General features: G+C 49.5%; 1 protein-coding gene across 1 annotated transcript; it reads left to right on the top strand.

Annotated features, from left to right (window-relative positions):
• Positions 1 to 2,306: 2,306 nt before the first annotated feature.
• Positions 2,307 to 59,025, top strand: PLXDC1 (plexin domain containing 1; the record flags this gene model as incomplete). Its single annotated transcript, XM_080922432.1, has 14 exons — positions 2,307 to 2,385; positions 7,993 to 8,171; positions 27,114 to 27,257; positions 27,530 to 27,599; positions 28,140 to 28,262; positions 29,103 to 29,221; positions 30,249 to 30,348; positions 44,109 to 44,204; positions 46,283 to 46,364; positions 50,652 to 50,712; positions 52,517 to 52,640; positions 55,277 to 55,312; positions 58,352 to 58,512; positions 58,906 to 59,025. The coding sequence occupies 14 exons, from the start codon at positions 2,307 to 2,309 to the stop codon at positions 59,023 to 59,025; spliced, it is 1,494 nt and encodes a 497-aa protein (XP_080778558.1).
• Between the last annotated feature and the right edge of the window lie 2,878 nt (positions 59,026 to 61,903).

Below are 61,903 nucleotides of genomic sequence, written 5' to 3'. Positions count from 1 at the left end.
GAGCTGAGTGTCTAGGGTTGGGGACGGGTGGGAGGCAGAAGGTCTCAAGAAGTCGCGTGGGTGTGTAGGAGGGCGAGAGAACGCGGAGAAGCCATGGCGGAGCTGCACAGACCCCGCCCAGAGGGGCGCCGGACAGAGGCGTCGCCTCAATCTTTTGGAGGACGTATTCTTGCACTTTCGGAAGGAATCTCAGATTATCAGGACACAGCTTTTGTTTTGAAGCTGGTAATCTGGCTCGTCAGTGTTTCTTAATAGCTTCGAACCAGATTCTTCCCTTACTTTTAGAGACGGGTCAGTGCGCCTGCGCTAGAATATCAGTAAGAGGTAAATAACACAGACTTGCCGGCAGAGGGGGTATAGCTCAGTGGTAGAGCATTTGACTGCAGATCAAGAGGTCCCCGGTTCAAATCCGGGTGCCCCCTGTGAGAGTTTTACACTTTTCCTTGAGTGGCTTTCTTACATCCCGCACATTTTTATGGTAATATTTCCCTTGCTGACTCCCAAACAGTCGGGGAGCGGGCACGGTGGTAAGGAACCACGAATTTCTAGGGCACTTCCTCTTCAAATGTGACTATCCCCAACCCTTGAACCCGTGCTAGACATGAAGATACCTGGCTTCCGACCCAGTGAACCAACTGTTCTGGGGTGGGGCTAGAAAATGTGCGTTCTGAGAAGTGCTTCCCGTGCATTCTGGAAGGTGACGTTTAGAAACGTAGCCATGTCCATTTGCTTCTAACATTTCCAAGTCGTTGCTTTTGCCTCAACCGTAGTAAAAGACTTTATAAAGTGGAGCACGGGCGCCAAGACGGACCACGCACGACGACACCAGAACCGAGGCTGGAGGTCCATCTTGGAGGCTCTCCGCGGCGCCTGCGCGGTCTCTCGGCGAAACGCCCGCCCCGTGGCTTATCACGTGTCCACTGGGTGGCGGTAGGAGGCCACAGCTGGAAGGGACAGTTTCTCGCTCCCCGAGAGCCCGTCCTGGGAGAGTTCAGACTAACCCTTAGAAATTCAATGGCCGGCTGGGTTTGGTGGCCTCACACCTGTAATCTCTGCAATAGGCTGGAACAGGAAGAGTGACCACGAGTTCGAGACCAACCTGGTCGACGGCGTTACTCCTTGTCTGGAAAAATAATAATAAACAAACCAAACCTTTCAGTTGTGGGGTTTTGCCTTGGCTCCTTGGCTCGTGGTGTTACATAATATTACACTGAGGTCTTGGGGGAGGCCAGCGCTAGGTTTTTAGACCCAGAGGAGTGAAACTGGGATTCTGAAAGATGAGAGAATTGAGTCATTTCTTTCCTCAGTCCATCTTTTGATCTCAGTGCCAGGCCACCCACCTACTCAAACCCACACCCTACTTCAGTCCCCGGCTGCACCCTTCTTCCCGGGGTATGCCCCACGAAGCAGCCTATGCGCCCTTTCTTTCCGTACTCTCTAGGCTCCAGCGCGGAGGAAGCCAAGGGCCCCTCAGCTCTCTCCACTCTCTAGGCCCCAGTTCTTCGCCTTCCGACGAAGTAGGTCACAGGCACCTTCGTGCCTTGACCTGATTCCATGCCGTCTATTAAATCTCCTAAATTGCGGGTATTTTTATTCCATCCTTGAAGGGAAAAAAGAAAAGGGTGCCCTATTCCCAGAGTCCGGTAGAGTGTGGTGGCAGTGGGCGCCACCTCTGGCTCTGGGTCTAGCCTGGGCTGATCTGGCCTTCCTGGGGCACCCGATCTGCTTCAGAGTGGGAATGTGCCAAACTCCAGCACCTACACGTCTGCTGGACGGGGGTCGGAGGAGAGTCGGTGTGGAGATGGGGAGATGTGGGGAGATGCAATTCGTGCCTCTCCTGGGGCAGAAGCTGAGGGGCTGGGCTGCGTGAGATTCCTGGTGTGTGTCTGTATGTGCGCTTATGTAGAGCACCAGGAAGCCACAGAAGTGCAAGGACCAGCTCAGGATGTCGCATGCTCTGGGGATGGGTGGTGGGAGCCAAGGGTCCAAGTAGGGGTGCTTCCCGGGATCCTTCTCCTCGACCTTTTCCTTAGGTTTCTGGGACAGCCAGGTTCTCTCGGTGACCAGAGATGTCCCGGCGCGGTCCTGGGTCCTGTGGGGTGCGGCGCGGAGCTCCGGGAGGCGGGGACCCCGGCGTCGCGCCCCGCCCTCTGGGTCCTCCCTCCCGCGCTCCCCCAGGCCGCAACGCCGCGCTTCGCTCGCCTTGCCCGCTGCGCTCCTGCTCCCCACTCGCCCGGCCCGGGGCCGCTCCCTCTGCAGCCGCCGCCGCCGCCGCCGCGCGGACCCGGGGGTGGTCCGCGCCCACCATGCGGGCTCAGCTCTGGTTGCTGCAGCTGCTGCTACTCCGCGGGGCCGCGCGCGCGCTCAGTCCCGTAACACCCGCAGGTAGGATGCCCGGCCAGGGCAGGTGCAGACCCGCCAGTGGGACCCGGGTGCTGTCCGCAGGACGCCCGGGATAGGGAACAGGGACTCTATTTTCCCTGTGTGCGCACAGAAGGTGCGCACCTCCTACTTCTGTTCGAAGGACTTGAAGGGACCAGCCTGGGCTCCCCAAAACAGTCACAGGGACCCCGCGATCGTTCCGGAGAGGCGTTTGCTTTTCCGTGCTCTTCCCAGCTGCCTCCCTCAGTTGCTCTAGGTGAGGTCCCAGCTGGGCTTGGAGACTGCGTGGGAGCCACTGGAGGATGGGAGACATCCTGGCACCAGCGTGGCCGTCTAACTTGCTTCCCCTATCCATTGCGCATACTGGTGGAGAAGCAGGGAACCCAGGAAGAAGCAGCTTGCTGCTCCAGGATCTCCCAGAGTCTAGGGTCCCCTTCTCCCTCCTGCTTGGTTCTGCTTGGCTCTCAGTTGCACTGGCTGTGCAGGGAGACGAGGGGGTGAGGGTGGAGGAGGGGCTTCCGTTCTGCACACCCTTAGACCAGTTTCTCAAGCCAATTCTTCCTCTTGGAGGTCCTTTCAGAGACCTTTCATGTAGGTTCTGCACCCAGGCTTTCTCGGGGAGGAGGAGCTAGGGATCAGGGTGATTTTTCAGGCTCCTTAAAAGAGAACTAGGGATAGTTCATGGGGCACTGCTGTTGGCTGCTGTGTCAGCAATGTGCCTAACTATGTTCTTGACTTTGATGGCCACGGGATGTAATCTGGGTTGGGATGAGATGTTCGGGTGGAGGATGCTGGTGGTATCCACGGGGTCGCGTGTTGAGGGAGACCCCCACTGAAGGTGGACACTCAGCTTCTAGTTCTGTTTCACTTGCTGTGTGACCTTGGGCAAGTTACTTACTTTCTCTGGGCTTGGTTCTTGATTTATAAATAGAGGCTACTGACAAAATCTTTGGCTCTTGAAAGTGGAATTATGAAAGATTTTCTCCCTTTAAAACATGTACAAGCAACTGGCAATTCATTTTAAAATTGTAACTAGGAAAGGACTGAGTGGGTTAATTCCTGAGCTCTTTTCATCCTTAACCTGGTATGTTTCCTGAACTCAGATATGGCTGGGTCAGTGAGGGGTTTGGGCCAAGGAGAAGGTTGAGAAAGGGAGTTGGCTTTCTCATCAGGGGGCCCAGGGGCATGTGTCCCTTTTGTAAGTACAGACTACTGGGTCATCTCTGCTTTTAGATTCCTCTAGAAGAGGTGGAGCATCTGCAGCAAGCGAGATTGGTATTAGACCCTGGGAAGCTGTAGGAAGCCATCAGGGAAGCTGCTTGGGTTTGGTGGTGAGGTTTTGTAGAGGCCATCTGAGGATGAGTGTGAGTAGGTAGGCTGGGAGGTGCTCTTTCATGGAGACTGGCTGATTGCTCTGTGTGACAGAGCCCCTGTGGCCAGTGAGAGCCACATGGGCTCAAGGAGGCCTCGCCCCACCTGGGACACAGGACTGGAGGGCCTAGCAAGCAAGCAGCAAGGTCCCTCCACTCCTACAGCCTTGTTCACATTCGTCCTTACAACAATGGAACAGGAGGCAGCGATGGCTTGAAGAGGGAGTCTATTGAGGAGAGCAGAGAGGAAGATGGCCTCTGAGGGTCTGGTCCCAGGGAGACCAGAGGTACCCAGGACACACAGAAGAGAGAATCTTGAAGCCCACAAAGAGACAGCCTCCTTTTTTCTGAGCCAAGGTTGCCTTAGAGTAGGGGCTGAACAAATGTCTTTTTTTTTTTTTTTTTTTTTTTTTTTTAAGGTGTAAGTATACTTCAGACACACCAGAAGAGGGCATCAGATCTCATTACAGATGGTTGTGAGCCACCATGTGGTTGCTGGGATTTGAACTCAGGACCTCTGGAAGAGCAGTCAGTACCCTTAACCACTGAGCCATCTCTCCAAAAGATGTCTTATAACCCAACCATCCTCAATGTGCTTTCAGTTTCCTCCTTGCCCACCAGAAGCCTCCCAATAAACTAATATATTGTGACTAAACTTCAAATTTCCTCACAATGGCTTCTAGGATAGCTACTGCTTTGTCAGCTGCAGTGTCCCTCCTCCAGGAGGGCCTGGCAGCAGCCACTCGGTCCTGACTCACCGTACTTCACTGTACCGTGACTATGGAAAGACGTCTAAAATGTTTGGGCTCAGGATTTTGCCCACCCATCACTGAGAACTCTTCCACACCCCACAGCCACCCGCCCACACCTTGTGTGGAAATCTGCTTAATAAATGTGTATGGAAAAACCTGGGCCTGGTGAGCCACACTGAGGCAAGGCCACTTGGAGGAAAAAGAAAGGATCAGAAGTTCAAGGTCATCCTCGGCTACATAGTGAGTTCCAGGCCAGCCTGCTACATGAGATCCTGTTTAAACAAACAAAACTGTTCAACACTGAGTACACAGGTGCTTCTGACTGAACCCTTGGGGTAACCTTCAGAAAGCAGAGTCCCATCCCCCATCCCTCCCCACCCCTCCTGCTACCTGGTGTCCCTCTTTCATATCCACAATTCTAATCTCCAAGGTGAGGGACAGGGTCTCAGCAGGAGGGGCTATATACGTAGGAGGTGGCATTTGTTAAGTCTGAGACAACCTTGTATGAAGCAAAGAAAAGGACTTAGAGACACAGTGTCATATGGCCCAGCCTGGCTTTGAACTCACCGTGTAACTTGATTTTCTGGTCTTCCTGCCTCTGCCTAATGACACCGAGTAATGGGATTACAGGCATAAGGCCATCATGTCATGTGGATAGAGCACTGGAGAATTGAACCCAGAGCCTCTGGCATGCTAGGTGGGTGACGTGCTAGTGAGCACTCTACCAACTGCGCTACATCCCCTGCCTGGGCAGTTGGTTTTGCTGGCTGCTTTGCGTAGATGGTTTGTCAAAGAGTCAACCTAGCAAGTGGTAGAACTGTTCTTATTGCATCTTCTCTGTCAGAGATGGAGGCTTCCGGAGAGTCTTACATGAGGCATTGGGGTTCAGGGTTGTGCCTCCAGCTTGGTGGCAAACCTGTGTTTTCTCGGTGCAGCGACAGGACAATGAGGGTCTCCCACAGGGCTGTGCCAAGGAGGGTCTCTGCCCTACGAGGCTTGGTGCTGAGTTTCTCCCTCCTCCCACCAGCTCCCCAACCCTCCAGTCACTGGTGCCTCCTGAACATTGGTCCTTGCGGTACCCAGAATTCCAGATGCAGAGGTTACCAAGGGCATAATGGTCCAGGACACCAGCTTGGGTGGTGCTTGTGGCATCCGGGTGAGTGGGACAGAAGCGTCAGGGAGACTCTGGGAAGCACTGACGTCTCCTCAAACTTGAAGGAAGAGTAAAAGCTCACCAGGTGAGCTGAAAAAAACTTTGTGAATCTGTGCTGGCTGGGGAGCAGGGATGGGTCCTAGAGGGCCCAGGAGGGATGTGAGAGAAAGAGAAAACAGGAGCCTGGCCACAAGAGCCCTCGGGTCAGCTGCAGGGGTGCGGTGAGAGGGATGCAGGGGTGATGGGTCACGTGGGTCATTTACGTGGCTTGCTCACCCTAGAATGTGCGGGCAACTGGCTCTAGTGCATACAGGGTGGGAGGTAAAATGAATACCCAGAGAGAACATCAGTGGCCAGAACAATATGGCGGCGGTATGGCTAGAAGGGCTAGCTTGAGTTGGGTCAGGCCCTGGGTGGTGTAACCCAGCTCCTCCTCAGCCCTAGAACTCTGCAGCAGGGCTGTGCCAGGTCAGGGGATCCTTGCTCTCCCCATACATTATACAGTTCTGGCTGACCCAAAACTTGCTCTGTAGACAGCTGGCCTTGCACTCGCAGAGATCTGCCTGCCTCTGCCTCCTGAGTGCTGAGTTTAAGGACATGTGGCGCCACCCCTGGTCTTCCGGCTCTGTGCTCTATGACTTTGACCAGACCGGAGCCAGCCAGCCTTACTTCCAGTCCTGCCATGGAGTGAGTGGGCAACCTAGAGGCGGGTTGTTAGCCTTGTTTTTTCCATCTGTAAAATGGGGATGAAAGACTTGTTGTGTCCATTGAGAGTGGCTGGCAGGCTCTCAGAGCCATTGCTGTCACAGCATGCCATTACATGGTATAGCCGCTAGGGCCCTGAGTGGTGGAGTGCAGTCTCTGCTCTGGAGGCCAGGGATGGAATGGGAGCAGAGAGGCAGAATCAGAGCCAAGGGTGAACAGGGGTGTCTGGGCACGCCATCCATGTAAACCTGTTAGGCTGTGGCTTTCATTGGGGCTTCAAGGCCGTGTGCCCAGACAGCTATATGGTCCTGCACCTGCCTATGTGACCAACCAGTGGCAGTGGTTCCTGGCTTGGACTAAGAGGTGGCATCCTGCCCATCCAACCGGAAGGGCAGACAAGCTGAAGCTGGAGAGACACGTTTGGAGATGCTTAGCTTTAGCCTCCTCTGCCCTTACTCCATGATCCTGCATCGAACCCAGACCCCCACTCCTGGATGGTTGGAATGCCTGCATAGTTTTTACCCCGCACTTGGATCAGCCCTGTTATTGGTGTGACTGTGACACAGAGAAGGTGCAGATAAAGAGGAAACCTGACAGGTCCTAGCTTAGGGGTGGTGGGTGGGAACAGGAAGCCTCCTACATCCCCCTCTAACATCCCTCTTCAAGGTCAGTCCAGACTTGGTACTTCCTGCCTGTCCACCCATCAGTCCCTCCACTTGGCCTGCATGTGTTGCTTTCCAGCCCTAGCTCCTGCCCTGCCCTTGGGAATACTTGCAGGAAGACTTGGGGAGAAGGCCACCCAACTTAGAACAAACAGACCCACCACTAACAGTTGAGGCCTTGCTGATGAGGCCTGGCAGCTTGCGTGGGGCAGAGTGGTAGGTGGCTGCCACCTAGTGCTGGGCTGTCAGCCATTCGGTAGATAGCCTGGGATGAGGTCAGAACTGCCCCTCTGCCCATATCCTCCAGGAGCATCTGGTTATGATTAGGGTCAGAGGCGTGAGAGGGGCCCGGCAAGAGTCCAGCAGGCACCAGCAGCCAAGGATGACTTAATTGGATAAAATGTCTAATGACAAATCAGAGCCCTGTACCAGCATACTGGCCAGGCCTCAGGCCTGGTCCAGCCAAGCCCTGCTTCAATCTCTGTCCTTGCTGCTACCAGAGAGCAATCCCCAGTGTAGTGTCCTTAATTAAGCAGTGATTGAGCACTTATTGTTTCCAGGTACTCTGAGGCCAGTGGAGAGAGTCCTGAGGAGCACAGGCCTCCCTGGGAGAGGGAACAAAGTGGCCTCGGGGAGGGGTCTTGGACAGTGAGAACCACTTGAAGAGCTTTGGAGAGCAAGGTAGATGGAGTCAGAAGTGGAAAGGAGAGAGGTATCTGACCTAGGGCCCAAAATTGATCAGTGGTCGGTGCCTCTCCTGTATCCAGGGCAGGAGTGGCAATTAGAATGTTACTCCTTTGGGAACAGGAATCTGGGCACAGCTTTGGGAACCTACCTTTCTGAGGTGGACAAGGATGCTTTTCAGGATCGTTTAGAATTAGTTTATCAGCCTCAAGAGAGCTGGATGCTTGGAAGACCTGCCTCTGTGCAGCCGCTTGCCCACTCAAGTGTTCTGTCCCTTCTCCCAGGTCACGATGAAGGTCAAGGCTCCACATGGACTGCCAAGAGAACCAGGCAAGGCTGGAGTCGGAGGGCCCGGGAGAGTCCTGGGCAGGTGTTGAAGCCAGGCAAGACCCAGCTGAGCCAGGACCTGGGTGGGGACACCCTGGCCATCGACACACTTCCGGACAACGGGACTAGGGTGGTGGTGAGTGTGGAACTGTGGTGGAGGGAGAGGGGAGCTGGAGTCTGCCCTGGTGTCATGGAGACGGGAATGGATAGGATCCCAGGGAAGAGAAGGCAAGGCAGCGCCAGGCTGGATCATAGGATCAAAGCGTCTCAGTGTTTCGTTGGCTGCTGGCCTCTGCCAGGACCTGGAGAGATGGCGTAATCTGCTCCAGGAGAAACAGTGCAGGCTCCGAACTCTGCCATGACTTAGAGACAGCGGAAGGTTGGTGTGGTCACACCGAAGCTGCCAGTTTAAGCTCCACTCTACCACATTTCTGCCTCTTAGGCTGTGAGGCCCTAAAGGTTAAGGACAGGGCCACAATAAGAGGCATCCCTGAGGTGGCTGGAGTGGAGGAGAAACCAATCCAGGTGTCACTGGGGTAGAATTTCCTGGGCCTGGGGGCGGGAAGCTGTCTGTGGAAGGAGGTGACTCTGAAGGCTGCAGGACCTCTGCAGCCATAAGCCAGTGAGTTGGAGGTGTTGTGTACCCGTGACTGAGAATTTTGCATATATGTCTAGGGGCCGCTTCTGGTGGCAAGTGTCTGGGATGAGTGTGAGCAAGTGCTGGCTGAGTGTGTGGTGGGAAGGGTGGAGGCTCAGGATGCACCAAAGCTACAGAATGGCAAGCAGCAACGAGAGGGTGAATCTTGCAGCTTCCATTTCTTTATTCCCATGGGACTTCCAGAAACGTCCAGCTATCTGGCAGTATCATTGCAGCGGTGGTGGGATGCCACTGTGTGTGCCCGAGGTCCCAGCCGAGCGTAAAGCTGAGGCAAGAGGATGATCAGAGCCCTGGAGTCGGGCTCAGCATGGGCTGTAGGGGCCCGTGTTCTAGTTCTAGAGTAGCGTAGGTCTATGGTTCCGGAAACAGAATAAACACACAAGTCCCAGGCTGCTTTCCCACCCCTCCTCAACCTTGCCCCCAGCAGGATAACTCTGCTTTGTTGTTTTCCAATTACTCTGTTTCTTTAGCTCCTTTAAGTGAGCTTTGTTGGTTCCATTGGTTTTGAGACAAGGTTATCACTATATTTTTGGATGACCTCGAACTCGCTATGTAGACCAGGCTGACCTTGAACTCAAAGAGATCCGTTTGATCGTCAGCCTCCTACGTGCTGGGCCTGAAGGTGTGGGCCACCACTAAGTGGGCTTTGGACATTATCTGATTCTTGTCTGTTGTGATAGGGGACTAGGTTCGGCCGGTCTCAGAACTTTCTTCTCCATCTTTCTTTCTCAACTCATGTTCCTTATAGCACCACAACATGATCCAAGCAGGGTAATGTCTTGTGTTTTATATTATTATTTTTTAATTTATTTACTTCTGTGTTGGTGTCATGGGGGTGCATGTACTATAGTGTGTGCACGTATGTGTATGTATGTATGTGTGTATATATGTGTGCATGTGTGTGTGCTTGTGTATGTGTGTGCATGTGTGTGTATATGTGTGTGAGTGAGTCAATTCCCTCCTTTTACCATATGGGTCCCAGGGATCAAACTCGGACCATTAGGCCTTTGGGAAATGCCTGTCTGTCCATCCCTGTTTCTTATATTTTACTTTTTTTTTTTTTCCCCCCTGGGATCCTTGCTGTCTCCCTGGCCCTGCCTGCTCAGTTCTCTGTGCTAATCCCAGGAATGCTTGACATCCTTTAGCTTCAAGTGTAATTTTTTGTGTGATCAAACTTGTTATCAAGGGAGTTGGAGCTGGAGCTCAGTCGGTAGAATACTTACTCAGCACTCATCAAGCCTGGGTTTGACACCCAGAACTGTATAGACTGGGTGTGGTGGCCCATACTTGTAATCCCAGCACTTTAGAGAGACAAGTAGGAGGATCAGAAAGAAGTCAAGGTCAAGGGCATCCTTGACCACCAGGTAAGTCGAAGGCCAGCCTGGGCTACATAAGATCCTGTCTTCAATGTCCAATAACAAATAGAAATAAAAATGTGCCCCAATTTGGTGGACTGTTTCCCTCCTCCACAGCTGGCTGCTTGCACTTCCTCCTCCTTTTCCTCTGAGTGTTGGAGCCCTGGTCCCTTTCCCTGTATCTTCCCTTTCCTGCTTGATCCTGTGGCAGTTTCCTGACAGAGGTCGCCTCTTGGGAAAGACTCTCCTGAGGATGTGCATGTCTGAAAATTCATTTAATTTGCTCTTCCTTTTGATTGATGGCTTCACCGAATGTCCACTTATAAGTTAAAAATAAATTTCTTTTCAAAGCTTGAAGGCATCTCCCCATTTTCTTCCTATGTCACCGTGGAGGGCTCTGCTGTGACCACAGAGCAAGGTGCCTCACGTCTATAATCCCAGCACTCAGGAGATTGAGCAGGAACATGGCCAAAAATTCAAGGCCAGCCTGGGCTACCTAATGAGCCCCACACCTCAGCACATACATACACCCTTGCTTCCTTTCCCCAAAGAAATTTGATGCAACGTAGGGTATAGTGGCTCATTCTTGTACTTCTAGTACTTAGGAGGCTGAGGCAGGAGTGCTTGGCCTACATAGCAACTTCTGTCTCAAGTTCCTTTTAAAGAGTGCTCACTACCACCCCAGCATTCTGAAATTATAGTTGGGTGTCCAGGCTACCCTGGAATTTACTATGTATGCCTGGTTTGCTTCCAACTGGAACAACCATACTGTTGTGGGGTATTCACAAGAGAAGACTGATCAGATACAGAAAGTCTTTATTGGGTAGCTGGCATCTACACTGGGTGTTTGGGATCCCAGGGTAGCTATGAGTCTTTCTCAGGAAGAGCTTTTAAGAACAAAAACCATATCTTGGGTTGACATACTTTGGTTAACAAAAACAGTTAGCCAGAAGCAGAGCTATAGACACCAAATAGCAAAGCTGGTGGTACATTTAGAGACTTTTCCCAAACTGTGGACTTGAATGGATTAGGTCTATGTTTACATTTGGCAGGTGGTGCTGTCTACAAGCTGAGTTTTACAGCCTGAATGGTACATTCATCATGGAATCAGTTGTGCTAAGGTCTGGGGCCTGTTACACACACCTGGCCAGGTTTTAAATTCCTAAGACCTTTTTATTATGGGCTCTTTTGAAAATCCCCCTTGCTTCTGTGTCATGGATGAAAGGTCTTTTCTCGCTAAGGGAATTAAAGGTGTGCACTATTACTCTCTGACTTACCCATGTTGGCTTTTAAAATTCCACATTAAGATGTTCCCAACGCCTGAACTCTTTGGTTCCCTTACCACTGTACCTGATGTTAATGGCTTCCTCAGCAGGCCCTCATTCCAGCCCTGAGGTGAACTTTCAAGGAGCAGGGTAGGCATGGAAGAATGGTAGCGTGGACAGCCAGCCCATGAGACGTTCCTAAGGAAGAGACTCCTGTCGCCTCACCCCATTCCTCATTGATTTCTTGGACTCTGGATTAAATAAATGATACCTGCTCATGATGGTTGGAAAGGCCAAGTCCCAGTCTGCATGAAGAGGACATCACAGGAAATAACCACAGAGACACAAACTTCTGGAAGCAATTGTCTGTGGGTGTCTAGAAGCAAATTGTCTGCATTTGGTGAGCCCTGGTGGACCCAATAACACTGAAGCTTAAAAACAAATACACATACTTGGACTTCACTCTGGACAGATTAGTTCAGAAGCATTGAAACCTCAAGGGTTTGTTTCTTTACAGTACCCTACGTGGTGCTGGAGAGATGGTTCAGTGGTTAAGAGCACTGGCTGCTCTTCCAGAGGACTTGGGTCCTATTCTAAGTACCCACATGGCAGTTCACGACCATGTGTAACTCCAGTTCAAAGGATCTGATGTACTCTTCTGGCCTCCTTGGGCACCAGGCAGACATGTGGTGCACAGACATATGTGCGAGCAACACCTGTATACATAAATAAAATAATTTCAGAATTAAAAATCTGCACATGGGGCAGGTAAACAGCTCAATGGAAGAAAATTTGCTCCCTCTCTCTCTCTTTCTCTGTGTGTGTGTCCCTGGGTTTTGTCCTCACTCCTGTTAAAAGAGGAAATAGATAACAAAACTCCCTACATAGTGTCTGGGTGTAAACGATTCTTAGATCTAAGATGTCTGGGTGATTTTAAAAGACTTATTTACTTATTTATTTTATATTTATGAGTACACTGTAGCTGTCTTCAGACACACCAGAAGAGGGCATTGAATCCCCATTACAGATGGTTGTGAGCCACCATGTGGTTGCTGGGATTTGAACTCAGGACCTCTGGAAGAGCAGCCATTGCTCTTTACCACTGAGCAATCTCTCATGCCCTGTCCAGGTGATTTTTGAGGTCTTCAAAAGAGCTTTGTTTTACTTTATTGTGTATTTATGTGTATGAAAGTGTGTCTCTGTAAGTATATGCCACACATGTACAAGGGCCCTTAGAGGCCAGAAGGGGTGTCAGATACCCTGGGACTGGAGTTACAGGTAAGAGCCAATGGGTGGACATATAGGAACCCCACCAGGTTCTCTGGAAGAACACTATGTGCTCTTAACCTCTGAGCCATCCCCCCAGTCTCTCCAAGCGGTTTTATAATGGTGGCCAGGGCTGGCCCAGTTCCTCAGAAGACTGAGGTGGGAAACTCAAAGCCTAAGTGGGCTACAGAGTGATTTCTCAGCTGCCTGGGCAACCTAATGAAAGCTCGTCTCAACACTTAGGAGGAAGTGGCAGGAGGATTGCTACCAGTTCAAAGCCAGTTTCAGCTATCCAGTAAGTTGTAGATCTTGTCCTCAGTTTCCCGAAATAAAAGTGATAACAGCCAGAATGCCAGGCTTTTGAGGTACCGTTGTGGCACTACATGGCAGAAGACTTCGACCATCGGGAAGCCTCTTGACCCCCATGACAGCCCTGCACCAAGTGACTACACTGCAGCTGGGTGCAGTGGCCACACTTTTACTCCAGGATTTGGGAGGCAGAAGCAGGTAGATTTCTGAGTTTGAGGCCAGCCTGGTTTATGGAGCAAGTTCCAGGATAGCCAGAGCTACACAGAGAAACCCTGTCTTAAATAAACAAAAAGTAGACAATTAGTTAATTTTAAAAAGAGGCCACACTATGGAACAAGGCCAGCTGGGAGAAGAGTCCTCTGTGTTGTCCCCAGATTCAGAGGTGACATTGGAGGATGCAGGCTTAAGAAGAAGTCTATCTGGAAGGGACTTCAGATACCACATCAGGAAAGTCTCCCATCCTTAGTGGGCTGGAGTGACACCTGTCTGGACACAAACAAGTCCAGGGTCTTAAGGCTACAGTGGGTCCCTGACTCAACCGCAGTGCCTGAAGGAAAGGCTCCTCCCAGCTGTGGGCTGGGGTGAGTCAGGAACAGGGAGCCTCTGCCAAGGATGGAGGCGGGAAAGCAGCTGCTAATGGAAACCCATGACAGCTTGGGAGCAGAGCCAGGGCTCTGGGAATCTTGCTGGCTGTCTTGTGGCTTTCAGTCCCTTTCAGGTGGCTCTCTGGAACTGGGGGTGGGGGTGTTAGGAGACTGTAGATGGGACAGTGAAGAAGCTTGAATCCTAACTCCTAGCAACATGGAGGGAGACTTGGGGTACTTCCTGTACAGAGAAAGCTCTAGATGTGGCTGTTTCCTGACAGCTACAGCACTGTGAAAAGCCTAAGGAGCGCTCTCAGTTTTTGCCCCATGTCTCTCGGCGCCCACACTGCGGCATGTGTATACACTCCTATTGCTTGTCTCCCTCTGGCACTTCAGAGACAGGCTGTCTGTCACTTGTGATCCCTGCCTGTCCCTGTTAGATACTCCTCTGAGAGAGCAAAGGAAGGAGGGGCTCCCCACCCCCAGGTCTCCAGTGGTGTTAGAGAGAAGACCCAATCCCAGGGTGGGCTCAGGGGCCTCTAAGGGCCTCTGTCCAGTGTCCTGGTGCTTACTCACCAGCGCCTTGTGTGAGGGGCTGCCTGTGTCTCCAGAGACTGTCCATTTCACACCAGTTCTGCCCTGAGCAACATTTAGCCGATTACCCACCTTTGAGGCAAGGCCCCTCACTAAGCTGGTCGTTGGGCTAGGCTAGCAAGATCCAGCTATCTCTGTTTCTCAGCACGGGTAGCCAGCATGCGTGGCCATGTCCTGCTTTTGCGTGATTGGTTGGAAACTTGAACTTAGATCATCTTGCTTTTGTAGCAAGCACTCTTATCCACAGCCCCTCTCCCCCAACGCCTTGCTTGCTTGCTTGCTGAGTCAGAGACTCATTCTGTAGCCAAGGCTGGACCTATGTAGCCCATAGTCATACACAGCCCAGAGTATGGAGAATGCTGCAGTGAGGTCACCACACTGGTGTTTAGGAGAGTGCAAAACACGGAACCAACAAATGGACAGTAAAAAGAAAATAGTAGGGTGCGGTGGTTCACACTTGGAATCCCAATCCTTGGGAGTCTGAGCCAGGAGGATTGCTGGGAGCTGTAGGTCAGCCTAGGCATATACAGAGACCCTGTCTCAAAAACAAAAGGAGGTTTTTTTTTTTTCCTGTATGGACCACCATGAAGCTTTTATAAGTGGTTGGCTTGGAATACTGCGTTCACTATTAAAACCTGTTATATTTAATTTGTCATTTCTTCGGAGCTGTCACCTGGGCTCGTTTGTTATTTGGTTTTTGAGACAGGCTTTCATTGAATTAAGCTAGGCGGTCTGGCCGTGGAGCCCCAGGGATCCTCTCCTGTCCTCTCTCCCAGTGCTGGGATTCTGAGCATGTGCTGTGTATGCTGGTACTAGAGCTGAGACCTCAAATTTAAAACAAACAAACAAACATCAAAGGTTTACTTAGCTGACAGGCCTGGAAGGCCAAGATTTGAGGCCCATCTGCAAAGGTCTCACTTAGCATCATGATGCGTCAGGGAAAGAGAAGCTGAGATGGCTCAGCAGGTGAAGAACTGTGCTCCGTGGCTTTTGTCAATGTGATGCAGACCTGGGTGTATCTAGAACGAGCTGTCTTAACTGAGAAAATGCCTGGATAAGACTGGCCACTAGGTACGTCTGTGGGGTATTATCTTGATTAATAGTTGATGTGGGAGGGCTGTGCCAACCTTGGGCAGCTGGTGCCCAGTTCTATAAGAGAGCAAGCTGAGCACGCTATGGGGAGCGAGCCTGTAAGAAGCTCCCATCCATGGCCTCTGCCGCAATTCCTGCCTCCAGGTTCCTGCCCTGTTTGAGTTTCTGCCCTGACTTCCCTATTGCTGGGTTGTTACTTGCAAGTATAAGATGAAGTCAACCCTGCCTGCCCTCCCTCAGGTTTTTGGCTGTGGTGCTTCACACAGCAACAGAAAGCCTAAGACTCTCTGGCTAGCCTGATGACCTGAGTTCAGTCCCCAGGGCCCACATAGTGAAATGATCCGATTCCTGAAATTGTCCCCTGACCTCGTAGCACCTGCCACGGCACTAAAGAGATAAATGGGGTTTTGTTTATTTGTTTTGTTTTGAGAGGGTTTCTCTGTGTAGTCCTGGCTGTTCTGGAACTTGCTCTGTAGACCAGGCTGTCCCTACCTCTATAGCCTTAGGGTTAAAGGTGTGTGCCACCACCTTCCAGCCATCATATATATATATATATATATGTATGTATGTATAAATAAATAAAAAGATTTTTTTTAACTCAGAATGAGTTGTTTGCAGAAGAGAGAAAACAGGGTGCACCATTCTGAAAGGTCCCATCAGTGGTACATTTTGGCCCAGAGTTTCTTACTTTGTGCACAGCTGAGGTGAGAGGGAAATGCCATCACAAATCTACGAGGGTCACAAATGTGCTTTCAGGAATTGGATTTCTCCTTTACTATGTGGGTTCTGGGGATAGATCGCCCATCCCAGGCTCAGTACCCTTACCCACTGAGCCGTCTTACGCATCTGCAGACTCTGATTCTGTAGGTCTGGGGTTAACCCAGGACGCTGCATTCTCTGCTTGTCCCACTTTTCTTCTAGCTAATTTAAGAGTTTCCCTCTTTAGCTCTGGCTGTCCTGGAGCTCACTCTGTAGCTAAGGCTGGCCTTGAACTGGTAGCAACCCTCCTGTCTCAGCTTCCCAAGTACTAAGATCACAAAGAGCCCTCTGTACGTGGCTTTTTTTTTTTTTTTTTTTTTTTGAGACACGGTCTCACTGTGTAGTCTTGGCAGGAATGAAACGTAATATGTAGCCTAGACTTCCTTGAACTCACAGAGATCTATCTATCTTGGCCTCCTGAAGCTCTGGCTATCACGGAACTTACTTTGTAGTCCAGGCTAACCTTGAACTCAGAGCTCTGACTGCTTCTGCCTCCCAAGCAATGGGACTAAGGGTGTGTACCAACATGCTCAGTAGAACTCTGCACTTCTAACAGGCTCCTAAGTGACTTTGCTGCTGCTGTTCCAGGAAGGTTTTGAATAGCCAGGATCTAAAACACATTCTGGTATTTTTTTAAACCCTCATTGACTAGGGTGGTTGGGAGACCCTCTCAGCGGCACTTTCCCCGGTGGCCCCAGCTGCCTAAATGCTATCCTGACAAGCTTGGCCAGCCAAGCTCTCCTGTCAACTCTGCAGGTGCCTCTGGTTGCTCGCCCGGCACGCCTGCCTGCCAGCTGGATGGCAGGTGATGGACTGATTGTGAGAGCTCAGCCAAGGTAAATACAGTCCTGCTGTCTGAGCGAAGTCCCTGGTGCAGGAGGGGGCACGAGAGACACTGGAGAGAGAAGAGCCCTTGCCGTGCAGATAATAGGATAGAGGGGGAAGGTTTGAGGAGATAGCCTCTGCTGTCAAAACATTTCGTGGAAAGGTACAACAAAATCATAAAAACTCACACTTCCCAGACACCTGCTGTGGGCACCGGCTGTGAGCTTGCGTTGTCCTGCTCGGGTGAAGCCTTGGAAGCCTTTCAAGACTGCGGCATCTGAGGCTGCTGAAGAAGGCACTGTAACCAGAGGGGAGGTGATGCTTGGCGCCAAACATCATCATGTTTGGGTTTTGAACCTGGATCGGGCTGACACCTAAGACCACACACTTCATCCTGGAACAGTCGTTTTCAAATGATGCCCCCACAGAACCCTAAGAATTCCTGGAGGTGTCCTGCAGGCTGCTCTGGGATAGGGTGCTGGAGAAGGTACCAGAAGCAGAAGGCACAGAGCAGCTTCATTGTAATGCATTGTAGGTGCGGAGCTGCCAAGGAAGGAAAAAAAGCCTGAACTCCTGTTGCTGCCTGTGAATCCGGAAGATCATGGATCAGGGTTAGGTGTGCATGTCACCCTTACAGCCTCCTTCATTACACTGACCAATCCTCTTTGTAAAGTCAAACCAATACTGCCTCCAGTCCCAGCACCAAGGGACCACCCTCCAGGGAACTAAGAGCAGACTGTATGTAGTGATGGCCTGTGGGTGGTGTGAGCTCCTTGCCCTGTGCATCCAGAGGAACGCACGCAATACGGAGTACTGTGTTAACTGGTCAGGGAGACCAACTAGGGCTTGCTTCCCTGCCCCACAACATCCCCATTTCTCTCTCCCCTTCCTTTCTCCTCTCTCTCTCTCTCTCTCTCTCCCTCCCTCCCTCCATCTTTCTGTCTTTCTTTCTTTCTTTCTTTGAGATAGTATCTCATACAACCCAAGCTGGCCTCAAATTTGCAATGTAGCCCAGGCTAGCCTTCAGTTCCTGATTCTTCTGCCTTTACTTCCCGTGCACTGGGATCACACATCACCATGCCCTGCGTTTCGTATGAACTGGAACACACATTCAGTTCTCATAGCAAATGCCTCAGTAACTGGGCCTTAAGACACAAAGTAAATCTCAGCACAGACAGTGTCACGGGCAAGCGCTATTAGGGAGTCTCCGTGGTGCGGGGAGCGTCCCTCTGTCTTGTTGCTCTGTGCTCTGCCACCCTGCCCTCCAGTTTTTGTAATCTAAGGCAGCTGTTTCCGTTCCAGCCATCACATCTGCATCCCATTCAGGTTGTGGGGAGGGCAAAGACTTCCGCTGATCTCCCCGTTGGTACATAGCTGTGTAGCTATCCCCGGCTAGGAGGACTGGGGGAGGTGCAGTCAGGCTAGGGGCCTGTGACTAGCTCAAGTAGAACATCCGCTGCTGAAGTAAGGTGGGGACAGTGGTTGCTGGGAGACTCATCTGTCTCTACCATAGTGACATCCTCCATCAAGACTGCTGGGGCTCATGGCAATACAATAAGGGGCCTACAGGGGCAACTGGGAAGTGTCCCTGAGGTTCATTCCAAGATATGGAACTCGGATTTGTGCTGTTTAATGGAGAGCTGCCGGGGGTCCTCCTGGAAGTCCTTCTTCTGGTCAGCCCACAGGGAAGACTGTTCCATCCATGTAAGTTCCCTTCAGTTCCTAGCAGTCACCTTAGCAATGTCACAGGGAAGGTCATTAGACAACTGTGGGGAGTCAGAACTGCTTTCTCTGTCACTCAGTTCCTGTCTCACGCTGTTCCTCATAAATGTGTGCTGGAGCCGGAAGCAGAGGGCTGTCTCCCGTCTGTGGACTGCGTGAGGAGGCGGCCTCAGCGCAGCTCTCCAGCTCCTCATCCATTCGATTTAATCCTCTGTTTGTCCAGAAGGATCAGGAAGCTTGGGAGGCAGAACCTGTCTTGAGCCGCAGAACAGGCTTCCTCTAGGAAGGGAGGTGTTGAATCACGTGACCACGGACTTCTAATCAGTGTGGCTGAGGAAGCACAGGAAGCACCAGGTTGCAGAACATGGCAGTTATGACCTGAGATGGGGCAGGCATTCTTGGATGAGGTCAGGGAACCCTAAAACACATCGGCAGCAGGGCATGATACACACACACACACACACACACACACACACACACACACAGAGCAAGACTTGCAAAGGGGAGCAGGCTGCCCAGGCCCAGCCATCCTGAGGTATGTATGGCCCCTCAGTGGTAAAGGAGAAGATCTTGTAATCCACACACCAGGATACAAGTCAGCCATCTTGTATCTACAAGATAACCAGGCTTAAAACCAATGATGAGGGCTGGAGAGATGGCTCAGTGGTTAAGAGCACTGGCTGCTCTTCCAGAGGTCCTGAGTTCAAATCCCAGCAACCACATGGTGGCTCACAAACATCTGTAATGGAATCCGATGCCATTGGAACGATGCCAATGGAATCAGATACCTTCTGGTGTGTCTGAAGATAGCTAGCTACAGTATACTCACATAAATAAATAAATCTTAAAAAGAAAAAAAGCAAACAAACAAACAATGAGGAGGACAATAGAGCAGGTCCTGATCAATTGTGTCACCAAATCACCAGGGTCTGTTTGCCTTGCTTCCTCTTGAGGCCTGGACCCCTCAGGTGGCTCAGCCAAACTGAAGCCAGGTCCTGCCTTCCAAGCTTCCTGAATGACCTTGAGGACAAGTGATCTTTCTGAGCCCAAGCAAGGTGTCCTGCCTCAGTGGCCATGGGCAACTCTCTTCAGTGCTTGGGTGGTCCCAGTGTGAGGACACCTTGATGACATAAGACCTCTGTGTGTCTGTCCTCCCCGACCCCTGTCCTGTTGCTAGACCCCCAGCCACTTGCTCACAGGCCTTTCCTCACTCCTGAAAGCATCACTTTCTTAGAGAAGAGACTCGGGAACCATGTGCCAGCCTTCGTACAGGGAGGCCTCGCTGTGGAAATGTGTTCCACGGACAAGGATCCTCTGAGGAAGAAGTTGTCTCTCCACCGATAGCTTTTAGTGACAAGAAGACATCCTTGCTCTTCTGCACCATGGCTTGGGAACACTGACTTTGAGATTGTCCAACTGTGCCACACCTTTCAGGTACAGGTGGTGAGATGGAAGGGACTTTGTCCCTGAACCCATCTGTCCTCCATAAAGGACCCATGGCTGTCCCCAGTGTGAGAGACATTTGATACTGTCTTTTTGAGTTTTGCTTTGTTGGTTGTGGCTCAGACATGGTCCTCCCACCTCAGCCTCCAGAAGAGCTGGGATTCCAGATGTGCACCACAGCACCTGGTGCTGCGAGAGATTTTAATTCTTAACGGAGATGTGTCCCAGGTCACCTTTTCATAAGACGGCTGCCAAAAGACCTGAGGGACAGTAGACAGAGCACAGATCACATACCCACGTGAAGCCAAATCACTGCCTTGGCTCCAGGTAGGTTTGTGATCTGAGTCCTCAGTTTCACTACTTAGAAAATGGAAGTTCGGAGCTAGAGAGATGGCTCAGTGGTTAAGAACACTGATGGCTCACAACCATCTGTAATGGGATCTGATGCCCTCTTCTGGTGTGTCTGAAGACAGCTATAGCGTACTCACATATATAAAATAAATACATCTTTAAAGAAAAAAAAAATGGAGGTTCAGGTACTGTGGTGCACATCTTTAGTACCAGCACCCAGGAGGCAGAGGCCGCTGGAGTTCCAGGATAGTCAAGGTATATAGAGAAACCCTGTCAAAAAAAAAAAAAAAAAAAGAGAGAGAGAGAGAGAGAGAGAGAGAGAGAAAACAGGTCTCTAGAATGGCTGGCCTCAATGTCTGTGGAACACCAGCTTGGTGCCGTGCCAGCACCACAAATACCGCCTTCCCCTCTTCTCCCTCCTGGCTCCCAGCCTCACCTTGACGTGGTCCATTTCACCTCCTCTCACTGAGCTTTATCCTGTTCCCTAACCACCTACTGTACCCTGTACCCTGTACTCTGTAGCTAGTACTGTGTACTCTGTAGCCAGTACCCTGTACCCTGTACTCTGTAGCCAGTACTGTGTACTCTGTAGCCAGTACCCTGTACCCTGTACTCTGTAGCCAGTACTGTGTACTCTGTAGCCAGTACCCTGTACCCTGTACTCTGTAGCCAGTACTGTGTACTCTGTAGCCAGTACCCTGTACCCTGTACTCTGTAGCTAGTACTGTGTACCCTGTAGCCAGTACCCTGTACCCTGTACTCTGTAGCCAGTACTGTGTACTCTGTAGCCAGTACCCTGTACCCTGTACTCTGTAGCCAGTACTCTGAATAGGTATAGCTACTGGCTGGGATGTTCTGTAAGAGTCACCTATGCTAGGAGAAGGGGCGGGTAGGGGTCTGTGTGGGACTGAGGGTGACTATGGTGGGGCCATCTGGTGTAATCATCTCTGGCAAGCCACTGTGCTGGTGGGTGCTAGGGTCTGAGAACTCTGCCTGGCCTGTGATCCCCAAGGTCCTTCCTGCTCTCAGAGAAAACCGAAGCCTGAGAAGTCGCTGTGGTTGAAATTATGATTTACGTCTAGAGGGTACTAGTGTTGAAACTCAGTCCCCACAGGGTGGTTTTGAAGGTGGGGATTTACTACACTCTGGAGAAGTGAGGCTCTGGGGAGCTATCACCAAGGAAACCAGGACAGGACCCTGCAGCTTTTATACGAAGCCCACTGTGGTGGTATATACCAGTAATTCCAGCACATAGAGGCTGAGGCACAAGGCTCACAAGATCAGCCTGAGCTGGATAGAGAGACCCTGTCTCTTCTTATGTGTATACTTGTGCACATAAGTACCAGAGTGTGCATAGATGTGTGCATACACATGTGTAGATGTGTGTCAGTGCATGTGCATTTTTTACACACGAGTGCAAACACCTGTGTTAGCTTGTGTACCTGAATGCAAATGTTTGCACTTACGTATGTGACTTTGTATTTGGGCACATTTATCTGTATGTGAATGTGCATTCATGCATGTGTGTTCTGTATGTGTACACTTGTATAATGTGCATTAGTGTGTAGGAACACACATTCTTGTGCACACCTATATTCAAATATGTATGTGTGTGGTGTATTTTCAACTTTGTGTATTTGTGTGTACACCTGTGCCTCGTTTGCATGGATGTGTGTATACATGTATGCACGTGTACACGTGTGTGTGCACATGTGTCTTTGTGGCCGTGTATGTTTCCATACATGTACAGGTGTGTCTATGCCTATATGTGCATGTATACATGTGCTTGCATGTGTGCGTGTGACCTGGAGTGTGGGTGCATGTGAGGTACATGTATGTGTACCCCTCTGTGTCTATGTTCTGAAGGCCTGTATGCTTCAGGACCTGCTAACAAGAAGGTGATCATCAGTCAGAGATAGCCCCTCTCACCTGGAGCAGAACCTGAACTATACTTACCCAGCCTGCTGTGATATTAGCAACTGGAAGGAACAGGGACAGAGTTACAGGTGACAGCTCCTTAAATGCCCTTGATCTGAACGAATGCAATCTTTTGCCACCTCAAAGATGTCACTGGAGGTCCCCTAGGGGACTCCAAGAATGAGCCCACATACCTCCCTCAATGCTGCAGCTGGGAGTTGGGCTATCACAGGCCTGTGGACCTGGCTGTCACCTGGCTGTCACAGGCCTGTGGACCTGGCTGTCACCCAGCTGTGGAAAATGCTATCATAGGCTGTCGATCCTGCAACATGTTACCCCATGGTGAACTCAGAGCAATGGGCTAGCCAGTCACATTCCCAGAGTCCCTACTCTCTCTAAAGGAGGTAACAAGAGATCTGTTGGCATCTGTTTGTATGTCAGAGTGTGGCAGCTTCTCTCCCAAGTTTGGGGACACTCTTGCTTTGTGAGTCCTGAGAAGCAGGCTGACTGAATCTGCCTCCTCTCAGCCACCATGAACCATCCTCAACATGGCTGCTCAGGTTCCTGGGAAGGGGTGGGGCTCAAGGGACTCCCATGAGTACTTGCAACCCTGTTTTCTCCTGTGTCATACCTGCATGGTAACATGATCTGTGTCTAGAGGCAGTGACAGAACCTGTAAAACAGACAAAGCTTGTGCAGACCTCAAACTGTGTCCTGGGTCCTGCTCCCCAAAACCTGCTCTGGGCCAGAGCACCCTAAGTGAATGCAGCCTCTGACCTGAGAGAGCTCATATTCTATAGGTATAAAAGTCAGTAAAGGAGGCTGAAGAGATGGCTCAGAGGTTAAGAGCACTGCCTGCTCTTTCGGAGGTCCCAGGTTCAATTCTCAGCACCCACATCGTGGCTCACAATAGTCTGTAACTCCAGTTCCAGGAGATCTGCTGTCCTCTCCTGACCTCTTCAGATATCGTGCACACACCTGGCACACAGACATGTATGCAAGAAAAACACATGCAGGAAGGAAGTAAATCTTACATGTTCTGTTGTGAGCCTAGTCTTTAACAGCTGAGCCAGCTCTTCATTTCAGAAGCAAATAAATCTTAATGAATGAAAACTTGGAGAAGCCAAATAAGATATCTCTGAGGGAGAGACTCAGAGTGTGGGATAGCCTCTTAAAGGAGTGACCCCTTACTGAGTAGTCAACATACAGCCCAGGCTAGCCTCATACTTACTTGTGGTTGAGGATGGCCATAGTTCTGGGATTCTAGGCATTTGTACCAGGTCTGGTTGAGGAGCCATCTTTTGAATGGATCATAGGGAAACACATTTTAAGGACAGGAGACACCAAGGCCCTGAGACAGACAAATGTTGATGATTTCCAGAGCAGAGAGAAGAAGCCCAACAGACAGAAACCCAGTAAACAGGGAGAGAAACGAGAGAGCAGCAGAGGGGGTGGGACGGGGGATCAGACCACTGCCATCTGGAAGGGTTTGTTTAGGTGACAGGCATCACAGACTGAAGAGGCATCCTTCCAACATGTCATAAACACCTAGACCCCATCCAGGGCTGTGCTCCCCCGTTCTTATGATGTGGTACTTGCCCTTAAGCTTACAATGTGGTTTATGGAGCCCTAGCTATTAGGTCTGCTTGCCAGACAGGATAAGGATAAGAAAAAAGTTAATAGGGACAGCAGTTTAATTGAACTTTCCCCCCCAAAGACCCCATTAGAACCCCAATAGCCAGTTGTTTCTTTTCCATCTTGCTTTTGTTTGCTGGTTATATTGCTTACTCAATGCTCCATTAGTGAAGAGGAATTCGGAATGCACGTTGGCTAGACAACGCTCGATTCTGGACCACAGAGCCTTGTACCTTGTGGTAAGAGTCCCAACATTCATTCTCTCTAGCTGGGCACCAGGGTGTCCTAAGCATGGGAGTGACAGGGAAAGAGGCAGACATCTCCAGGTTGTCCCCACAGAACCACCACAGCACAGAGCTGAGGGTACCTGAATTCACTTTCTGCCATAAGAAAACATTTAGTCTCTCTCAGGCCTAGAGTCTGAAGCCACCCTCCTGGAGACACTGGGAAGAGCCTTTCCGGTCAGCCTCTTAGCTCCTAATGACTCCTGGGCATCCCTGGCCCTCCTTGGCCTAAGGACTTCAGTCCAGTCTCTGCTTCCATGATCACATGACTTCCTGGGTCTCATTTTCTCTGTCTGGCTCTTGCCCTCAAGTGATAAAGACAGCAGCTGGACTGTGGTGGCCAAGCCTTTAATCCCAACAGGCAGGTGGATCTGAATTCAAGGCCAGTCTGGTTTACAGCGCTAGTTCCAGGATAGCCAGGGCCACACAGAGGAACCCTGTCTAAAACAACAGCAACCAAGATGGCAGCCATTGAATCAAGCTTCTCTAATCCAGGGAGACCTTGACTCTTGCCTGTAGAGACTCTGCTTTGCAGGAAGGGCACCTTTGTAGGTACTGGAGAATGGGACTGGACATACCTTTAGGAAGGCTGAGCTTAAAGCCACCGCAGATGCCCAAGGATCTGAATGTCCTTCCTGCTCCTCCCCTAAGTGCCAGCCAGGCCTTTAGCCTGAGATTTGAAGAGACAGGTTTATTTTCAAATTCTCAACCCACTGCAGGGACCCCATTCGTCACTAGTCTCTAAATCATAAGGGCCCACATTATGGGCTGGAAAGATGGCTCAGCGGTTAGGAGCACTGGCTGCTCTTCCAGAGGTCCTGAGTTCAATTCCTAGCAACCACATGGTGGCTCACAACCATCTGTGATGTCCTCTTCTGATGGCGTTTGGAGACAGCTACAGTGTACTTATATATAATCAATCAATCAATCAATAAAAAAGGGCACATTGTGCCTCAAATGCAGTTTGTTGAAATTTCTTCTGTTGCTCTCCTTGGCACCAAACCCTGTGCCTTGCATATATTCTCCCACTGAGCTGTGTCCCAAGCTGGGTTTCACTTGCTTTGTGTTTATTTCTTTTACTCTTCTTATTTTGAGGCAGGGTCTCAAAAGGTTACCCGGGCTGACCCAGACTCCATATAGCTCTGGCTGGCCTTGAACTCTTGAGCCTCCTGTCTTAGCCTTCCAAGTTCCTGGGGCTACAAGCATGTTCCACCTGACTCCCACACACTTTTTGAGCACTGACCAGGTGAGGGAGAGCCTTGGTCCACAGGGACAGAGGTGACTCGCTTGTTCCTGTGTGTCAGGGGCTCAGGTTGAAGCAGAAGCAGCCATCCGAGGCAGCCTGGTTGCACATGCCTGAAATCCTAAGCACTTGAGAGGTAGAAGCAGGAGTGTTGGGAGTTTAAGGCCAGCCTTAGCTACATAGCAAGTTCTAGGCCAACCTGAGCTTCTTGATGGAGACCCTGTGTTAAAAATCAACTGGTGCAGTGGTAGTGCACACCTTTAATCCCAGCCCTTGGAGGCAGAGACAGGATCTCTGTGAGTTTGAGGTCAGTCTGGTCTACAGAAGCCAGCCAGGGCTAAGAGAAACCCTGTCTCGAAAACAAAATAAAAACCAACAAGGGTGTGGGGGGCTTGATTTCCTTTTTAAAAAATTTTAAACTTTTAATTTTTTAAGATTATTTTCTTTTTATTTATGTGTATGTGCATGCCCACAGAGACCAGATGCCTTAGAGCTGGCGATACAGGTGGTTGTGAACCTTGCAATGTGGGTGCTGGGAACTGAACTCTGGTCCTCTGCGGGAGTGGTAAGCACTGTTAGTTAACAGTGAGCAGTCTCTCCAGCCAGAGCTGGCCTTTAGGAAACTGTTTTATTTGAAATGTGAATGCAGTCTGGTGATAGCAGGAAATCCCAGCAGATCCCCCCCACCCCATTTTCTTTTACTCATGCCCCTCAGCCCACCCTAACCCTAGGGCTCCAAAATGTGCTCATGGGAAATGCTTGTCAGAACCATCCTCTGCCACTCTGAAGGCATACAATGGCCAGGGCCTCTGTCCCAGCTTCCACTGGCCTCAGGCCAAGAGCTGGCTGGGCAGTTGGCCGCTCAGCAGGAAGAACATAGTTTGATCTGCTGTGTCTGCAGCCTGATTAATGATCCATGATGCCCAGGGCATCACCGCAGCTGAGGTAGTCTTGGGAGCCTTTGACCTCTCTGATGCTGCCTTCTGTGAGGTGCTCTTGGGACAGCTCCAGGAAGTGCCGAGACAGCTCACTGGCTTTCCCAGTCTTTCTGCCAGCCACTTTCCTGGCCTGCTGTAAGTGTTGGCCCCAGATGCTCCTCTGAGGGAGACTGGAAAGAACCCAGCCTGCTGTGGTATCAGCATCAGCCACACAAGGAGATGCAAAATTATCCCCCGAGGAATCCCTTGCGTCTCTCCTCCATCTGGTGACCGCAGTGAGAGCACAGCTGTTTCCTCCTCTGCTCATGCCTCTAAATGTCTGGGTTCCATTGCCTGTGTCCCGCCTCTGCCAACAGACTAGCAATTCTCCAAGATTGTCGACTACCTTCTTCCTAGACATTTAAGACCTAGATGTTATAGTTGTTTTTCTCTTTTTTCTTAGGGCAGATCAGAGATTATGTGTCTTCTGTGATCTAGGCATGGTCCTTGAAACAAAGGCTTTATCTGGGGCTTCTCAATCCTGTCCCCAAGGCTGAACTTGGCCTTGGTTATGATCCCCAATATTCAGGGTCACAGGACAAGCCACTGGCTTGTCATGGACAGGGCAGGACTGAGCACGCAAGAAACAGGTGTGGATTTGACTAGGGTCAGACCTGTTGAAGAATGGCTTGGGACAGCGCTTCCAAGGGTGGTCCAGGAGTTCTCAGGCCTATAGCAGTAGGTTCAGTGCTCTGGGCCAGGAGGATATTGGGATGTTTGGGTAAGGGAGAGGCAGAGGATGATGTCCAGCTTGCCTGGATCTTCACACCACCTCTGGGCTCTGTCTCTGTCCCCACAGGAGGACAACCATAACTACTATGTGTCCCGTGTCTATGGCCCCGGTGAGCAACGAACCAGAGATCTGTGGGTGGATGTGAGTGTGGCCAACCAGAGCCACATGAAGGTCCACAGGATCCTCTCAAGTTCTCACCGACAGGCTTCGGTGAGTGCCTAGGTCTAACAGAACAGCCTGGGCTGAGAAGCTTGGGGCTAGGCCAGCGATGGCTGTCTGGGAGTACACTTGATTATGGCCTGAGATTTATAATTGATCTGGGTTCAGTCAGAGGAAGCTCAGTGGGGTACCCAGCTATAATCTAAGGGGCCCCTACCCTAGATAAGCCTGTGTTTCCATTGTTCAGACAAGTCTGGTGCAGGGAGGGTGACCGATGTTTGGTTGGCAGTGCCACCCATGGGGACTCTCTCCTGTCCCTGCAGAGAGTGGTCTTGTCCTTTGATTTCCCTTTCTATGGGCATCCTCTGCGGCAGATCACCATAGCAACCGGAGGTAAGGACAAACCAATGAGGTGGAGGGAGGACTTGGAGGTCTCAGCCTGATTCAGGAAGGCTTTTGAGGGACTTGCTGAAAGCGTGGATAGGTGGGTTAGGGAGGGACTCAGGGGATGCCTTGAATGTCCCCCTGAAATTAGGTGACCTGTGTGCCTGCCTGTGTGAGTCTGAGCACGTGTTCATTCCTCTGGATCCAAACAGACAGCATGTGTACTTCTGGGGTTTCTGTGTCTGAGACCAGGGGAGTAAGGACTTGGGTCCCCATTAATGAGGAGCCTTTCTGACTTTCCTACATAGGAGAGATTGGATATCATTTCTTCCTTCTCCTACCCTTTGTGCTCTGTGCCTCTCCAGAGATAGGAGGCAAGCATTTACTAACCTAGGCCATTTTTCTATCTCACCAAGTCCTGAGGCCACTGGGTAGGAAGGGGTGGAGGCCATCAGACTCTTTTCTGGCCCCTGCCAGTGGTGGTGGAGAACCCTAGAGATAGCCCTGTGAACCATCTCTGATGACACCTCCAAACTTCTCTGTCCCTAGGCTTCATCTTCATGGGTGACGAACTCCACCGGATGCTCACAGCTACTCAGTATGTGGCACCGCTGATGGCCAACTTCAACCCGGGCTACTCCGACAACTCCACAGTTGCTTACTTTGATAATGGTGAGGTCCGATCTCAGAGTATAGTTCACCCGGCACCACGGTGGGTGTTTCTGGTCTAACCACATCCTGGGAACCCTCGGTTCACAATCACACGGGCAGGCAGCCACCTTTCATTCTACCCTATGCTGTCTTTTCTGCAAGAAGGGGACTAATGGGGTGCTGCCTAGCCTTGTTAAGCCAGATGAAGATGTCAGAGCCTTCTGGGAGACCTCCTCTCCTTCTCACGCTCATGAGCACCTGCTCACGTAGGAGATGTTTTCCTTTTGTTTCCAGGAGTCAGGAGAAGCAAGAAAGAAGTGTGCATATCGTAAGGGATGAACAATTAGGGGACCTGGAGCAGAAACAGGATCTTTTGTGGCCTGTCTTAGTTAGGGTTTTATTACTGTGAACAGACACCATGACCAAGACAAGTCTTATAAATGACAGCATTTAATTGCGGGTGGCTTACAGGTTCAGAGGTTCAGTCCATTATCAAGGTGAGAGCAGGGCAGTATCCAGGCAAGCATGGTACAGGAGGGGAGCGAAGAGTTCTACATCTTCATCCAAAGAAAGCCAGGAACAGACTGAGCATCCTCAGACAGCTAGGGGGCGTGTCTCTAAGCCCATCTCCAGAGTAACACATTTCCTCCAACAAGGCCACATCTTCTAATATTGCCACTCCCTGGGCCAAGCATATGCAAACCATCACAGGGTCTCTATGACTTGGAAACCAGGCTGGTGTCCGTGAGTTGCCTAGTTCCTGCTTCTCAGACTCACAAATGGCTCCCATTTCTGACCACATATCTGCTGGGTCCCCTGCACTGACTTCTTGTTCAGCCAAGTCTCTGCTCTTCTCCCCAGGGACCGTGTTTGTGGTTCAGTGGGACCACGTTTACCTCCAGGGCCGGGAGGACAAGGGCAGCTTCACCTTCCAGGTGGCCCTTCACCGAGATGGCCGCATTGTCTTTGGCTACAAAGAGGTGAGTATGTTTTAGAGCCTCTCACTCAGCCAGCAAAGATTTGTAGAGGAGCTGTAGAGTGGTGGGGCGGGGCTTGGTGGAGGCGGGGCTTGGTGTGGGCGGGGCTTGGGGACCAGACAGCTCTGGGCTTATCTGGAGTTGGTGCTTATGCAGGTACAAATCTCCTCAAGAGAGATGATTACAAAGGTGACACTGACTTGCCGCTATGACACAAAGGCTTCTGGTGCTAAACGCCTGCTGTGGGGACCTCCACATCATCAGAGGGAAGCTTTTCAGAGGAAAAGAATTTTAAAACCGCATGATGAATAGGGGTGGCGGAAGCAAAGATATGAGTATATCCAGGAGAGAGAAAGGCGTGTACCAAGGTCCTGTGGCAGGACAGAACATGGTTTATACAAAGCACTAGCACATATGGTTGTCAACCTGTGGGTTAGACCGTTTGGGGCTATTGAATGACCTTTTCCCAGGGGTTTTCCTAAGAGCATGAGGAAAACACAGATACCTTTGTTCATAACAGTAGCAAAATTACAATAATGAAAGTAGCAACAAAAATAATTTTATGGTTGGGGTCACCAGAAGAGGAACTGTATTAAAGGGTCGCAGCATTAGGAAGGCTGAGAAGCAGTGCAATGGAAGGAAGCCTCTCCGGAGTGATGGGCCAGGGGACAGCATGGGACAGGGAACAACTAGCTGGCAGACTGTTGGGGACTTAAGGGAATGCTGGGAGATGGTTTGGGAAAGTCACACAGCTTGGACTTGGGAGACGAGAGAACTGGACAGATATGAGAGTCACTGGCTCGACTCACAGTATTTGGAGACGGCTGAGAAGAGACAGTAGAGGAAAGAAAGGCAGAAGCCAAGAGCAACTCCTGGCCTGTGGCGAGCTAGAGGATCCTTTCGGAGGAAGCGCCGGAGTCCTAGAGCGTGGTTGCAGGTCCTCGAGCTCTGAGCAGATGGCTGGGGGTGGAGCTGAGGTGACCACAGAGGGTTCCGGGTGGATGGCAGGTGCCTCTTCTTCCTGCTGCAGATCCCCATGGCTGTCCTGGACATCAGCTCGGCCCAGCACCCCGTCAAGGCAGGCCTGTCTGATGCTTTCATGATTCTCAATTCATCCCCAGAGATGCCAGGTGAGTCTCCAGAGGCCTGTGTCTGACCCAGTTCCATTTGCACCTGGCTTTCCTTGTCATGGCAAAGGGGGTCATTTTTGCTTAGCTGTGTCTAGAGAGAGCCTCTGGCCCAGCTGCTAAGAAGGGGGTCGGGAGCCCCTGTACTTAGCACATGCAAAATCTCCAAAGTTCATCCTGTGCCAAGATGAACTCCAGCAGGTAAGCCTTCCAGAATTCAAACAAAATGGCCTCCAACCCAGGGGATTAACAGGTGACCAGGGTGTGTCAGACATGAGCGCTCCCTACCCCAGACCTGCTGTGAACTTTCTCCTTTGGAAAACCATGTTCCCTCCAGTCTCAAATCTGACCTCTGTAATATGGGGGAGGGGAAGTGAAAGGGGATCTTCCTGTAGTGCTGACCTTTGAGGGACCTCAGTGCCTCTCCCACAGCTGTTGTCTGACACCTGGCCCATCAGGACAGTGGGCCTGTGTTAGAATATCTCTTACACTCACCTTTACAACTCAGGAAGTTATAAACCAGCACACCAAGGACTTCTGGAAATGGTGTGAGAACAGAGGACAGCCCAGTGCTGGCATGCCACGGGTCAAAGGCCAAGGACTTTCAAGGCACATGTCATGGTGACAGTGTTTCCAAGACATTCTTCTTATACATTCCTGTTGGATACCATTGCCATTTCTCTGATGCTTAGGTGGTGGTATTGGCTATCAAAGCAGGACCCTATACTGTAGCAGTATTGCTATTCCCCTGACGTAATTGTTGTCTCTAAGGCTTACTGCCTCTGTCTGCTAACCTAGACCTAGTCCCGGAAGCTTCTGGCCTCCAAACAATCTTATCTAGGCCTAGAATGTTTTCACCCTCTGAGAATTGCTGCCGAATACATTCACCCTTTCTACTTCTTTTTTCAAAAAGATTTATTTGTTATGTATACAGTGTTCTGCCTGCAGGCCAGAGGAGGGCATCAGATCTCATTACAGATGGTTATGAGCCACCATGTGGTTGCTGGGAATTGAACTCAGGATTTCTGGAAGAACAGCCAGTGTTCTTAACCTCTGAGCCTTTGGACCAGACCACCCCCTTTTCTACTTCTTTCTGGACTCTGGCTGGCTGGTTAAACTTAGCTGCTCTGGCTCAAACTTCTCTCCAAGCTGACTGATTCAATTCAATCTGGCTTTACTCTTGGCCCCTGACTGAACTGCTCTGTTTGGCCTCATCCTGACCTTGGCAATATGTTCTAATTTTGTGGTTTCTTCTCATTTTCTGGCTTGCTCTGTCTTCACCTTTGTCAATATTGTTCTCTCTCTGCAACCTGTCTCTATATAATTCTCCCAGTAAAACTGTGCTGTCTCTCACACTTCTCCCCTCCTCGCACTGCCCCTCAAGTAGCTTCCTTTTCCTCTCTCTTCCCAGGAGACTTGTATCCTATTCCGTTAAATCTTTCTCTGATTTGTCACTTGGTCTGCCATTCACTTAGACAACACTTTGAAACATGGGTGATTTCTTCTACAAACAAACTTTATCTTCATTGTTTGAAATTAAAAGTATGTGCTAAGGGTTGAGCCACACCACAACTAGAAGAAAAGGATTTTTAATAAATAATACAGTCTTGGGGTTCACATTATGATCCTGCAACATTGCCCATGTCAGGGAAGAGCTCTGCTGCTGAGATTACAGTATTGGTCTTTTACTTCATTCATAAAGTTACATATAGTTTTTCTTCTGTTTTATGAATTAATTTATTCACTTTACAGCCTTGTCACAGCCTCCTCCCAGTCTCACCCTCACAAATCCCTCCCTGTTTTTCCTTCTTTTTAAATTTTATGTTGTTGTTTTTCAAGACAGGGTCTCTTTGTAGAACAGCACTGGACCTTCCTAGAAATCGCTCTGTAGTCCACGTTGGCCTCAAACTCACAGAGATCCACCAGGCTCTGCCTCCTAAGTGCCAGGACTGAGGGTGTGAGCCGCCCTGTGGGTACTGGGAATGAAATCCAGGTGCTCTGGAAGAGCAGCCAGGGTTCTTAAATGTTGAGACAGCTCTCAGATCGTCAAAGTTAATTTTTAAGCTAGCATACAAAGTAATGGTATTCTTATGAGTTTATCATAGGTTCCTTCCTTTTTTTGGCATATATATGGAATATGAGTACACTGTAGCACTCTTCAGAGGGCATCAAATCTCATTACAGATGGTTGTGAGTTACCATGTGGTTACTGGGAATTGAACTCAGGACCTCTAGAAGAGCAGTCAGTATTCTTAACCTCTGAGCCATCTCTGCAGCCCTCTTCTTCCTTCCTTCCTTCCTTCCTTCCTTCCTTTCTCTTTCTTCTTCCTTCCTTCTTTTCTTTCTTTCTTTTTCTCTTTCTTCTTCCTTCCTTTCTTTTTTCCTTCCTTCCTTCCTTCCTTTCTTTCTTCTTCCTTCCTTCCATCTTTCCTTCCTTCCTTCCTTCCTTCTTCCTTCCTTCCTTCCTTTCTTCTTCCTTCCTTCCTTCCTTTCTTCTTCCTTCCTTTCTTCTTTCTTTCTTTCTTTCTTTCTTCCTTTCTTCTTTCTTTCTTCCTTCCTTCCTTCCTTCCTTTCTCTTTCTTCTTCCTTCCTTCTTTTCTTTCTTTCTTTCTTTTTCTCTTTCTTCTTCCTTCCTTTCTTTTTTCCTTCCTTCCTTCCTTCCTTTCTTTCTTCTTCCTTCCTTCCATCTTTCCTTCCTTCCTTCCTTCCTTCTTCCTTCCTTCCTTCCTTTCTTCTTCCTTCCTTTCTTCTTTCTTTCTTTCTTTCTTTCTTCCTTTCTTCTTTCTTTCTTTCTTTCTTTCTTTCTTCCCTTCTTTCTTTCAAGATAGAGTCTCGCTATGCTTCCTGTCTGGCCTTGAACTAGACTCCAGTGGTCCTTCCCTCTTCAGCCTCCCAAGTAACTGGTACTACAGGCAAAAGTATAACTCTCCCTTTCTTTTCAATTAAGTGTGTCTAGGATAAAACTCAAAAGATAAAGTGCAAATTAAGTTTCTGTGCTGTCCTGACCTCTGTCCCCCAGGTTCCCTTCCCAGAGTCACCCAGGGCAAATGGAGCGATCTCCGTGCCTATAGTGTTATCTTTGTATCAGCTCCTTTTCTCTTCCTGTGACAAAATAAATGACAGTGGCAGCCTAAGGAAGGTTGGCTTGTCCTGGCTCACAGTCGGAGGGATACAGTCCACATGGTGAGGCAGTTGAGGCCCCGGGAATGTGGGGTGCTGGTCAGGAAACAGAGAATCAATGCTGGTGTTCAGCTGGGGGTCCTCTTCTTTTCTTTTTACTCAGTCCTGGTCTCTAGTCCACAGACCACACCACTCACACCCTAGGCCGTTCTCCCTTCTCCATCGAAACGTCTTTGGAAAAGCCCTTTAGAGACGTGTCTCCCAGGTGACACTAAATCTAATTTAGTTGATGATGGAGACTAACTTCCCTGCCCTCAGAATCCATGGGGGTTTGGCCCTAAGACTCCTTAAGATCCCAACGTGCATGGCTGTTCAAAAGTACCCACTTCCACAAAGTCCCTGTCCTTTTATCATGTCATGATGTCCAACAATCTTCATACCTTTCCTGGAGGACTGTCTCCTGTCTTGGCTGAATGTATAAGGAGCTGTCTTTGAACTTGTGCACAAGGCAACCATTCTTCCTAAAGCTGAAGTCTGTGGTTCGCCTTGCTCCATGCTGTGTGGCTCTATGCAGGTCCTGTTGTTATTTTAGTCCCAATTCTAATCCTAAATACTAGATTTAGGGTCAGTGAATGTGTCTGTTGTTAAAACAAGTGGAGAGGGACTTGGCATGCAGCTCAGTGGTTAGAGCCTCTTTGTACCATGTGCAGGGCTCCAGGTTCCATCCATTGTCAAGGTATCAGGGGAAGGCACATCAGTGCATCTTTCTGAGGCAGTATCCCCAGATTTCACTGAGTTTTTAAATGGGCCACATAACACGTGCAAGGCCTTGGGCTCACTCCCTGGCACCACAAAAAATTAAAATAAGTCTCAGCCTCTGCTTTTGGGAGTAATGACTCTTCAGTGGCTAAAATGCCAGTCTCTCCTAAGTCTGTTTTGCTCCGCTCAGCAAGCAGGGAATTTACTTGGATTAGCTTGAGCTCTGAGAAGCAGTAACCCCAAATGCCTGAGGCTGAACCCAGTCAGGGAGATCACTCTGCAGTGCTGTTTCTGTGGGTACCCCATAGCCCAAGCTGCTTCTGTCCTGTGCCTGTGTTTAGCTCTTTCCTGCCTGAGATGATGCAGAGGGGAATTCAGTTTTCCTGATATTGAAGGTTCCCCAGAGATCTGTGTGCAACCTCAGCACTCTAGTGGTAGAGGCTGGAGGATCGAGGGGTTCAAGGCCAGGCTGGGAGCTGCTGCCTAGAAAAACGAAACAAACGAAAAGTAGACAACAAAGACAGAAAACCAAATCAAACAAGCAGTCTAGGGAGATGACTCAGTAGATAAAATGCTTACTTAGCAGGCCTAAGCACCCGAGTTCAGATGCCCAGCATCCATGTAGAGCCAGGCATGGTGGCACATGCCAGTAATTGTAGTGGGGGGGGGCGGCCCCTTTGAACTTGACCAGCTCGTGTTGCCCCATCAGCAAACTCCAGGTTCAGTGAGAGACTGTGTCTCGAGAAATGAGGTGGAGAGCAAGAGGGAAATGCTAACATTGACCTCTGGCCTCCACATACATGCAGACATATGCGTCTCCCCCCCATACACACACACACACACACACACATATCAAAACTCGCTCCAGCCATTGAGTCCTGCTGACCGGGAGAACTTCATTTTTGCCCTGGGAGGGGTCTCAGGATGACACCCTTCCTGGGACAGGAAGAAGATGCAGAACGTGGCCAGCTTTCTCACCTTTACTCCCCACTTACATTGTTGCTCACGCTGTGCCCAGAGTCTTCAGAGAGAAGCTGTGCATGTCGGCAGCATCTGCTTGCAGAAGCTCTCAAGTCTTCCATGGTGGTCTGGAGACACTGCCAAACACTCCCTTCACTTGTCTTAAGAAACTTTATTTCTCCAGGCTGCTGGTGGTGGCGGCACACGTCTTGGATCTCAGTGTTCTGGTGTACAAAGAAAGTTTCAGGATAGCTGGGGCTACACAGAGAATCCCTGTCCTCAGAAACAAAAGAAAGAAAAGGGAGGAAAGAAAAAGAAGAAAAAGGAAGAAGCTTTATTTCATGCAACCGTCAAAACTGACGAACTGTAAACAATGGAGCCAGTTAATAAAGGCCAGACTATCAGAGGAACTGGATGGTCACGTGACCTCCGGATGGCACCTCATGGCCTCAGGAGGCCTTCCTCAGGGCTCACCACTCCTCCCTTCCCAGAACGCCCTTTCCACTTCTGACTTGAAGCCAGATGTGTGTCAGAAGCCTGTGCTGTATCTCCACACCAGGCTGCCATGAAGGAGGCGGAGGACCCAGAGCTGTAGGAGGGAGAGGGAGCAACCAAAGAGGATGGGGTGGGGAGGAACTGACTCATTTTGACGTTTTACTTTCCTGATAAAAGATCCTTCAGAGAGCCTCACTCGAGGCTGTGTTCCTATGTCCCAGCACTCAGGAGGTAGAGGCAGGAGGATGATTAGTTTAGGGTCATCCTCAGCTGCATTGTGAGTTCCAGGCCTGTTTAGACTATGTGAGGCCCTGTCTCAAAGGGAGTGGGGAGGAGGAGGAGGACAAGGAAAAGTGAGGTGGGGGGGCTGGCTGTCCTGGAACTCTGTTGACCAGGCTGGACCGAAACTCACAGAGATCTGCCTGCTTCTGCTTTTCAAGTGCTGCCTAAAAAAATTATTATTTTCCCCCTGTTAATTTATTATAAGAAAAGTATTCTTAAAGTGCTCTTCCTTGGAGAGTCTTTCCCCAACCCCCACTGACCCAAGGCCCTGCGTCCACTCCTTTCCCCCTTCGTCCTGTCTTCCTGTCTTTGGCCCCTGGAATCTTGCTTTTTCATTCTCTGACTTTTCTTCGCTTTAATGAACGTATCTCCCATTTACTGGACAGCCTAGGTTGGACTCGAACATATGATTCACCTGCTCAGCTTCCTGCCCTGAGCTGAAGGTTTCTCAGGATTTTCTGCTGGGTTCTGATCCTAATTGTTGACTAAATAATTAAATGAGCAAAGGAATCAACAGATGGGTGGATGGATGGATGGATGGATGGATGAACAGATGGACCAATGGATGGACTGAAGGATGGAAACCCATCATTGCACATTTCCAAACAATGATTACAACATGCTAGGGTGACTTTTGTGCCTGGATTTTTACTATATACCAATGGTGATCATTTTCCTCCCTCTTTCCTCTTATCTCTCCTCCTCTCCCTCTCCCTCTTTATCCCCTCCTCTTCCCTTTTCTTCTGAGACAGGATGGCATGTAGCCCAGGTTCAACTTGAATTTTACATAGTGGAAGGTGGAAAGGTGACCCTAAGCTCCTGGCCATCCTTTCCCCCCTCCCCCTTTCCCTCCCCCCCCCCCCCCCAGTCCTAGGATTGCAGGTGAGCACTAACACTCTGACCAGAGCAATGCTGGCCCACTGGTGGCAGGCATGGGAGCCGAGCTGACACGTGAGCCTCTCTTCTGAGCCACTGTCAGGTCTGGATGGGGTAGCAGCTTTCCTTAGACCTCAGTACTTCTCCATCTTGGGAAGTTGAAGCAGAGAGAAAACAGAACATCTCAAACTGTCAGAAGTGTGGCTTGGAGGCTGCTCCCATCTGGGCTCCAGAAATCTGGCCTTGCAGATGAATGTCATTGCCACTGGGTGAGCCACACATGTTGCTGTAATAATTCAAAGGCAATGACTCCAGAGTGGAGTTTAAAGATTCTACTTATAAAAATTAAAATGTCCCAAAGTCATACATATGCTTGAACAGGTACAAGGTGGTGATTGAAGCCTTTCCAGTTCAAGGCAGATCTCTGAGCGTCACCCCATATACTCCCACACTACCATTCATCTGCCCTCCCACAAGCATGGCTTTGTGTGTGTCATAAGCGCATCTGCCATCCCTGGGTTCATGCAAGCCCAGGGCACAGCCTTATCCCTGCCCCATCCTCTGGTGGGAACCTTGCAGCGTTCTCCCTTCCCTGGTTACAGAATGTGCGTGTCTGTTCTTGGAATTCACAAGTGCCCAAGTCCCATGTCACCTTCCTTCTGACTGTGTCTGAGCTCTGTCCTACATCTTTGAGGGTAGGGATTTCCTCACATTCAGCTCTGTTTTCTTTGTGCTCCATTGTTGGATCCGTCTGACTTTCTGAAAACTCTCCTGAAAAGGTCTTGGTCTGTGGTAAGCAGACAGGAAGAGGCTCCCTCTAGGCTGTGGCTGATATAACAGGCAGACAAGGTTTTCAGGACCATCTGTAATCTGTTCATTGATTCACAGCCATGTCTTAAACCCTGTCAGGTAGAAGACCTTTGCCAGGTTAACACTGTCCTCAGAGATCTTGAAGTCTAGTGCAGGGCGGGAACGACAGGGATCTCAGTATTGACCGGGCAGTGTGACAGGTGAGATGCCACCAGTGGTTCTGACTGAGAGAGGGGACAGATCAGCTAAGGCTTGAGGACGGAGACAGAAGAGGGAAGGAGGGTTGGCATTAGACTTGAGGCCCATCGTTCAAAAGAGTGGATTTAGGAGAGATGTCTTCTGGGAAGAGTGGACAGCGGCAGAGCTGCCATGGCCTCACTAGAATTTTCAGTCCTCTACATAAATGTCCCCAGGTCCTCAGGCCACCCTCTCCACATGGTAAGTATCACATTGGGGACACCTTGTAGCACAGGTGGGCCTCAGTTTCCCTCTGGACACATGAATGACAGGAAAATGCCCTTCCTCACCCTGGTACACATAAGACCTCATTCTCACGTGGCTAGGGGTCGTCTGTAAGTAAAAGTCTGTATGGGGAATGTTGGGCATGATGGCGCAGGCATATACTCTCACCAGTCTAGAGGGATATGAGTTCAAGGACAACCTGGTCGAAAGCGAGACCCCGTCTCAAACAACCGTTAGTCTGTGTGAGTTTTGGAATGTAGGCTGATGGTAGGACGCTTGCTTAGTGTGCAGGTTCAGCCCCTGCATAAAAAACCAAAAATAAACAAAAAACTATGTGTGCATTCATATCTGTATATAAAGGTGGCTATTTGTGTGTGTGTGTGTGTGTGTGTGTGTGTGCATGCATAAGTGGATACACTATGGGTAGGTGGGGAGCAGGAAGCTCATTCCCATATACAAGACCTCATTCCCATAGTTTGGGGATTTTGTTTGTTTTTTGTCTTTGTTGTTGTTTTGGATTTTTTTGGATGTTGTTATTGTTTTATAGAGACAGGGTTTCTCTGTATAGCCCTGGCTGTCCTGGAACTCAGTGTGTAGACTAGGCTGGTCTTGTACTCAGATCTACCTGCCTCTGCCTCCCAAGTGCTGAGATTAAAAGTGTGCACCACCATGCTCAATTTGTTTGCTTTGTTTTTGAAAGATAAGGATTCTCTGCCTAGTCCTGGTTGTCCTAGAATTCACTATGTAGAGCAGGCTGGCCTCAGACTCAGAGATCCACCTGCCTCTGCTTTCAGAGTGCTGAGATTAAAGATGGTACCACTACACTTGGCTTTATCCCATAGTTCTTTAAACATTTTAAAAGATTTATTTATTTTGCTATTTTATGTGTTTTAGTGTTTTGTATACATGTATGTATGCATCACGTGAGTGTCTGGTGCCCTCAAAGTTCAGAAGAGGCCCTCAGGTTCCCTGGGACTGGAGTTGCTGGTGGTTGTTAGCCATCCTGTGGGTGCTGGGAATTTAGCCAGGGTCCTTCCATTGTATAAGCAACAAGTGCCCTTAACTGCTGAGCTAATCCCCCAGCCCATTAGAATCTTTCCTGAGGGGATCCTTTCCTCTTAAGACCATGGGACCCCAATAGATACCTGCCACCTACTAAGAGAGTTTTCTTCATTTGAAACAGGGTTTGCTTTTTTTGTTTGTTTGTTTGGTTGGTTGGTTTTTGGTTTTGGTTTGGTGTTTTTGGTTTTTGTTTTGTTTTGGTTTTGGGTTTTGGTGGTTTCTTTGTTTTGTTCTGTCTGCTTGTTTTGTAGTTCAGTCTAGCCTCAAACTCAATATCCCCCTGCCTCAGCCTCCTGGTTGCTGACATGGGAGGCATATGCCACCCCACCTACCTGACTGCCATCATTCCTGAAGCTTGTTTCCACTGCATCTTCTTGCCCAGACCAAAGACTGTTTAGTAGGTGAGCCAGTTAGTTAGTTCTTGTCAACTTCACACAAACTTAGATATATTTGAGCAGAGGGATGTTTGCCTGAGAAGGGACCTCCGTAAGCCTGGCCTATGGGCAGCTATGGTGGGTTTTATTTCTGTTTTTGTTTTTTGAATAATGATTGATGTAGGAGGGACCAGGCCACTGTGGGTGGTGCCTCCCTGGGCAGATGGTCCTGGTTTCTTTAAGAAAACAGGCTGAGTAAGCCATGGGCACATCCAATAAGCAGCTTCTCTTCTCCGGAAGTTGTAAAATGAAGTATCCCTCCCAGTTGCTTCTAGTTATGGTGTTTTATGACAATAGTAGAAACCCTCAGACAGTAGGAAAACAAACCATCATCCCAGCTTTGAATACTGGTCTAATTGTTTACTTTCAAGACAGTTATGCAAATGCTTCCTTTTGTCTCTTGCTCCTCCCAACTCATAGCAGCCTCCAGGCTTAGTTTACAGCTTCGTGGCTTAGTTTAGTGCTGGGATTACAGACCTGTGCTAGGACACCCAGCTGAAACCTGAGCCTTACGTTAAATACCCAGGATCCCCTTATAATGCAGTGCACAGGGACATCTGCCTTCAGACTCCAGGGCAAATGAGATGGTCTGGATCCGAGCAGCTCTGACTTGAGCTGGATAGAGCTGGCCCCAGGGTAGCCAGCACATGGCTGAGTGTTCAGGACTTAGCAGGTGCCCACACTTACGTAAGGAATGAGTAGCTGAGCTGGCTGGGTTCTTCTACAAGTTCCCTCTCTGCTGCAGGTGTCTTCTATTTAAGGCTGTGGAAAGCCTTGGTTGATAATGCATTTTATATATAGGTTGATAATGTGATATATATATATTGATAATGTATATGTGTGTGTGTGTATTTTATGTGTGTGCACCTCAGTCCCCCCCTGTAAAATAAATGGCAGAACAATATCTTGGCTTACTCAAAGCTCAGCCCAAGGCATATGGTGTCACTTCTGACAGAGCTTACACTGGGCAGTACTCCCCTGGGAGCCCTAGGCTACTCCCCCCACCCACTCTTTCCGACTGTTTGACTGAGGATCTGCCTGGGAGGGAAGGAAGGGAAGAGGAAGCAAGATCTCATTATAAACCATCTGGTTCCTAAGCAGGAGTCTCCAAGGAAGGAAGGAGCCTCAGGGATAGTTATCTTCTCTGGCCGGAAAGAAAGGTCAAGATCTTCCCATAGCTCCAGAGAGCCAGTAGGATGTGTGAGCTTGGGACAACTGTGGGGAGAGGGAGATCTGAGATTGGGGTTCTCTGAATTGTCCTTAGAAAGTAGTTGCCTGAACCTCAAGACCCTTTCCACTCAAGAGTTGACAGCCTAGTGTTTCTTGTCACCTTGCTTTCTGGTGATAGCCTACAGGGTGCCAGGCAGTGGCCAGGATGGCAGAGGGTAGGCAAGCCAAGGCAGAAAGGATGCTCGGGTTGCTAGCCAGTGGTCAGGGCCTCTGTGGAGGGTGGGAGTTGGGTTCTTGTCATAGCAACCTCCAAAGCAGGAAGGGACTGCAGAAATTGGTTGAGATTCTCCAACAGGAACTGTGCCATTGGGGGAAAGGAGCAGGGAGGGCAGGAAGGAGGGAACATGTGGGCTTTCTTCCTCTCCATATTTGAGTATATAAACATGAAGTGTTTGGAAATGCTGAAAGAGCCTGAGAATCTCACCTAAAACCAAACAAATGCAGAAATAAAGCAGTCGGGACTGAAAGGAAAGAGACAAGTTTGTCTCTTTAAACCTCAGAACAAACTAGGGCATGGTGGTGGTGACTGTCTTAGTGCAGGTTTTACTGCTGTGAACAGACGCCATGACCAAGGCAGCTTTTATAAGAACAGCATTTAATCAGGGCTGGCTTACAGGTTCAGAGGTTCAGTCCATCATCGTCAAGGTGGGAACTCAGCAGTATCCAGGCAGCCATGGTTCAGGAGGAGCTGAGAGCTCTCCATCTTCATCTGAAGGGGGCTAGAATACTGACTTCCAGCAGCTAGGACTATTTCTTAAACCCAAACCCACAGTGACACACCTACTCTAACAAGGCCACACCTTCTAATAGTGCCACTCCCCTGAGCCAAGCATATACAAACCATCACAGTGACATTGCACTCCTGATAGAATCAGGTACCCTAGATGCAGAGCCAGGCAGATCTCTGTGAGTTCAAGGCCAGCCTTGTCTACGTCAATAGTTTCAGGCCACTAGCCAAGAAGGAAAATACACAAAACTATAACCAAAACAAATTTTAAAAATCCAATGCCTCAAAACATTGCCCTCAGTGGATTTTAACTAGTCTCATTTCTCAGTGTGGCTCATCGAACCTCACTTCTTCATCCAAGGTCACCTGGGCAGAGTGGCAGCAGCCTCTCCTCCTCTTTCTCATGGTCTCAGTCAGGCTCCCAGACTTCATCCCAGGGCAGCAGCAGACCGTGGCTTACAAGGGAGCCGCGTGCGGGCATCGCGAACTGAGGCCCCAGGGCTACATCTCTGTGGTTTCTCCCATTTGCCAGAGGTCTGCCACACGGACACTGAAGCAGTTTCCTCCTGCGTGTGCAGACTGAGGTACTGTACTTTCCAGTGTTTGGGGGCTGCCCTGGCGGCTGGAACCCCAAAGCAGACAGACAAAAATTAGGATCACACCACAGCAACTAGGGTTCAGCCCTAAGTTAAGTAAGTGGGAACAGTTCTGAGGTTTACGACAAGCCATGATGGAACACAGGTGACATCAAGTGACACCGGTGCCTCATCACCCTCCTGACATTTAGGCTCATTTCTGTGTTACAGACACCCCGACTGAGCTCTTCTGTCATCTTGGGAAGTTTTTCTCCAAACCACCTTTAACTGAATGAAAACCTGTTTCTGCCTGCTCTGGGTTCCTGGCGGAAGCCGAGAGGGGCTTGTACTTGGGGAATACTGAGGTGGGCCAAAGATCTGCAGGCAGAGTTGAGGATCAAGAAGGTCCAGGGCAGGTCTGTGCACACCAGTTTCCTGTTTCTCTTCACAAAATGGCTTCCCTCTCAGGCCTTCCCCACAGGACTGAAACTTCCCATTTACAGCCAAGCTTGCTCAAAGAGCAAAAGGGTTCTAGTTCACAGGCAGAAAGGCTCAAAGAAGGTCTCTTATTGGTCCAGCAGTGAGCCAATCACTGCAAGGCAGAACCTTGGAAGGACAGGATCCCTCCAGGGCCACAGGCAGGTAGAAATGGATTGGGCACAGTTGCCCCTGAGGAAAAGCTGTTTCCAGAGGGAGGAAAGAGTTGGGCAGACCAACATATACTCTGGCTCTTCTTGTGCAGAAAGTCACTTCTTAAGGTCAGCAATTGGCTGCTGGCCTTGAGTCGTGATTCTTAGGTAGGCCTGGTAATAGTAGGTATATCAGAACTTTCCAGACTGCCATGTTAGCCCCAGTTCTTCACTTATAATTCTAGTTTTTACTCAAGGCATTGTGACGAGTGTTTCTAGTATATTATCAAAACACAGAGGTTCAAGTGACTTAGCCAAGGTCACCCAGTAGGTCAGGAACGGAGCTCAACTTGGACTTTATTCTCCTGGCTGTGAGGGCAGGGGTGGGAATGGGTATCTTTACAGACAGGCATAGGATTTAGGCTTGGTTCTTGGCTCTGAACCCAACCTAAGCCTCTGCCAGGAGGGGAGAGGTGGGGCATGGTAGGGCACCTGTCTGTCTATGAACATTTTCAGACCTTTCACTGGGGTCACAATTCACAGTCGGGTGAACTCATCACCCATCCAATCAGAAATTAGCAGCTGGGGCAACACAAGAACACCTACAAAATCAACTAATCCGGCTGGAGAGATGGCTCGGAGGTTAAGAGCACTGGCTGTTCTTCCAGAGGTCCTGAGTTCAGTTCCCAGCAACCATATGGTGGCTCACAACCATCTGTAATGGGATCTGATGCCCTCTTCTGGTGTGTCTGAAGACAACTACAGTGTAGTTATAATAAATAAATATATATAATATATTATATATATATTTTTAAAGAATCAAATAATCTAAGTCTGACACAGAGACAGAAGTGTCAACCAGATGACATGCATGGATCTGACCCTGGCCCTCTGCATATAGTAACAGTGTGTAGCTTGGTCTTCATGTGGGACTCCTAACAGAGGGGGCAGTGTCTGTTGCCTGCCTTTGGGACCCATCCTCTAACTGGGGTGCTTCATCCAGCCTTAATAGGAGAGGATGTGCCTAGTCTTTCTACAACTTGGTATGGCAAGGCTGTTTGATGTCCATGGAAGGCTTCCCTCTCCTTTTCTGAGCGGCTTGGAGGCGGGTGAGAAGGGAAACTTCAGGTGTGTCTGCCGGAACAAGCGAGACACACAGAGAGCGTGGACGGATGCTGCAGACAGAGCATCCCTGTAGCATTGGCATCGTTATCTTAGTCTGCCAGGTTCGTTTCCCCCCTCACTGGCTGCATACTGACTTCTGTTGGGGTCCTGGGCACAGTCCTGGGCACCTTCTGACTGTGCTGTGTTCCAGATACAACAAACTCTGCTTCCTTTCTAGAGTCTCGGAGACGGACCATTTTTGAATACCACCGTGTGGAACTGGACTCTAGCAAGATCATCACCACCTCGGCTGTGGAGTTCACCCCATTGCCAAGTGAGCAGGGGCAGTCAGCTAGTCAGCTATTCTAGAAAATGTTTTAGACAAAAACAAAACAAAAAAAATCAACAAAAACAAAACAAAACAAACAAACCTGGGTTCTGATCTCAGGCCCAACCTCCAATCCCTGGGGGACCCAGTCACCTAACTTCTCTGGGCCTAATGTCACCAACCTGCTGTGTATAGAATGGCAACCTTGACATGGTCCAGCTCACTCCAGGCCCGGGTGTGGCTCGTATCTAATCAATACCGTCTATGGCTAGGAACACATATGTGAAACCAGAGATCTTAGCCTCCAGACCAATTGGACAGGGATCTAGAAATAGATCCGGTCTATACTCACCGTCTTCCTCTGGAGAGCCGTCCCTGAAGGCTGCCTTACCGAGTGGCCATGGTTGCTATGGGGCAGTCTATGTAACCAAGGCTGGTTTCTCCTCTGCAGCAATCCTCCTGCCTCTGCCTCCCAAGGGCATGTGCTACGACTGCACCTGGTTCAGAATCCCGTTTTTTTGCATATAGTTTTGTTCCTTCTCTGGTCATTTGGTGCCACCTGCTGCTACCTGAAACTGTAGCCAGTCATGTGACAGTTCTTCTGTTCCGTACCATTTCCAGCTGCACTTTTCTCTTCCCTGGAGGCTCTAAGAACAGATAACAGGGAAAGGACAGGAAGAGCTCTGGGCCTCATCTCAGCCTGGGATCAGCAAGTGTCTTCTCCCAGAATAGGGACCCTGGAGTGACCAGAAGATGAAAGCACAGGTCACAGCCACATATCAAGCTTGTCACCCTCCATGGAGACCAGAAGCCCATAGACTGGGACGTAAGGGTTACCCTAAGACTGGTAAGAGTAGGACTCATGCAGGACTGTAATCCCCTTTGGGAAGTTAATGCAGGAGAACATTGAGTTCAAGGTTAGCTTGGGCTACACAGAAAGACTTTGGGAAGAATCACACTTGAAGTCGTTGAGTATCGTGGAACAAGAATATCCAAGGCCAGGGTCAACTGTCAGCACAGTAGTGAGTCATCCTGGGAGCGCATGTCTAAGATTAAAATCTGGAGCTGGAGAGATGGCTCAGTGGTTAAGAGCACTGACTGCTCTCCCGGAGGTCCTGAGTTCAATTCCCAGCAACCACATGGTGGCTCACAACCATCTGTAATGGGATCTGATGCCCTCCTCTGGTGTGTCTGAAGAGAGTGATAGTGTGTTCACATACATTAAATAAATAAAAAAAAAAAAAAGGCCTAGAGTTTGGGAGGAGAGCAGGGACCTCGGCAGTGAACCTCAAGGCTCAGTCCCTGATTCAAACACAAACCTGTCACTCTCAGCTGCACAACCTACTAACCCTCAGTTCCCCCTATGACACGGGGTAAGGAAAGCTCCTACCCATGGTTTCCCCACGATGCATGACTGGCCTGTGGTGGGTGGTTATTTTTCTTGCTGACAGGACAAAAAAAAAAAAAAACTCTGTAAAGGCAATTTAAGATGGCTGGGTGTACTTGGCTCACAGTTTGAAGGTACACTCCATCTTGATGGCTAACCTGGTGTGGTGAGAACAACTCATATGAGAGTCAGCAGTTCAGAAGCCTGGTTCTCAACCCATGGGGCTTCCACTCAGCAATGGTCCCACACACACGTAAACCAGGGACTCCATTATTGGTTATATCTCTCTGGATAAGTCCTTACAGATACCTTAGAAGTGTTTCTTCTGGGTGATTCAAAATTCAGTCAAGTAGAAAATGGAGAGCAATTATGCCAGGGACCAAAAGCCAGAAGGAGGGGTTACAAAGAAGAGGGGAGGAGGAATTGTTCTCCAATAAACCCAGCACTCAGGAGCCAGAGGCAGGGGATCTCTGGGAGTTCAAGGCCAGCCTGGTCTGCATGCTAAGCTCCAGGACACCCAGGGATACACAGCAGAGAGACCCTGTCTCAAACAAAACAAAAATGGGGGGAGATTCAATAATGACGTTCAAGGTCCCCCAAATCAGAAACACTGCAGTTCAGGAAGGACCCTGAATTCAGAAGCTGCACCTCAGGAAGCAGTTACATGATGCTGACAGCGCTACCTCCTCTCTTGCAGCCTGCCTCCAGCATCAGAGTTGTGACACCTGCATGTCCTCCAACCTGACCTTCAACTGCACTTGGTGCCACGTCCTGCAGAGGTTTGTGTCCAAGTTCGGAGGATAGACCGTGGGAGGATGGTGGGGATGGGTAGGGGGTAGTCAGAGTCCGCTGACAGCCTTAGACCTCACTGCACACTGTCTCTGCAAGCATTAGGATCTCTCTGTCCATTGTCAGTCTGGCTCTTAGGACAGGAATGTCACAAGTAAGTTTCTCTCAAGGCTTGTGCCTGATCCAGATGGATGTGTACAGTACGACCTGAGGTGGCCAGGCTTCTGAAAAGCCATCCAGAGACCCCAGAGGCTATAGATCTTCCTAGCTCCCAGGAAAGCTGGTTCATTCTGAGCCAGGGCATCACAAAGAGTAGGTCATAGCTGTGGTCATAGCTGTGGTCACACCAGGATCACTGGCTTCTTTCATCAGAATTTCCAGAGAGACCCCAGGCCTGTGTCTTAACATGACAACCTATTTATAAGCAACTGACAGGCCATAACACAAAAGCTCATCATTACTGGGTGAGCTCCATGCCCCCCCCCAAAACTACCCCAAGATCCCTCCTAGGCTGGAACAGGGTTTTCTGAAAACCAGCAGCATGTATACTACAGGTATCCATGGTTACCCAGGAAGCTACAAAGCTCTGCTTGCTTGTGGAAGCTCAGGACATTCTGGATGAGATTCAGTTTTGTGGTTAAAGTTCTTAAACCCAACTTATGGGTTCTGTTCTGGAATCATATCCTTATAGATTAGATTCATAATTCAACCTCTGTTCTTCTAGCCAAGATAAATAAATTTTGGGGAAGGACTTCCTTTGAGGACGATGACTCTCCGGAGATTGTGAAACCCTACAAGTTCCAAGAGCCTTTGAAGCCATCTTGAAAATGGCAGAATCGCAGGCTCCAAGTCTCTGCGTGGCTGTTGTACAACTGTCAGCATTTTCTTTGCTTCCTCCCAACATCCCAGAGCAGAAATAGAAGCTCTTGATCCCAGAGGCTGCTGGGCTGGCACACTGGCAGACAAACCACCCATCAGGGAGACTCAGCATTCCTACTGTCCTTCCCTCCAGCTGTTCCTTTACCCTATGAAATGGCCTAGCATTTGTGACCCAGGGAGACATGGGTGTGGCACACACTGGTACTGCAGCTCCTGTAATCTCAGATAGTATTTTACCAAGCATACCCTTAGGAGAAGAGCTACAGAGCCCCAGAAGTAACTGGCATAGACCCTTAGCTGTCTTCCAGGACTTGAGATTTACTGCCTGTGGACTGTGAGAACCACATGGAAGGCTGGACGGGGTGTGTGTGGTGGTGTAGGCTTTTAATCCTCGCACTTAGAGGAGACAGAGATAGGCAGATATATCTATGATATTTAAAGTCACTCTGGCTTACATTGTGGGTTCCAGGACAGCCAAGGCTACATAGTGAAAGCCTGTCTTAAAGAAACAAAACAAATCAAGCCAGGTCAGGCTTGGAGAGATGAGTCAGCTGTTAACCCTGGCTGCTTTTCCAGAGGGACACTATTCAAATCTCAGCACTCATTGCTGTCTGCAATTCCAGTTCCAAGGATCTATCGCCCCCTTCTGACCTCTGCAGGCACTGCACACATGTGGTACACAGATAATTCATGCAGGCAAAACACCCATGTATGTAAAAAAAAAAAAAAAAAGAAAGAAAGAAAGAAAAAAAAAGAAAAGAAAAATCTTTAGAAAGAAAAATCTGGTCATGGTAGCACAAACCTAGAATTCCAGCACTTGAGAGGAAGGCATCTTTAGTTATGTAGTGAGTGTGAGACCAGAAACCTACAAAATGTGATCCCAATGGTCCAAGATCTCAAGAGCATGATTTTGGAGTGCTTTGTTTCATACATTTTCCTTCCTTCTTTCCTCCCTCGATTCTTTCCTCCCTCCCTCCCTCCCTCCCTCCCTCCTTCCCTTCCTTCCTTTCTTTCCTTTTTAGATTTTGTTTATTTTGTGTATGCGAGTTCACTGTAGCTGTCTTCAGACACACCAGAACATGGCATCAGAGCCCATTACAGACGTAGTGAGCCACCATGTGGTTGCTGGGAATTGAACTCAGAACATCTGGAAGAGCTGTCAGTGCTCTTAATCACTAAGCCATCTCTCCAGCCCCATTTTTTAAAAAAATATTTATTTCTATTTTATTTGTATGGGTTTACTTGTGTGTATTTTCATGCAGTGCCCATGGAAGCCAGGAGATGGCGTTGGATCACCTGGAACTGGAGTTACAGGTGGTGTGAGCTACCGTGTGGGTACTGGGAATTGAACTCATGTTCTCTGCCAGATCAGCCAGTGCCCCATCTCATGCATTTTTAAAGCTGAGGAGCATTTTCTGAGCCTTGGGGTGATGCCTGAGATGAGCTCACATGGTCCCTGGGATCCTGTGGCTGCTGCCAGCCATGATTCAGCATCCAACCAATGCTGAGCCACAGGAAAATGGCTTCCGCAGACAAAGCAAACCCTCCCTTCACCACCATCTCCTGATAGTGGCCACACCCAAACTTAGAGACAGACACTGCAATGAGACCCAGAGTTCCTGGGTATGAAGATGCTGGCCATGTGGGGGAATCTGGGGGCTCTGCTGATGGGTTGTACCTCTGTGACGGAACAGAGATGCTTCATCAGAGAGTACAAGGAGCTGAAACCATTCATTTCAGACAGACACCACAGCACTGGACTCACTCCAGCCCTGGCTTCCCCCAGCCAGCTCTCTGGAGCCTCAGAGGGTTAATCCCAGGTCCCTGAAAAGCCAGAGGGCAGAGCCAGTGCCCAGGGCATACCTATGGATCTCTTTCCCTCTCTTCCTCTCCCCCTCTGTAGCCGCCCAGGGCCTCCCCCCCTGCTCTGCAAAGAACAGTTTCTCTGACCTGCAGGTCTGTTTTCGTTCTACGCTGATCTTCAGCCCTGTAGCTGCTCATTCTCATCCCAGCATGTCATTGTGAGGGTCCCTGGAGGTGGCCCTGGTGCAGGGGCTGATAGTCAAGAAGCACTCAGTAACGGCCATTCTCACTCCCTTCTCCGAGACAGTGTTGCTTAGCTCGAGACTTAACATGTGGTGAGGTTAAGCCCAAACTGAAGACTTGGGGTTGTGGTCTTTTGGTTTTTGATTTGTTTATGTATTTGAATGTTTTTGCCTGGTTGTGCGTCTGTGCACCACGTACATGTCTGGATCGCTTGGAGTCCAGAAGAGGACATTGGATTCTCTAGAACTGAAGTTACAGAAAGCTGTGGATTTCCATGTGGCTGTTGGGGACAGAACCTGGCTCAACGTGCTGTGTATGCCAGGCTGGCCTTGAACTGATTCTTGGGCATACACTGCCACAACCACTGTGAAGATTCAGACTATTCTGTTTTTCAAGACAGGGTTTCTCTGTGTAGTCCTAACTGTCCTGGAACTCACTCTGTAGACCAGGCTGGCCTCAAACTCACAGATCCACCTGCCTGTCTCCAGAGTGCTGGAATTAAAGGTCACCACTGCCTGGCCCAATCCAGTCTTAAAGGACTCTGCCAACATCATCAAAGAAGCCTGAGTTCTGGGCTCCAAACTTCTCTTTGTCCTCCAGCCCCTAAAAACTTGGGCTAGGATATCCGGAAAGAAGCAGCTGCTGGGACTGAGCTGCTTTGCCTGTGCTAGTGGTGTGGTCTCTTAATGTTCCATTGCAGATATGCCTGGGTTGAGTAGGGCTTAGTGGCTTCCTTTGGCACCAAGAAGGAAGGATGGGAATTTAAGCAGAATGATTCGAAGAACATCCTCCAGTTCATGTGTGTGCCCCACGCTCTCCATAGGAAAGCCCTTGGGTCTTCCTGAATGCAGTGCCCTCTCGGGAGAGCCTTGTCAGCCCCCGGCACCAACCTTACTGCTGCCTCCTTGTGATTACAAAGGGGGAGTTGGCTGTGTCAGCTGATGCCATTCTGCACCCAGCTCCTGCTCCTCAGTGGTGACAGAAAGCCCTTAAATGAGCGAGACTTTCTCTAAAGAAGGCATAGTCACGGGCATCCCAGATTCCTAGCAATGCCTTAGGACAAAGTTGAGGGGACCCTGAGAGTTCCCAGGATCCTGCACACACACAGGCATGCTAAGCAGAGAAAGCTTTGATCAGAAGGAAGAAGTCGAGGGTATGAGGGTCCTAGTGCCAGTCCCATAATTACCTCCTTCCTGGGGCCCCTCTTCAGGGGCCTTTCTTGAGTCTAACCAGCCAGTCTTGAGCTGAGCCCCCCTCTCAGTACCTTCACAGACCTGTAGTGAGTAGAGGGGTAAATGGGGGGAGGATTCTATGTTTAACCCCTCACATCTCCAGTATCTGGTCTCCTCTAGATGTTCCAGTGGCTTCGACCGCTACCGCCAAGAATGGCTGGCCTACGGCTGTGCCCAGGAGGTGAGCTATATGAGTTGTTTGCTGTTGTCCCTGTTGGAGGTGGGATGCTTCCAGGGGACTCTACTCCTGATGTTTCTCATGGTGGCTTTCCCTCGTGACAGCGCCATCCTCCCCTTCATCCCAGATATGTTTTCTGTTCTATTCAGAGTCACTTTAGAACGTTTTCCGGGGCTCATTGTGTCCGTGACACTGGTCCTGTTAGGGATGTGACCTTGAACAGGCAGCTCTTAGCAATTGGTTACCTCAGAAAAGAAGGGGTGCTGGGTCTGGCCTCTACTAGACTCCATAGCTGACTCCTCTGGGCCACCACACTCCCTGTAATGTTAATGAAGCTCTCCCCCTCCTGATTCTGAGGGAAACTATAATTCTGGGAGTGAGGGGGAATGTTCCGTTCTTGTCCCACACCCTCTTGATTTTGAGGGAGGTGATAATTCTGGGAGTGAGGGTGTTGTTCCGTTCTTCCCCCTTCCCCTCAGGCAGAGCCTTCCTTTGACTCTATGCTAGCTTCTCTACCTCACACATCTTCCTGGCTCTTCTTGCAAGTCGGACACCCTGGACATACCGAGCACTTCACCGTGTGCTCTATACTCACTGTTACTGAACATGGTCCTAAAACCTGGGGACCAGGGCCCACGCTGACCAGAGGGGAAACTGAGAGGCACAGTGACAGCCTGCCATTTACCACCACAAGGTGCCAGGCTCAGTGTTTAAACATAAGCTCTTCTGCCTCCTGCCGTGCTCCCATCTTTCTCTGGTCTTAAGAAAAAAATATTTGGGGCAGCAAAATGGCTCAGTGAGTACAGGCGCCTGCTGCCAAGCCTGAAGACTCGAGTTGATTACTGGAACCTACGGGATGGAAGGCAAGCATTGACCCCAGCAGTTTGTTCCCTGACCTCCATATGCTGGCTGTAGTGGTTACACACTTTTTTCTTTTTCTTCCTTCCTCCCTCCTTTCCTTCCTTCCTTCCTTCCTTCCTTCCTTCCTTCCTTCCTTTCTTTCTAGTTTTACTTACTTAATGTATGAGCACTCTGCTGCCTATACATCCACAGGCCAGCAGAGGGCATCAGATCCCCTTATAGATGGTTGTGAGCCACCAGGTGGTTGCTGGGAATAGAACTGAGGACCTCTGGAAGAGCAGTCAGTGCTCTTAACCACTGAGCCATCTCTCCAGCTCCCTACATGCTTTAAATAGATAACAAATATGCACTAAATAAATAAATGAAAACAACTGTCTAGCCAGTCATATCTGACATTGGCTATTAGTGACTGTTAAGATGTTGTTGTTGTTACTAGGTTTTTTTTTGGTTTTGTTTTGTTTTGTTTTGTTTTCTTAGATAAGGTCTCTGTGTATAGAACTGGGTGTCCTAGAACCCAAGCTGGCCTCAAACTCACAGAAATCTGTTTGCCTCTACCTCCAGGTGCTGGGACGAAAGGAGAGCACCCAGCTAGTAACTGTTAGGATTTAATCTGTCTATTTAAGATTAACACCTCAGCCCCCCTCCCTAATGAAGGATGTGAAGCAGCTGACAGAGAAATTACCCTGTCCAATAAGATGCTTTCGAGATGAAGTGGGAGACCCCATCTCAGTTATTTTCTCATTATGATATGATCTCAGTTATTTTCTCATTATGATATAATTTTCTCTTAGATATGGTCTCATTGTGTGGACCAGGCTGGTCTAGAACTCCTGGGCTCAATCAACTACCACCCCTCCTTTCTTACCCCCAAGTACTTGGGTGTAAGTGCAAGGTTTGTATGCAAAGGGCTGGCTGTGTCCAGAAGTGGCACTGGGGTCTCTTGCAGGCAGAAGGCAAGACTTGCGAGGACTTCCAAGACCACTCAGCCTCCTCCGACAGCTCCTTCAGCCCCTTTGATGGCAGCTCCACCACCTCTTCCTCCCTCTTCATCGACAGCCTCACCACAGAAGGTAAGACATGAGTCTTGGGGTAGAGAGAAGTCCCAGGAAGAGCTTGACCATTCCTAATTGGGACCATCTCACAGGGCAGGAAGTGCCTTTTTTAATAACCTTCCTTTATTTATTTATTCTCTTCCCCTTCTGGTACTGAGATTGAACCAGGGCCCTGCATAATGTTAAGCAAACACTCTCCCACTACAGGGTATGTCCACCCCTTCTGATTTACTGGGACAAGACTAGTTGCCTTTTTTAAAAAAGATGTAAAGATGTATTTATTTACTTTATGTATGTGAGTACAGTGTGGCTGTCTTCAGACACACCAGAAGACATCAGATCCCATTACAGATGGTTATGAGCCACCATGTGGTTGCTGGGATTTGAACTCAGGACCTCTGGAAGAGCAGTCAGTGCTCTTGAGTGCTGAGCCATCTCTCTAGAAGGCAGAGAGAGTGAGAACACACTGGGTCTTTGAAACCTCTAAGGCTCCTCACAATATCATACCTCCTCTAACAAGGCCACACCTCCCAGTCCTTTCCAAACAGTTTCACCAACTGAGGACAAGTATTCAAACCTATGAGAATGTTGGGGGAGGGGTATTCTCATTCAAGCACCACACAGGGTCTCACTCTGGTCTCATTTACATTTTATAATCATTTAGTAATTGAAGGATAATTTCAAAGTAAAATCTATAAAAAGCAAAATTTGACAAATTTTGGTTTCTTGCTCCCCTCCCCAGCTGACTTCCTCTTGACCCATAGAGAACAACTTTTTTTTTTAATTTTATTTTTTGTTTGGTTTGGTTTGGTCTTGGTTTTGGTTTTATGAATGTATTTTCCCAGTATGCTCTCTGTCTGGGTGCTACATGCATGCAGTGCCCACAGAGGTCAGAAGAGGGCGACCGATCCTTTGGAATTGGAGTTACAGAGTACTGTGAGCTGCCCTGTGGGTGCTGGGAACTGAACTCTGGAAGAATAGCAAGTGCTCTCCCAGCACTAGGTAGCCCTGGCTGCCGTGGAATTCACAGGGTAGACCAGGCTGGCTCCAAACTCAGAGTTCCCCTGCCTCTGGATCCCTAGGGCTGCAATCAAAGGTGCGGGACACCGCTGCCTGCCTAGAACAGCAAACACTCTTGAGAGCTGAGCCTTCTCTCCCGTCTGCAATGGAAATTTTCATATTCTGGTTTTCTTCTGTTGTCTATGTTTTGACTCTTCAAACCCCTGAGAGATGTGGGATCCCAGTGCCTCAGAGATCAGGTGCCAAGGGCAGGAAGGATGGAAGACAACAAATAGTACCCTGGAAATCGGCAGAACCAGAGTAGTAAGTGGGGAAACTCCAAACACCCCAGAAGTAATATTTGTGTTCAATGCAATGTTTATAAAGATCAAAATTAATCTAAAAATTCCACAATGCACCAGATACCAAAGTTTTCAACCAAGACTGAGACTTGAAAGTCAGTCTTGCCGAGTTTTCTGTGGTAAGACTTAGCAGGAGGAAGTGGGGGTGGGGTGGAGTTAGGGGAGAGGGGGCAGGAGGCAGAAGTGACCACACACTGGGCAGCTCAGCAGTGCGGACGGCCAGGGGTCTGGAGAACCTTGAGTAGCTTCTCCACAGTGTGACGTAAGAGGAGGAGAAAAGGACCTGACAGGGCCTAGAACCCACGTGAGCACTAAGAGTCTCCAAGAGTCTGGACACTGGAGGCATGGTTAAGACTGTTTCTAGTTGAAGCCATTAGAGCCACAACCTGTGCTGCTTTGGAGCCTTGGGACACTGGCTTCCTTTGCCTCCTGTGGTGAAATCTCCAGAGGGTTGGCTGCAGGACAGACTGAGAAGCTGTTGGTGTGTGCCTTGAGGTGTAGAGAAGGCATGAAAACTGCTGCCAGGGGACCACTGTGAGCCTTCCACAGCGTCCAGCCACCCCTTAGAAGGCTAGGCAAGGTTTCCATAAGGCACTCCAGCCAGTCGCCTGGCCCATCTCTCTACCCCATAGTAGACACAGCTGGACAACTCTTTGACCCTGGGCTATCACATCCACCCCTCTTACTAGCTTAGGACTCACATCCTCCCTCTGGGAAATGTCTGCTGATTCCCATGACCTGGGTGAGGCCTGAGAGACATCTTCATCATGTGAAGCTTATTTATTTATAGGTTGTTTTGTGTGTGCATGTGTGTGTGTGTCTGTCTGTCTGTGTGCATGTGTGTGTGTTTGTGTGTGCATGTGTGTGTGCATGCATGTGTGTGCATGTGTGTGTGCGCGTGTGTGTGGTGTATAAGCTAAACCAGAGGCTTCCCACGCGTCCCATGCTTGGCATGTTCTCAGTGGTTGAACTTCAGCACGGCACTGTAAGTGCCATTCCCTACAGGTTAGCTGAGGCAGGTGGGGACCACGTCCATCTATGATCTCACTAACTCTACCCCCAGCGCCAGCCCATAATAAGCACTCATACAGTGTTTGTCGATTGAATGACACAAGACAGGAAAAGATGGCTTGTCCCAGTCTTCCCTGTTACACCGCCGTGTAGTTTTGGGCAGGACACCTCCCCTTTCCAGATGGAGAGTTAACAATGAACTTCTTTAAAGTCCCAACCGGAGCCAGGCTGTCGGAGGTCTGAATGATTCCACTAACATTTTTCCTTTTGTCCTCTTTGAAGACGACACCAAGTTGAATCCCTACGCAGAAGGAGACGGTGAGTACAAAACCAGACAGATGGCGGTGGGCTCACCCTGAGGCGTCATAGCAGGTGAAGGAGAGGAAAGAGCAGAGTGGTCAGGGTCCTAGGCCTCTGGCTGAACTGGAGGACTGGAGTCTGAGGCCACAGATCCCTAGGTGGATGGAACATGCCTACCCTAGACACTTCTCATCTCAGCCATGAGCCTCCTGTGTCTACTGCCCTGAAAGGAACTTGAGGAAGTAGCGGAGCCAATGCCACCAGCAGGGGGACTTGTGGCTGTGGCCTTGCTTCCCTGTGGACCTCACAGCTGTATGGAAGAGCAGTTTCTGCAACACCCAGTCTCCTTCCCAGGCAGAGAGCATCCACTGCCTGCTGGTGGGGTACCAGAAGGTGGGCTACTACCAGGCTCAGGAAGGATGTTCTCTGATCATAGGAAGGGCCCTCCTTTCCTGTCAAAAGCCACATCCTTGCTGAAAATCCACACCAGTCTTTCCAGATCAAAGCTGGAGGTAGTCCTTGGAAAGGCTCCTTTTTACTGATTCAGTCTGGCATACCTCTAAGTGGAGGTAACATCATTGTTCTGTCCTACAAGGAGCTTGAGAGACCCGTGGTGGGGACGGGGCCAGGCCATGCTCTTCCAGCTTGTGCTACTTACACATCTGTCACAAGCCCGAAGGTCACATCACAGTATCACAAGGTAGGGGCTGGTGGCCAACCAGCAAGTCAGCAGAAGCTAGCCTGGGATATAAGTCCTTTTAACCGCCTTACTCCATGCCAGCTGGAGGCTCCAGCAGACACGGGAGTGGCCTGGATAGTTTCTGGATGGGTTTCGTCTGTACACAGTGCCCAACAGAGACGCATGGGGATAGCAACAGTGCTGACACTCTCCCCATCCTATTGAAATCCTCACTCAGTTGCCTCCCTTCCCACTCAAGACACCCATGAGAAGAACTGGGTGTTTCCATTGCTGACATCCACATCTGTTGTTTTGGCTCACTCCTTCATATTAAGTAAGGGAAACAGCAAATACCTACCCAGGTAATGTTAAGGAACCCTGCTTCTTAGCGGCTGACACTCTCTGTGTGTCCGCAGGCAAACGGCATGCCATCTCTGTGTTTCTATTACCCCAGTCACAGAAGGAAGGGTGGGTCTGGGTGAGCCTCTTATCCTTAGGATGTGTTTTAGAAGCTTGGGGTGTTCTCTAAGAGTGGCCTGTGGGTGCCTCCAGAGGATCTGGTCCTTCCCATTGAATTTTGTTGAAATGGGATTCTCTTCTTCACAGTGGACCCTATTGTTTTTAAGACCTGGAGAGTTCCTGCTCTGCAGCAGACCCCAATCTAGCAACAGACAGAAGCAAGGATGAATATGGTTATTTGCCATCAAAGCAGTTAGTGCTAGCCTGGGACTTCCCTGATGCTGGGGGTGGTTCTCAGCTCTGTCATTTTATCTACTGCATGGTAACCCCAGCTAGATAGCTACTGTCCTTGTCCTACAAAGGTGACAGCAGATGCTCACAGAGGCTGTCTTGTCCAAAGTCACATAGCTAGTAAGTGGCAGAGTATAGATTTGAACCCAAGAAGCCAGTCTAGATTCCCATCCTTATTTTTTATTATTATTATTATTGTTATTATTATTATTATTATTATTATTATTATTATAGTTAGGGTTCCTACTGTATAGCATTATAACACTGACTATTCCGGAACTCACTATGTAGACCATGCTGGTCTTGAACTCACAGAGATCCTGCTGCCTCTGCCTCTCAAGTGCTGGGATTAAAGGTCTGCACACCCTTCTTCACCAACAGATTTTTTTGAGACCAGGTCTCATATAGCCCGGGCTAGGTTCAAACTCACTATGTAGGTTAGAATGGCCTCGAACTCTTGATCCTCCTGCCCTCTCCCAAGTGCTGAGATTACAGGCCTTTGAAACCACACTCAGCTAAGATCCCAACTTTTTATTATCACTTTTAGTGTATGTGTGTGTAGAGATGGTGGATACCTACTACCCTTCCTGTGGTAGTCAGGGCACAGCTTGTGGGAGTCAGTTCTCTCCTTTCCACCATGTAGTTCCCAAGGACTGAACTCATCATAGTCTTGGCAGCAAGCACCTCTACCCACTGAGCCATCGCACTGGCCCACAGATCCCATACGATTAACTCTCACATGCCCTGTCTGAATTCCTAAAAAGTACTTAAGTGGCACAGGCATTTGAAAAAGCTTCCTATAATTTCTTAAGAGTGACTTCCAAATGATTCTGGAAAACACCTTAAAGGTGCCAGAACATTAATAATAATTAATTGTTTTCATCATTCCCTAATGTTTCGGTAAATATTTAAAAATATATAAAGGCTTTATCTTTCTATCGACCCTGAGGTCTCAATCTTCAGGCCCGATTTTAGTTTGGAGCCACATGCACCTCTGGCGCCTGGTCTGAGCCATCACCACAGCCCAACTTGTCCGTGCAACTCCCTTCCCTGGCTGTTTTCTACTGCCTGTTCTCCGCCTCTGTCCCGGGGTGTTTCTGTATCCCAAAATCCCACATAAATACAACTCTACAGCCCAAATACTTTTCACTCAGGTTTATATATCCAACTCTCAATCCACAAACCCTCTACACAACCAGATTACATCAAATAGACAAAGATACAAACTGCCCTTCTAGATCTGTAAGATCCTTAATGTTCATAGCTTTTTAACACCAATTAATCCCACCTGGGTCTAGCTGGTCCTTGGGAAGCTCCAGGTTGCCACAGCCTTCCCCCTCCTCCTCTGACCTCCTCAGCCCTCTCCACCTCCCTCACCCAGCCCAGTCACTGGCTTTCCTTTATTTTACTAATTAAAATGGGAAGGGTCAGTTGGAGTTGTAAAACTAGGCTGCTTAGCCCTTCTTGGAGAAGTGAAATTAACATTAAAACACAAACATATTCAGGACTATCTACACCCAAATCCTGCTATACCTTTCTGTGGGTTAGGAAATGTGGGCATTCATCTTCAGGACCTTGTCAGAACCCACTGCTTCCTGAAGCCTTCCTTCGTCCTACTATCTCCACAGGCCTTCCAGACAACTCGTCCCCAAAGACCAAGGGTCCGCCTGTGCACCTGGGCACCATCGTGGGCACGGTGCTAGCTCTACTCCTGGTAGCGGCCATCATCCTGGCTGGGATTTACATCAGCGGCCACCCTAATTCCAATGCCGCACTCTTCTTCATCCAGGTCAGTGTGAGATCCGCCTGCATCTGCCTCAGACCAACTTCCGCAGCGAGGTTTCTTTTGGTATTTAGAACCCACCTCACCCCATGCCATCTTATCTTCATTCCATGGTTCATCATCCTTAAGACTCAGCACCTAGGCATCCCCTCCCTGGGAAGTGCTCTGTTTGCTTTCATGAGGTTAGAAAAGCCCCCAGAGGAAGCTGATCGAAACGCCCTATTAGTAGCAGGCAGCTTTCCCATTAATGTCTTGAGGTTTCTTGTCCCCAAATTCTAGGTAGTGGACTCATTCAGAACCACTGTGTTTCACTGCCTCTGTGGGCTTTTGAGGGGACAGTTGACAACCCAGATGTCCAGTGAGGTGGCATTCACTGACTTTGCCTCTGTGTTCCTGCAGCGGAGACCTCACCACTGGCCAGCCATGAAGTTCCACAACCACCCCAGCCACGCCACCTACACAGAGGTCGAGCCCTCCAGCCACGAGAAGGAGGGCTTCGTAGAGGCCGAACAGTACTGAGAGCACCAGACCAAAGACCTGGGGATGGCGTGAAAGACAAGTCACAGCAAAGAGAAGCGATCTTTCCCTGGCCTCCTCTGAGCTGATCCTGGGCCAGGAAGACAAGACAACAGCTTCTGGTGCCAAAACTAGAGTTCGGCCCTCGGGGCTCAGTAACACAACTGTGAAGGTTTCTTAAAGGAACAGTAACTTCAGAGTTTTGTGTTTCGATGGGAGGAGGCTTTGTTATTTGAGTCTCTGGGTGCTCTGCAGCTATCACGGAGCTCCTGCCCACCAGAGACAGCCTCCTGTGCTGCTTCTCCCGCTGCAGCCCCCACTGGGCCATTGTATTCTGGGGTCTATAGACTCAGCGCTGGTCTTCCTAGCTATGGAGTCAGTGTAGTTGGCTCCAATACTTTGTGGCTCTGGAAGCCTGAAGCGGGGGTCCCCCACCATCTGAGAGCTCTTATCCCTGAGAGAAGCTAAAAGAGAGGAGAGAAAAATAACCTTGGGGAACTTGTATTTTTTCGCCTTGGTCCTTTGCTTCATTGTTTCTGCAGAGGCCAGGGACTGGACAGAGCACTGTAGCCTGCAGCTCATTCTGCACCCTGCTGCCCCTCAGCCTTCACCCTGCAAGCCGGTCTTGCATGGCTGCCAGCAATGAGTGGGGTCCTTCCTGTGTGCCACGTGTCTGGTGCCTGCTTTACTCGTTAACCTGTTCTGTTGTCAATGACAGTGGTTTCCTTCAAAGAGAGCGACAGTTTATCTGGCTCCTATTTTTTCCTTGACTGACTGGAGTCAGGTTTTTGTAACTATTAAAAACAATTAGTGGGCCAGGTGTGGAGGTGCATGCCTTTAATTCCAGCACACAGGAGGCAGAGGCAGGCAGATCTCTGAGATCAAGGCCAGCCTAGTTTACAGAGAGTTACACACACACACACACACACACACACACACACAGAGAGAGAGAGAGAGAGAGAGAGAGAGAGAGAGAGAGAGAGAAGAGAGAGAGAGAGAGAGAAAGAGAGAGAGAGAGAGAGAGAGGAGACAGAGCACTTGACTTGAAGAAATAAAACAAATGGAGGACTAGAAGTTTCTTTGAGACACCCCTGCCTCAGCAAGGGGCTCCAGTCGGATCCTGTTGAAGCTCAGCTGCTGTGAAGGTAGGGCAGAGAAATCTGGTACGGGAGGGAGAGACCTTGACCTGGAAAACAGCCTCCATTTCGATAGCTCTGCATAGAGCTTTGGGAGCAGGGAGTTGTTCCCACACTCAGCCTGGTTTTAAGGGACTTCTGTCCCTGTGGTGGACCAGGTCTGCTTCTTAAGGACAATGAAAATCTAGAGCTCACCCTTATCCCAAAGAAGCACCATCAGCAAATAAACACGGTGTGGCCTCCACTCTGTCTTGACTATTGTGCACGTCAGGAAGCACCTGGAAAGAAGTTTGAGCTCCAGGGGCATCAACGGGAGGAGGGAGGGTTGTATGCAGATACCTGGGCACATCTGGTGCAGAAAAATCCAGCCACTCCACGGCTGACCCATGAAAGGACACTGATGACATGTTCAACTGGAAATATGCTGGTGTCTGCTCTGCTTCATAAGCCAAAGGAGAAAAGGCTGTGGGAACGGGGGATGTGGGGAGGGGTGGGGGCTGTGGGAATGGAGGTGGTGGGGAGGAGGGTGGTGGGGGAGGGGACAGTGGGGGTTGTGGGGACAAGAGCTGTTGGAGGGACTTGAGAAAATGACAGTGGACAGGGTAGACAGCCAAGTCTGTGATTTTGGCATCCAGCCCTGTGGCTGTCTTTGCTAGTGACCAACCAGTCCAGCACCAAGGACCTCTGGGTCTGAGATGGCTTCATAATTAGGTTTCTGCTGCTGTATAGCAAGACAAGACAGCGTCTCCTGTACTATGCACCATCAGCCAGACTTTCCGAATCATGGTACATCTAAGATGGCCGCCAGTGCCTTTTCTCCTATCCTAGGGGAAGTAGGTGGGGGCACTGCAAAAGCCCATCCTGGAAGCCTGAATCTGTGAAAGCAGACCAGGAACTTTTCCCTGTTGTCCCAAGTGCTCAGCAGGTCTTAGAAAGACTGTATTTTGTATCCTTAAGAGACACCCAAGGAAACAGCAAAATGGCTCAGCAGATAAAGGTGTTTGCTGTCAAACCTGAAGGCCTGAGTTGGATCCCCAGGACCAACAAGGTGGAAGGAGAGGACTGACTGACTCCCACAGGCTGTTCTCTGACTTCCACACACATATACCATAGAACACACACACACATGTACCATAGAACACACACACACGTACCATAGAACACACACATGTACCATAGAACACACACACATGTGCCATAGAACACACACACATGTACCATAGAACACACACACATGTGTCATAGAACACACACATATATACCATAGAACACACATGTACCATAGAACACACACACATATACCATAGAACACACACACATATACCATAGAATACATACCCCATAGAACACACACACATATAACATATACCATAGAACACACACACATATATACCATAGAACACACATACACCATAGAACACACACACATATACCATAGAACACACATACACCACAGAACACACACACACATATACCATAGAACACACACACACATTTACCATAGAAACACACACACACAAAATACAATTTTAAAAGAGGAATAGCCAAAGAAGATGGGAACATGACCAGAGTGTAAAGGCCAGTTACAAAAGGGTCCCTCTGCCTACCCCATTCAGCCACTTCTAGATTTGCAAATTTGTCTCTTGGGGTTTCTGATTCTAGAGCACAAATTGTATAAGCCCACTGTGAACCCCAACATCCCCACATATACCATAGAACACACACACATATACCATAGAACACAC

The sequence above is a fragment of the Micromys minutus genome, assembly GCF_963924665.1.
Source record: "Micromys minutus genome assembly, chromosome: 10".
Taxonomy (NCBI): Eukaryota; Metazoa; Chordata; class Mammalia; order Rodentia; family Muridae; genus Micromys; species Micromys minutus.
The sequence above is the reverse complement of the archived record's forward strand: the minus strand, read 5'-3'. Positions and strand labels throughout refer to the sequence as shown.